The sequence below is a fragment of the Astatotilapia calliptera genome, chromosome 20, assembly GCF_964374335.1.
Source record: "Astatotilapia calliptera chromosome 20, fAstCal68.1, whole genome shotgun sequence".
NCBI lineage: Eukaryota > Metazoa > Chordata > Actinopteri > Cichliformes > Cichlidae > Astatotilapia > Astatotilapia calliptera.
The window spans coordinates 18,110,596-18,182,451 of NC_137441.1; the positions used below are offsets into that span (position 1 = coordinate 18,110,596).

Genomic DNA, 71,856 nt, shown 5'->3' on the forward strand with positions numbered 1-71,856 from the left:
TTACAATTCTTATTATTGTTTATTTGTTTGTGTGCAGTGGGCAGTTTTGCTTTTAAGCTCACACTGCACACCAGGCCGAGATATGCCAAGTTCTTTTTGTAAATCAACTCGTTGGTGCAAAAATACCGTTTAACGCCTGTCAAACTGAAATACCAGAGATAACACCATTCAGCTAAAGAAAGTGGAACAACTATGTGTTGTTTGTCGTCAGTACCATAGTTACAAGTTCCAAAATTGGTTCTCTGCTAAGTTGTTTATATGTGTAAACACAACACTGGTTTATTGCTTGAGTTACGTTTAAAATAATCATAAGTCATTTTTTCCCATTGGTTAAAAGGACTATGGGACTTTTCCCGGTGTGGTACATTGTCGGATGTTATGTTATTAAAACTAATAAATAAAACATAGATAAGAAGGATAACTAGGAGTGCAGAAAGGTGAAGACACGCAGGAGTGGAGCAACATGGTGAGATAATGAAATACAGCCAGGTGTGTTTTAATGTTCTTTTCTTTTACTTTTTTTTTTTTTAAGAAAAGAACACAGGGGCTGCCTGTGCTTTTGTAAAATTCAGGACACTATTCGAGGCTTAAAAGGCTTTAGTGGCTTCTGAGCACGACAGTCTGAAAACACGCCCGTCCTACAACTACGCTAACTGCCACTTTAAAAGGTGTGGTGATAAACGTGACAGCGTACTGAACAGTTATCTGGCGTCCTGTACATTCTGGAGTGGAGATATTTATGTTAACTTTGCATTATTTGACAGAAAAATAAAGAAAGGTGAGTGTTTTTGTGATTTTGACATACATTCTGTATTGTTTCTGTATTCTCTGGCTGTAAAACGTTTATCAGACATGTGTCCGTCTCTTGATTATTAGTTTCCTGGTTTGAAAATGGCCACAGATGAGCTCTCGTCCAAACTCAGCCGTCGGCTGCAGATAGAAGAAGGATCCGAGGATCCTGTCGCCGTGGATGCTCCCGGACAGCACACTGGTTCGGAAGAGAAAGCGAATACGGCCAACGCAAACTCGGAGCTGGGCGCTAAACTGTTGCGGCGAGAAGAGCTGAACGAGGGGATTGGTGAACACTCCCTACCCAGCATGAAGGTCTTCAACCCCTACACTGAGTTTAAAGAGTTCTCTCGAAAGCAGATCAAAGATATGGAAACTTTGTTCAAAACGTGAGTGTTTCACAATATCCCCCTGTTAAATTGAGCTATAATTTGGAAATGCCTATAGACAGCGCTGCCCCCATTTTAATGTCATTTTACTGGGCACTGGTTTTCAAGGAAGTAGCATTGAGATTACGCACTGAGATTAAGGAAGTTGACTTGACAGTTTGCTGGTGTAGCTCAAATCGTAATTAAACAGGAAATAACTTGCCTTATCCATCTACTACAAATGACAGAATAAACAACTGTGTCTGTCTTCCTCCCTATGGATATAAATATGGATATAGATATATGCGCGCTGTTTCTTTGGCTGTCTGCATTATCCTTCATATGTGATTTCCAGGGTGAACAGTAATGCCTACACTCACACATTTGCAAAAGAACAATTCAAAAAATGTCACATCATCACTGTAAAGAAGAAACATGGAGGCAACTCAAGTCAGGTTAAGAAGTTCATTTTTAGTTGTTGTTGTCTGACATAGTGCTGACTGATAATTAGTTGTTATTTACAGTTAATGGTAATGTTGTTTTACAGAAGACTATAAATGGCTAAACCACAAACACAGCTTTGCATGAGTCTTGTTAATAACCTGTTACATGCAGGTCTGACCGTTATGAGGTGTATTAGGAGACCAGTCCTCATTTTATGCGTCTTTGCAAATAAGAGATTTACCTGAAATAAAAAGGAAGTTCTGCCTATGGAAGACATCAGGAGCCCATAGCAGTCTCACGTGTGCTGGCCTGAACCCTCTTCCAGATGTTGCAAACATTTAATTTCAGTAAACTCAACTAGTCTTTCTTCATGAAATGTACTTTGCAGCAGCCTCCTCTGAAATGTTAATCCTTGATGATTTTGATTGAGTTGCCCTGTTTTGGAAATGTAGTGTAGAACTGTCCGTCTTCTCTTAGATGTAATTAAACTAAATGCCATTTGCCTGCTGCAAATGCCAGAAATCACATTTAAAATTCTCAGCAGGAAGAATCTTGACATGGTCATTCCAACACCACATTCAAAGATTGTTTCAAGCTCATAACATTTATCAAGTTTTGTTTTTTGCTACTTTGTTTTAAAAGAACAAAGAAAACATAGTTTAAGAATTTTGTAGTACAGTAAAAATCAGATCGGGGTAGAAATGTTTGCATGTTCACAAGTCATGGCTGCTTCTTTGCAATGCCCAACCCAGATTCTTCAAGTTTCTATCTTGTCTCGGCCTGTCTAGGCCACTTAAGTGCTTTTTGCTTACGGCATAAACTCTTTACTGTTCCTGAGACATCAGGGCTTTACAGTTTGTTCTTGTAAATTTGTCTTGGGAGTTAAAAACATTTTTGTTTAAAGAGTGGTGCTCTCCTTAACTGGATGCAGTTACAATGAAGGTTAAAAATGACATGAAATGACCGGACGTACTGACGTAGAAACACGATGGGGGTGCTGTTCCGCTTTTTTGTGAGATGGTCACGTAATCAAATCACGTAATTTTGCAGAATGTCCAAACATTTTCATGCCATCAACATAAGGAAAATACATTCTCCTGAAACAAAATCACATTTGTATGTTGCAGGAAGAAAACTTGCACCCACTATACAAGTTGATAGAGGCTGGCGTGTACATGCAAGCGTTCTACTCTGACATTAACTGCAATTTAACAGTTAGTTTAAGATTTAACAGTTTAATTACATTTAACAGTGTATTTACCCTCTTAACACACTAAGGAACAACTACATGTTTGCAGGATTCTCTAAATTGATTAAAAAACTGAGAAGACGTTTCCCCATTCATGAGTAATTCTAGCTGTGAGAACTAATGGATTAGTTCTTATCAGTTCAAACATTCCAGTTTGAACTGATAAGCTGCTGTGTAAATGTGTTTAGTTTAAACGGTGTGTGCCACTTCCCCCTACTGCACATTTGTTACAGTTATCATCAACGGTGTTCCTTTTTGGAGACGGAGAAAGTTAAATTCTTTTGCAACTCAGGGTGAAGAAACATAATTCCATAGAAAACCTTTGTTTTAACAACATGTTTCATCTTGTTGCTTTTATGAGATTGTTGTACAACAATTTAACAATGTAATTTTAACTTATTTAGGGGATATTTAGTAAGGTGCAGAGTAGGGCTGCAACTAAGGATTGTTTGGCAGTCAACTAATCTGTCAGGTTTTTTTTTTTTTATTATTATTATTTTTAAACAAAGTCAATTAGTCAACAACTATTTCTGACACTCCTTCAGTTTCTGCTCCCTGTGGGCATACCTCCTATTCCAGGCTCCAGTGCATGTTTAACTTGCCCCCTAACTGTGCTCCCCTATGAATATCACCATGTCTCTTCTTACAGCAAATTAGGGGTTCAGAACCACAGAACAAAGATCCATGAGTACATCAGAAAGATGGCTATAACTGATTATGTGCTTAGTGAATACTTTAGGCAGCTGAAACTGAGAAAGAAGAGGAGCAAGAACAGGAACCATCATAGGAGGACAAGCCCCTGCACGGCATGCAGCATCAGCAGATAGAAGAAGTGGCTGATATTGAGAAATCCTACCAATGGCTGGAATGAAAGATAGGAACAAGCCCTAAGCACAAGATTGATAGAGGCTGGGCTCTAGCACACCAGGCAAGAAACCAGGTGCAGGCTGTGTAACGATGTCCCTAGCAATGCCATAACCAAGTGGCTGGCACAGTATACAGCAGGGGTGGGCAACTCCAGGCCTCAAGGGCCGGTGTCCTGCAGGTTTTAGATATGTCCTTGATCCAATACAGCTGATTGAAATGGCTAAATGATCTCCTCAACATGTCCTAAAGTTCTCCAGAGGCCTGGTAACGAACTAATCATGTGATTGAGGGGTGTTGACCCAGGGTGAGATCTAAAACCTGCAGGACACCGGCTCTCGAGGCCTCGAGTTGGACACCCCTGGTATACAGGAAGGTTAGGTATGGCCTGCAAGTCTCACCAGTCTGTCGCAGGGCTAACACGTAGACAGAGACAAACATTCCCGCTCACTCCTGCATTCACACCTATGGGCAATTTAGAGTTTCCAATTAACCTATCCCCTACTAAGTGCATGTCTTTGGACTGTGGGAGAACCCATGCAAACACAGGTAGAACATGCAAACTCCACACAAAAAGACCCCGGCCTGATGGTGGAATTGAACTCAGGACCTGCTGTGAGGCAACAGTGCTAACCACCGTGCCACCCTGCTGCCCCTGTCTTCTTCCCCTCACCCCTAATTGGTTGCGCCAAATGGCCCCGCCCCTCCCTGAGCCTGGTTGTTCTGGAGGTTTCTTCCTGTTAAAAAGGAGTTTTTCCTTCCCACCATCACCAAACCACTTGCTCATTGGGTGATGGATTAGCAATATGTCCAGCCTTCTCTGCATTTCACCAAATGTCGCCTCATTCCCTGCTGCTGCCCCTTGGACCTGACTCCAGATAAGCCCCTCATTTAAGTCACGGTGCGACAAAGTCATTACTGAAAAATGTGATAAATAGTTTTAAATACCTTTGGTTATTAGTTTGTTCATATGCTCTATTAGACGGTTCTCAAGTGCACCTTAATATCTGAGTGCCTCCTAGTTTTAGACAACTAAAACTTTTTTCTTTGTTTAGTTGACAAAGTGATTGATCACTAGGAACATCCCTAGCTTATCCACCACTCTGCATTTAATAATTATTTATTATTAATCTCTGGTTGTCTTCTTTTACCCTCAACCGGCTATGCCAGATGGCTGCCCCTCTTTGCTGGTAATCATAGAGGTCAGATTTTTTTTTTTTTTTTTTTTTTTTTTTCTTTGCACATATCTCAGGAGGGATTTTGTCCCACTCGTCTTTGCAGATCCTCTGCAAAGACATCAATGTTTCATGGCTGATGTTTGGCAACTCTAACCTTCAGCTCCCTCCACAGATTTTCTGTGGGATTGGAGACTGACTAGGCCACTCTGAGACCTTAATATTGACCTTAACATTCTTCTTGAGCCAATCCTTTGTTGCCTTGGTCGTGTGTTTTGGATCATTGTTATGCTGGAATAACCGCCCACGACCCATTATCAGTACCCTGGCTAAAGGAAGGTGGTTCTCACCCCATCCATCCTCCCTTTGATGTGATGCAGTTGTTCTGTCCCCTTGGCAGAAAAACACCCCCAAAACACGTTTCTACCTCCATGTTTGATGGAGTTCCTTCCGAGTAGTTCTGAGCTGGTTCCTCACAGTTCTTATTATCATAAACTCCACGAGGTGAGATCTTGTGTGGAGCTCCAGACCGAGGGAGACTGGCAGTTATTATATGATTCTTCCATATGCGAATAATCGCACCAATTGTTGTCACCTTCTCACCCAACTGCTTGGCGATGGTCTTGTAGCCCATTCCAGCCTTGTGTAGGTCAACAATCTTGTCCCTGACATCCATGGAAAACTCTGGTCTTGGCCATGGTGCAGAGTTTGGAATCTGGATCGATTGATTGCTTCTATGGACAGCTGTCTTTTATACAGGTAACGAGCTGAAAAGGCTCCAAATGTCAGCTTGTTACCTGTATAAAATACACCTGGGAGCCAGAAAACTTGCTGATTGATGGGGGATCAAATACTTATTTCATTCATGAAAATTCAAATCAATTTATGACTTTTTTGCAATGCATTTTTCTGGATTTTTTTCTGTTCAAATAAACCTACCACTGAAATTGTAGACTGGTTAGTGGACAAACTTACAAAATCAGCAGGGGTTCAAATAATTTCCTCCCTGACTGTGATGCACTGCGTATTCTGTCATCTTTCTGTCAGAACCAGCATGAACTCTTTCAGCAAATGTAGCAACAGTTGTTCTTCTGTTTAATTCTGTCAAGGTATGATGCTGGTAAGGACAACTACATTGACCTAATGGAGCTGAAGCTGATGATGGAGAAGCTTGGAGCTCCGCAGACGCACATCGGCTTGAAGAATATGATCAAAGAGGTGGATGAAGACCTCGACAACAAGCTCAGCTTCAGAGAGGTGAAGCAAGAGAGTTGTTTGTTTTTTTTTTGTTTTTTTTAATTAAATTAAAATTCAGAGTCAGAATCGAAGTTCCTGTTCTATCAGTATCTGTTTGTTGTTCTTGTCTTCCACAGTTCCTACTGATTTTCAGGAAGGCAGCAGCAGGAGAGCTGGCAGAGGACAGCGGCCTCTGTGCCCTTGCTCGCCTCTCTGAAATTGACGTCTCTACAGAGGGGGTCAAAGGAGCCAAGACCTTTTTTGAAGCTAAAGTAAGTTGAAATGGAATAGAGTAGGATTTATTCTATAGAATTTTCCTAGTCTTTCTGATCATTGCATGTCACCTCGTCATTGCACTTAACTTTCATCAACGTCTTTTGTCAATTTAGTTTATCACCAATTAACCTAGTATGTATTTCTTTAAACTATGGGAAGAATCCAGAGTACCTGGAGCAAACTCAGAGAGAAACTGTGCAAACTCTACACAGAAATTTGAACCAGATGATTCCCAACTTTCTAGTGAAAAACACATCATTTCATTAGTGGCACAGAGAAACAGGGATGCATTGCACCTCCTAAAAACATACAAATAATTGAAATCAAGACTAATTATTTGGCGAGAGCGTTATTTGTGGGCAATCTTGTTTCCACATTGAACACAAGAGACCCTTGGAAAATATTTAAAGTATTATTATATCCATGGTCCTCAGCTGAATAGGGTGGAGTGCCCACTCTGGGGCAGGAACTCATCCCTGACCAAGTGGAGGAGTTTAAGTATCTCCGAGTCTTGTTCACCGATTGAGGATCGGTTCTTGTGGTGAAGAGAGAGCTGAGTAAAAGCGAAGCTCTGGATTTACCAGTCGATCTATGCCCCTCACCTATGGTGACAAGCTTTGGGTAGTGACTGAGAGGATGAGATTGCAGATATGAGCTTTCTCCAAAGGGTGGCTGGCCTCTGCCTTATTATCCATCCTGGACATGTTTTGTCATCTGAATTCAGGAAGTTGGTCTCAGGCCGTTACCTCGTACCTCAGGTCGCTTAAAGCTGACAGACCTCGTGTAGATTAATCTTCCTGTAGTTGTTCATTTTAAGACATTTCTCCTTGTTTTATTTTTTTTATCTTACTTTTAATGTGTTTATTTTTTGACCTTGTTGTTGATCTCTGCCTTAACATGCAACGTTGTGATTAGTGGCTGTGTGAGTTTGACTGTGTGAGTTCTACACACCAATATGAAAAACTGATCCTCTGCTACTGATTGGACTGTGCTTTGTAATAAATGGTAAATGGCCTGTATTTATATAGCGCTTTACTAGTCCCTGAGGACCCCAAAGCGCTTTACATATCCAGTCATCCACCCATTCACACACTGGTGTGTGGTAATAAGTGTTGGCAGTAATCCAAGATGTGCTGCAAAAGCATTTCAAGCAAGGAAGTAGAATATTTTCCAGTGGTTGAGTCTATCACCTCATCTTGACATGACTCAGCATTTATGTCACATGTGTATGCGTTTCACTCACTGATTAAAAACTAAAGGTACAAATTAATAGTAGATTGATGAAAACCCTGAAAGCTGTTGTTTAGAGGTCAGAGGATTCTCTTCTTTATTTTGTGATTCTCACTTCTTTACTAAGGCAGCTTTGTGTTTTTCTGTTGAACAGGTCAAGGCCATCAATGAATCCAACCGATTTGAGTCAGAGATCCGCCAGGAACAAGAGGTCAAGAAAAAGCAAGCTGAGGAGCAGAAACAAAGACGAGCCGCATTCAAAGAACTGCAGTCAGCTTTCAAATAACTCCTTCAAGACCTTTAAATCACTAATGCTGTCAGTTTTCAAATTGGTAGATTGAAGACTCTTAGTCTTAACAATAATAATAGAAATCCTACAATATGAAATATCAGTATTGCCCTCTTAAAATCAGTCTCTTAAGCCTCTTAAACATCAAAATTTCAAGTTACTAAACACAGTTCTAACATTTGTCATAATTTCCACACTCAGTACTGCACAGTCTTAGAAGAGAGACACTCAATGTAATGCTCTACCTTTTTTTTTTTTTTTTTTTTTTTTTTTTAACTGCACAAAGAGTCGTATGGTCCAATACCAGGGTTGTAACTTGGTCTTGAGAAGCCTCGGGACAGCTGTAGTGGTCATCATTCCTTAGTGTCATGCTTCGTGTACTACAGAGATTTAAAATGAAGTTATTTTAGAAATTAGGTAATATTTTTGTAGCACTATTTTTTTTTTTTCATTCAATCAGCCTTCTTTGTTTTATTCACCAACTTTGCTGCTAACCGCTGTGAATGATGTGACCTTACTGTATTCTGCTTTGATTTAACCACATGTGCCATCAGACTATCAAAATGATTTATCCTGAAGTGTAAATGAAAGGCATAAGAACAAAAACCAGGTTCATGATAAAGTGTGTATCATATAAATATCTTTCCTGGTTCATACTGCGACTCACCAAGTCGTAGTGAAACTTAAAAATGTGACGCAACCAAAAACTGATAAAAATTGTGCCTTAATGTTAAAACATGTTTCAAAGGTGCAGCTTCTGCTTTGAACGTCTGGTTCTAAGTTGTGTCACCCTTGTACAGTTTCACTGCTTCTTGGCAAGTAGTTTGCTTTTAGTAGACAGCTCTGTTTCTTCCAAGGTAACGATGTAAGACTGTAGAGACCTGTTAGTGACCAATCACAAGGAAGGTTTCAGTGCATCACCTTATCCACAGGTGATTGGTCAGAGCTCTGTAAATGTCATCATCAGATGGGGGCCAAGCAGACATCTGGGCACTTGCCAGATTTTTTTTGTGACCACACAGACTCGTCTGTGGAGAATTTAATGCACTAACATGCGCTCCAGGCAGCAGACTGTATAACAGGAATAAGTAATCAGTCATCGTCTCCGTCAGAGTCTAAAGCCTGTTGTGGAGACGGACAGCTGCAGACATCATGGCTGAGCTGTCTGGTTATACTTCTTTGAAGTCCACACTCGCCATATGATTCGCAAAGGATATGTTACTTGGAACCAAGTGGAGCCCAGTAAACTTATAATAATCAAGCCTTATACAAGGCTTTGTGACAAATCTAACTACTGCCAGCGACCACCCCAGACTGGTTGGGGAATACTGCGATCGCTGGTTTCTGGGTTGTCGAGCAGTCTCTAGGCCTGTGTGTTTGTGTTCTTAATTTTTATTTTATTTTTATAATTCTTGCGTTGCTAAATTAGTTGATTGCATTTTTTCTTTTCTTTTTTTTCTGTTAAACTTCCAATATGTGAAGTAAAGTTAAACTTGGTGCTACAGCCTAAGTTCACCTACTCAAATTACTCTTTAAATTGTTTTCTCAAATGAATTAGCATTCATTTATTCATACACATCCCTGGTATATTTTGATTAAAAAGACTTAATTTATCGTGTGACATTTGTTCACATGAATCATTTATGGTCTGAGGTGCGTATTCATGATGTTAGTATGGGTTTCTGCTCACATTTCCAAATTACTGTCCTACATGGCTTATAATGTGAACTGTGATTGCAAGATGTATGTAATTCTGATACAATGCCCTTTCTTCGTAAAGTATTTTTGGGGCGTCTAGTTAAGTGATTTGTTCATATACTTTTCTTATTCTTCATACGGGACTATTGAAACAGATTGGTTCTTAAATATTTTTTTCAATTGGAATGACATGTTTAACAGCTGGATTACTGTTGTGCTTTTGCAGCTCTTTTAGTGTAGTACAAGCATTAATACTTTTAAAGAGGCTGTTTTATACTGTATGAGGCACATTGTTGAAAAATAATCTAATGGAGCTACGCTGTGTTTCGTCCAACCTGCCATCCAGCTGGGAGAAAAAAAAACACCAAATCACTTCCCACAGGTGCTCTATGTGGTGCCTTTACCCAGCTGGAAGCAGCCATCATTTGGTATTAGGGGGCACAAAGTGAAAATTACCCAACAACCTAAACTGCTGAAAAAACCCAGCTTGGATACTTGCATGCACATTTTAAAAGAATAAGGTTTTGAAATCTCCAGTATGAGCAATTTTACCCTGTACTTTGGAAAATGTTTGTTTTTCAGCATCAGGAAGGACATGATAGACACACAGTTAATAAACTGAAATTAATGCTTTAGTTTATAAACGTGTTGAAATGACTCACCAGAGCCAAATACTACAGAGCAGGATTTTGGCTTATCCAGGCAACTTTGGACAAACCTTACGGGTTAACCACGTAAGGAAGATGGTTTACTTCTTACCAGGTAAACTGCCATGATAACGTCAGATTAAAGATGAACAGATAAGGAAATCATTGTTAAATGACCAATCAGTTGAAGTTACAGTTCTTCCCAAATGTGCCAGCATCACTGCTTTTTCCTCCTCTATTTGTCTTATTAGTTTACTACACTCACCCCAATACCAATAAAATGTCATTTTAAGTCAACAATGTGTTCTTATATTTATCTAAATTTGAGAATTTGTCATATTAGCTGACTGCTGGGACAAATTTGTCTCAATTAGATTATGATTATACCCGTCTGAGTATTTCCTGTTCCCAGTAGGTGGCGCTCTCAGTATTGCATACAAACTGCATATCAGTCTGTTCAGGGCTGGACTCTCACCATGCCTGTGAAGTTTGGTGGAGATTGGACAAATGTGTCTTGGAGTTACAGCAGCTTTGTGCTTTAAGCTTAAAAAATTCATGTAACCTGTCACAGACCTCCAACTTGACGAAGGCTCTCATGTTATATGGTCATTTTCACTGAGTATTTCAAAATAAATCCACAGCTCCTCCTAGACAATTTCAAAACCAAAGCCCCTGCTTGATCTGTGAGTCTGAATTTTGGCACCCACATGTAAGCTATCAAGATGTACAAAAAAGTTTCTTGGAGCCATGTGCAACAGGAATTTGTTAACATTTTGTGCCATTTTCATGTGTGCGAGGGCCCACCCATCGCTGCTTGCAGCTTTTATTGTTATTATTATCATTTCTGCAAATGAATTGGCTTTTTGAGGGCCTAAACATGTTCAAAAACTCGTGAAATTTTGCACACGTGTCAGGTCTGGTGAAAATTTGGTTTCAGACATGCGGTTGGGCAAAAATGCTCAGTATCACCTCCAACAAACATGAAAGATATTGAGCCCCTGGGCTGGGTATGACGTAGTGAGATCATTGACAAGGCTGGCTACGGATACCAACTACGGAACGGAGCAGTTGTCAGTCACCTTCTCTACATGGATGACATCAAGAGTGAACGAGACATTGATTCACTGATCCACACCACCACCACGGTCCAGGATGAGACAACAAACATCCACGATTACATCACGAAGATGGCCCCAACTGACCAGTGAATACCTCAGGCAGCAGAAACCCAAGAAAGAGGAGGAACCATCATGGAAGGACAGGCCCCTGCACGGTATGTACCACCAGCAGATAGAGGAGGTGGCTGACATCCAGAAATCCTACCAGTGGCTGAACAAAGCTGGACTGAAATACAGCACAGAGGCACTAATCATGGCAGCACAGGAACAAGCTCTGAGTACAAGATCCATAGAGGCTGGGGTCTATCACACCAGGCAAGACCCCAGGTGCAGGCTGTGTAAAGATGCCCCAGAGACAATCCAGCACATAACAGCAGGGTGCAAGATGCTAGCAGGCAGGGCATACATGGAACGCCATAACCAAGTGGACGGCATAGTGTACAGGAACATCTGTGCTGAGTATAACCTGGAAGTCCCGAGGTCAAAATGGGAGACACCCCCAAGGGTGATGGAGAATGACCGAGCTAAGATCCTGTGGGACTTCCAGATACAAACGGACAAAATGGTGGTGGCTAACCAACCAGACATAGTGGTGGACAAGCAGAAGAACATGGCTGTAGTGATAGATGTAGCGGTTCCCAATGACAGCAACATCAGGAAGAAGGAACACGAGAAGCTGGAGAAATACAAAGGTAAAGTAAAGAAAAGACTTAGCTAGCTGACCAACATATACTGAAAATAGGATTTATGTAATGCTGAGCAAGTCATTTCTCTGAGTGTACTTCAAAACCAGCTCACCATAAAAAATCGGTTTCCTGCAGTTCAGAATTGTTGCCCACAGTTTTGTTTTGTTTTGTTTTTTCAAAAATAACCTCTGACAAGAGGTCTGCTCTGTTTCACTTCAGCATCAGGTAATGTTCAGATGTTGATTCATGGTTTTCTTCAGTTTTTGATCTCCTGCAGAATATTTTTAGGTTATCTGCTATAAAAAGCCAGGCCAGGAAAATCCTTCATGTTTTTCTGAGTTTTATCCTCAGTTACTTTGACACAAAGGCATCTGCTGTGACGCTCACACCTCTGATGAAGTCTCACAGTGTCAGCCTTGTTTTTATACATAGATATACAAATATGGATATGTACTGTAAATGATCAGAATTATAATATTTTTGACTGTCTAAGTAAAATTGAATTGACTTGAATCAGGACCCTGTGAATCAGAATCATAGATAGATAGATAGATAGATAGAACTTTATTAATCCCTCTGGGAAATTCGATTTCCAAAAAAGCACAGCACCGACAGAAGTTACATAGTTACAGAATATTATATATATACACACACACACACACACACACACACACACACACACACACACACACACACACACACACACACATATAAATACAGAGACAATATAAATAAAATATACGAAGGGGATAAATAGAATAAATAGGAATAAAAAATAAAAATACAAGTGAATTGCACATTTCAAGTATTGAGTCTATTGCACTGTTGACTATTTACAAAAGTATTTCACAAAAGGTATTGCACAGTGAGGTGAAGAGGCACTACAGCTTAGTTGTTCCCCCCTCCTTTGTCCTCCTGTCTCCCCTCCCTCTCCCCTCCAGAGAGGAGTTAAACAGTTTGATGGCGTGTGGGACAAAGGAGTTTTTAAGTCTGTTAGTTCTTGTCTTTGGGAGAAGCAACCTGTCACTGAACAGACTCTTCTGGTTGTTAATGGCCGTGTGCAGAGGATGCCTGGCATTGTCCATAATGTCCATCAGTTTCTTTAATGTCCTTTTCTCTGCCACTGTCACCAGAGTGTCCAGCTTCATGCCGACCACAGAGCTAGCCCTCCTGATCAGTTTCTCCAGCCTGGATGAGTCCCTCTTTGCTGTGCTGCTCCCCCAGCACACCACAGCATAGAAAAGTACTCCAGCAACCACCGACTGGTAAAACATCCTCAGGAGCTTCCTGCAGATGTTAAAAGACCTCAGCCTCCTGAGGAAGTACAGTCGGCTTTGGGCTTTTTTATACAGGTGCTCTGTGTTGCATGACCAGTCCAGTTTATTGTCCACCCACAGCCCGAGGTACTTGTACTTGTTGACCACCTCCACCTCCTCCCCCTCTATCTGAACCGGCAGTGGACCTGCTCTGGACCTCCCGAAGTCCACAACCAGTTCCTTAGTCTTTGAGGTGTTGAGTTGCAGGTGGTTTGTGTGACTCCATGCGACAAAGTTCCTCACCAGACTTCTGTACTCCTCTTCCTGATCATCCCAGATACACCCCATGATGGCTGTGTCGTCTGCAAACTTCTGAATGTGGCATAATTCAGAGTTGTAGCCGAAGTCAGAGGTGTACAGGGTGAAGAGAAGAGGGGACAGCACAGTTCCCTGTGGTGCTCCTGTGCTGCTGACCACTGTGTCAGACGTGATGTCCTTCAGCCTGACGTACTGTGGTCTGTCGGTGAGGTAGTCGGAGATCAAGCCACCAGGCAGGGGTCCACCTCCATCCTGTTCAGTTTTTCCTGAAGCATACAGGGCCGTATGGTATTAAAGGCACTGGAAAAGTCAAGAAACAGGATCCTGACCGTGCCTTTTCCCCCATCCAGGTGTGAGTGGGCTCTGTGTAGGAGGTACAGGATGGCATCCTCCACTCCGACACCCGCCTTGTATGCAAACTGTAGTGGGTCCTGGGCATGTTGTACCTGTGGCCGGAGGAGGTTGAGGAAGAGCCGCTCTAGAGTCTAGAGCCGCTCTAGAGTCTCAATCATATCAGTTAGTGAATACCCATCCCTTATATACATGAACACATTTACATGACTACAAACTTATTTAATGGAAAATTAAAATGCTCAAATTTGAAAGATTGTGAGTTATTTGGTTGATGTATTAGCTGTTTAGTCAATAAAAATTTCGTTTTTTTGAGTTGAGGAGAATAAAATAATGCCTAACATTAATTGTACCAATGTTGTTGTGTACTTGGCACAGATTAAATTAAGACGTTTTAGTTTAAGAAGTTTTGAGCAAATGATATATTAGGTAGCAATTATAGGAATGTATGGTTTAGGATATAAAAAAGTACATTTATTGATTTACAGTGAAAAAAAGTGCCTGAAATTGGTCTTGTACAACAGGATCACCTGTTGAGAAAGAAAAACGTAAATACTAAATATTAAACATTATTGTGCAACATGCAAGATCGACAGCGCACAGTGTGCTTTGAGGTAGGAGCCAAAAAGGGTGTAGTTTGTGTGTGTGAGCACCCGTGTGTACACCTGTGAGCATGAACGCACTTGTTTTTAAAAGGTTCCTTCATGTAATGATCTGCTAGAGGGTGTGGGGGGGCCACAGCCCCGTCCTTCAGGGCATGAAGCAGGTATGGAGGAGATCCAGGCTCCAGACATCCAGAGGCCCCCAGAACACAAGAGACCAAGGAAGACTAACAGAGGGGCAGCCGCGCCACCATCCCAGAAAGAGCTGAGGAGAGTCCCAGATGAGGGCTCACTCAGCAGCCACGGCGCAGAAGCCAGGGGGAGTTGCAGTGACGTGCTCGTGAGCTCCGCCGGCAGCCAGCTGTGCCTGAGTGACCGAGCCCCAGGCCGAGAGGCCGGGGGCACCCCACCCCCGAAGTGGCCCGAGCGAGCCCCAGGCTCCAGGCCCCGACAAGCAGCCACCAAGGAGTGAGCCGGTGTGTACCTGGACGCCCATCCCTGGACACAAAGAACCACCAACGCACCGATGTCTGAGGGCGTCTGCCACTGGCAGGGGAAGTGGTGGGTGGAGATAGGCCTCCAAACCTTGGAGGGCCTGAGATGTCCCCAGAGAGGTGGTGTCTGATACCCAACCTGACATATAGACACAGACAAACAGGCACACACAGATACAGACATCCATTCCCACCCTCTGCTCTCATATGCACTTACTCAACACTCACCCAACGTGGAGACAGACATAGAGAGACACTGTACACACGATCACACTCCCCAAGCGTACTCTATACCCCAGGTCTAGGTACCCTTGCCCCTGGAGGGGAAAACTGCACCCAGACCCAGGTGGTGTTACCCTTTTTCCTGCGGTGGGGAGAAGCAGACCGCCCCGACTCCGCAGCAGCAGGGAGGCCCCACACTCCAGACCCCAGTCGGACAGCCAACTCCTCCACCTAGCCCCCCCCCCCGCTCCAACAGGCCGCAGAGAACGAGCATGTGAGAAGACTCCAAGCCTCCCTCCGCCCGCTCATATGTAGTGTTGATGCATGTGTGTTCTAAGGTGCCTTTAAAACCCAGGAGGGCATGGAGCTACCTGCCAGAGAGCAGCAGGGACGCGCATAGCCCCTCCTGCTAGCCCTCAATGTCTACGTGTATTTAAAATTGAGAGGTAGGCAACGACACCAGGGGTGAGGTTGTACACCCTGATGGTCTTTTGTATTCCGTGTAGCGTGCACACCCCCAAGATCCTATATGTATGTGTAATGAGAGTGTGAGTAATGTGAATGTCTAAGTTGTGAGATAAAATTGAGGCACAGGCAGCCAGAAGGGGACAGAGGGGGGGGATGCCTCCCCTGCACCCTGGTGACACACCAGGCCCATCCGGACCGGGGCCCAGAACAGCAGCGCCGCCCAGCCCCACAGAGCCCGGGACAGCCCACCCGACCCCACCACTGAGAAAACTGCACCCACCCCGTCATCCACTCATCTTCCAGACTACACAAGACAATAGACGCCCAGACTAAGATCTTCCTCAGTCTGGGCGCAAAATATCCATTAATAATACAGGAAATATGCTGTGAAAAAAAAATGAATTTTCCATTTTAGAGTTGAAGGAACTGTTCCCTAAATAGAACAGAGAGTGTACTCTATATCTACAGGATTTTTTGTTTTACCATTTATGGAAAAGTCTGTTAACGTCTGGAAAAAAAACAGAAAACGTCCTGGCAGAAAATTACCAGCACATTTTCTGTTTTTCTACGATGTAGTTACAGGTGATTTTGTGCTGAGAATCTGTACAGCTGGCTGTTTCCATTATCGCTCTCTGTGGAGGGGTGAATTTAACTGCTTCTGTTTCCCAAAGGCTCCCACCTTCGGCGTGGGCCAAAGGTAATTTTTTAAAAGTGATCTTGAGCAGTAGTTTTACAGGTTGTGTGTTTGTATCTTTAGTGTTTTATATTGGCTGCTTTTTCAGTCTATTTGAGTCCAAAGGATCAACCAATCTACACATAACAGTCAACTTAGCAAAGAACTCATTTGTACATGTAACTTCATATGTAGGCACTTTGTTACTAGCAGAAAGCTGCCTCAGAAAGTTGGCTGTGTTGAAGACTAAAGCTGCTCATACAAAATATTGACTTTCAAGGTCATTAGAATTGTGAAAAACTGTTTTTGTCTTGTATACCATATAATTTTAATATACACTATATACCTTACTATACCATGTTATTAAAATGTGCACCCATTTCCCTAGCAAAAGCAAATAAACAGGTGGTTCAAGACTTTTGCACAACAGTTTCCAAGACTAAACATGTTTTTAAAAATTCCATGCTAGCTTAATTATAACTATCTTAAACCTAACATTAAAGGGTGCTGGCTGCCGCCACTCTTGTTCTACTTGTCACACAAACTTGTTTTTGAGAGTTTGTGCATTAGATGACAGTTTGTGTCCATCAGAAAAAAAAATCAAAACATGTATATGAGCTCTGGTGGGTAACTTAAGTCCAAACAGCAGACCACCACAGCCGTGCAGTGCTAGCCGAGCCAGTGAGGACCACAACAGCTTAAATGAAGACACTTTTTTCCAACTGAATGTCTTCTGGCTGCACATCTCCTCTCTCACATGCAGCCCCATTCCCTGTTTTTCAGACTCCATGTCTGTATCCTGTGTGATAAAAACATGAGTCACAAATGAATGAGCCTGATTTGTCCTGTAATATAGAATGCAGTTTTAATATCTTAGGCAATATAATTAATTTAAAAATTACATTGCAACAACACCATTCCCTTATGAACACACACACTGCACAATTGAGTTATATTGTGATGATGGAAAGAAACTGTCCATCAGATAAATTAAGCCTGCAAACAGTTGTCTGATAACCCTCTTTTGTCTGATCGATCCCTAATGACATTTATATTTACAATAATGGATTACACAGCAGTGGGGAGTAGATTTAATCGCAGTACATGTCTTTCTGAAAGTGCTGCAACAGGTTTAAGGACATAATTCATCTACTGTTATCAATTTCAGTGCCAACAGAGCAGAGCAGCTCACTGAACTCCACTCCTACAGATGTTGATTATATTGTTAATAATTTTAGGATTATTAACACAACTCTGGATACTCTTGGTCCTCTGAAAATGAAAGCCTCAAATCAGAAGTTCTTGCCTCTCCAGTATAACTTTCAAACATGCACGTTAAAGCAGATCACTTGTAAGCTGTAGAGGAAATGGCATCTCACTAGAAGTTACCATTTAGCCTGGAAAAAGAATTCGCTGCTCTATAAAAAAAAAGCCATTGGTAAAGCTAGAACATCTTGCTTTTGATGATTGATTGAAGAAAATAAGAACTACTATGGGTATGCTGTTGAAAAATCAATGATGGGATGGCATGTTGCTGCAGGATGCTGTGGTAGCCATGCTGGTTCAGTGTGCCTTCAATTTTGAATAAATCTCCAACAGTGTCACCAGCAAAGCCCCCTGACACCCTCACACCTCCTCCATGCTTCACAGTAAGAACCATGAATGTAGAGACCATCATTCACCTTTTCTGCGTCACACAAAGACAAAGACTTATCAGACTAAAGCACAGATGTCCACTGGTCTAATGTCCATTCCGTGTTTTTATTGGCCCAAACAAATCTCTTCTGCTTGTTGCTTTTCCTCAGTCGTGGTTTCTTAGCAGCTATTTGACCATAAAGGCCTGATTCACACAGTCTCCTCTGAACATGTAGAGATGTGTCTGCTACTGGAGCTCTGTCTAAAAGATGACATATTAAGAATTATTTATAATTTTTTTCTTTGCTACATAATTCCATATATCTTGCTTCATATATTTGATGTCTTCGGTATCTACAATGTAGAAAGTAGTCAAAATAAAGAAAACCCTTTAAATCAGAAAGTGTGTCCAAACGTTGGACTGGTTGTGATACCAGAGCGATAGAAGCCAGGTCAATAAACTACATGTTCTCCAATGAACCATCCCAGGTGTACTCTCAGTGGCAGGGGACGATATGAGAACAGCCCCACCAAGGCTGGAGATGCAGAAATACTGGAAGAGCATAATGGGCTGAAGGACACAACACATAACAACAATGTTCAAAACTCTCAAGCATGAAGAGTAGAAAAGTACATATAAGAACCAGAACAATTTGCCATTTAGTAACAGAAGGCAGACATTGAAGGTAGCTACATGTACCTTGGAATCCCACGAGCAAACAGGAGCCATGAACCATGAGGAATAGTGGTAGAAGTGGACAGGCAGAGGAAGATGGCTGTAGCTCAAGAATAACCAAGGGCTGAGACAGGAGCTTGAGAAGATGCGGAGGGTGAAGGCAACAGTAGTCCCTGTGGTAATCAGATTACTTGGGGCAGTGACCGCCAAACTGGGTGAGTGGTTCAAGCAGATTCAGGGAACGACATCCGAGATCTCTGTCCAGAAGAATGCAGTCCTATGAACAGCAAAATTATTGCACAAGACCCTCAAACTCCCAGGCCTCTAATACAGGACCCATGATCGAAGGATAAAGAGCGCCTTCAGGGGTGAGTTTGGATTATTCTTTTTTTTTTTTTTTGTAATATTTGCAGTGCCATGTAAAATCAAAACTTTCTACAGGCCTATTTTCTGAAAGAAATGCAAAACTGAAGTAAGAAAATGTGACCCACAAAAATATTTACAAAATGGTTACATTGTGACTTGAGACACTGACACCATAACAGGTTGCATGCAATTTAATGTAAAAGCTGGATTTAACAACTACCATAAAATACAGTCAACATACACCTACCTATTTCCTAGATACGAACTTTTAACCTTAACATGAAATTCCACTGGATAAAAATATAAAATGTATGCCTCTTCTATATCATTCACAGTGGCCTGTCAAACTTGCATGTTCTGATATGTCCCAAAAGATGCCATTATGGCCAACACAATACGGGGCTTTTATTTCTTTCTTTCCTAGGATCAAAAATCATAATAAAAACACACGGAATTTTTATAAGGTTACATAAAACCAAATGCTAAATTCAGGTCACCATTTAACTAACTGATGAGAAGCTAGACAAGATTCAGTTACATTTTTAACACAAGTAAAATTTCATTACAACATTTGACAAAAAAAAAAATGCATATCTGTAATGCATTAAGAGAAAATATTAAGCTGGAAAGTGAACAACTGCATTAAAAACATAGTTTGCTGATTACACAGTACACATTTGCTTCTCTTGAGTACTGGCCTGTTCATGTCGTAGGAGATTTTAGGGTAGGCATACAGAAAAACAAAGGAAAATGTAAAATAGCAGAATTACAGATTGATGTTCCAGGTAACAGTACGCACTGAAATGATATTCAGCCTCCGATCTACTTCATCCTCGATATACTGCTATTACACATTTTCTAACTGAGCTTGCATTGGCCTGACATCAATGTCAATTAGTCATTTATCCTGATGAATTGCATCCAAAAAGATGATTCTGCATATCAACATTTGATGGTGAACACTAACATTAACATTACATGTCACTGCAAGAAATAGGGCCTACTTTGCAAAGTAGTAAAGTATAGTTTGGCGTGATGAAAGGGCATGTATATGTCAGACATTGATACATTCTTAGTCCTGTCTTACACTTGGATTTATTAAACATAACAAGTGGTTATAATTTTAGGGGCGGGGGGCCACATGTGGTTTTCACAGGCACCCATCCATTATTAGTTTCATGTTACACTGTGAAAGCCTCCTACTAGAAGCATATAATTGTGCAACTTAAATTGTGGAGGATCAACATGCTTTACATCTTGCTATTATATTATTTTGGCTTCTACAGTGCTATTTTTTTACGCTTTATTTTCTGTTTGAAAGTTACCATACCTGTGACAACTGCTTTTTAAGGGATGGGATGAAATGAGATGTGATGTTATTTCAACACCTCCTGTAGCACTATTAGAGGAGACAAGTTTAACTACATGCTCATGTTGTATCCATAGAAGAGATTGCTCTTTATACCAATTCTAAAGCTAAAGCTAGATGAGAGATTTGTAACCAATCACAGACAATCACTGACTCTCTGTCACCCACATCACTTTGGTCTGGCATCTTGCTTCCTGCACCTACTGACGTGACTGCACATACTGGTGTGAATTTCCCTGCTGTTTTACAGATTTGTGTTTAGTGTCATTATAAAATTTATTCAACATCAGTCTTGCTTCATAATTAACACAGCAAGTAGGTACAGGGTGACAAAGGAACTGACACACTTTCAAATCCATACATATTAAGAACACCACAAAAGTCCATTTCTCACTGGAAATAATTGAACACATTAGAATTATTCTCTTACATTGTTTCCATAAACTGGCAGTGACTTTACAATTGAATTTGAATTCACAGCTGTTGGCAGACAGAATGTGTTAAAGAATGCCAGGCACAGTAAAGGTGACAGGGAAAGAGAAGCTTGATCCTTGCAAAAGTGTTCACAGAACATTCTCTCGTTGGGTATGCCAAACAATTCTACCTGGAAAAACCTGGGAAAAAAACCACAAAACAAGTCTAAAAATAAGTACATCTCCCACTGGGAGTAACTTGTGAGAATTAAGTGTTTCCTGCATTCAAAATAACTTCACCTTAAAACAGGATTGAACAGTATCTTTAGGTTAAAAGTTTTAAATGAGCTGAGCTAACATACCACAAACAAGAAATTGGTTAAATTCAATGCACTTGTCTGATTCCATCCTTGAAGAAAATGAACAATAATACCAACTTGTTTGCATCACCCCTTTGTTTTTGCCAACACAGTTCCATTTCTCTGTACATGCTATGGAAAGGGATGCCAAGTAGATAACATATGAACTTAGTTCTCAAATATTTAATGGGGTTGGCTGGAAGTTCTTCAGTTCCTTTCAGGCACCTTAAACAACAATCACATCTCACTCTACTCCCTACCACCTGGAGAATGTTTCTAAGATACAGAGTCTTTGTTACCCACTGCTGAGCTCCCTCCACTTGTGACCAAATTACGGAGCAGTTTGCGTCGACCAGCTTGGTAGTCCTCCTCATCAACATTGACTAACAGTTTTATAGCCTCGTGGCCTACAGCCTGTTTTAGGGAATCTGTGATAAAGACCCCTTTGAGGGCCTCTAACAATGATCCATTGATGTAGTCCCTCCAAAAGGCATCCAAGTAGGTGAGCTCAGAAAATTTGATGTCACAGATGATGGAGCCCAAGTCTCGCGATTTTAGGATAGTGTTGGCCTGGTTGAAGCGCTCAAATTGCCGCTCCACTGCCTCTTGCTTGTTGGAGAAGACGTTGCCCTGAAGTGCAGATTCATGCTGGCAGTACTCAGCACGAACTCGTAGACGAATATCTGAAAGGATTGAACAAAAACACAAAAAACAAGAGACTGTCAAAGTATTCTGGGCAACTTCTTTGTCATTAATTGTCTTGTAAATGTTGTACAAGATAATGATTATTTCAATCATTACAGTGTTAAAACAAACAAACAACAGAAGATATGCTTCAAACTCACACATCGCTTCTATACTATACCCTTCCTGATATTCCAAATAAAGCAACACTCCTAAAAGCAGCAGTCATATCAACTACAAATTACCACATGCTTTTTTCTGTTCAGTGCAATTTGCAGTAAATTGAGAGCTACAGAGCTCATAAACCACATGTGTAGTTTATTTAGGGGCGATCGTGGCTCAAGAGTTGGGAGTTCGCCTTGTAATCGGAAGGTTGCCGGTTCGAGCCCGGCTCGGACAGTCTCGGTCGTTGTGTCCTTGGGCAAGACACTTCACCCGTTGCCTACAGGTGGTGGTCAGAGGGCCCGGTGGCGCCAGTGTCCAGCAGCCTCGCCTCTGTCAGTGCGCCCCAGGGTGGCTGCGGCTACAATGTAGCTTGCCATCACCAGTGTGTGAATGTGTGTGTGAATGGGTGGATGACTGGATCTGTAAAGCGCTTTGGGGTCCTTAGGGACTAGTAAAGCACTATATAAATACAGGCCATTTACCATTTAAATATATCCCACCCAAAATGTTAAGTTCTGAAAGGCAATAATAAGCAACAAGGCTAGATTAAAAAACAAAAGGTAGTTCGAGACCATGACTTTCATTGTAAAACTAATTGCACTGCTTTAGTTAATACAAAAGACTGCTTTGTTTCTACTCTTTTATCTCTTTGAACTGCGTGTGGACATTAAAGGTGAATCTTTGGATTGATTTAAAGTCAAACTAACAGAAGTTTCTCTGTTAAAATTTGCCTTTGCCCTCTTGCGGTGTACCTCAAGGGTCCTCTATTTTGTGTACCTCTATTTTGGGCCCATTAGGTTTGCTTTGAGGAAACATAATCTGTCTTTTCATCGTTTTGCTGATGAGATCCAGATTTATAATCATATGATATTCACTGCGGTTCTTGTTAAACTGCCTTAAAAACCTAATAAATTGGTTAAAGCAATACTTTTCGTCATTTTCATTAATGAAAGCAAAACAGAAATTGTTATATTTGGTGTGCTAACCAGCTGATAGACTGTGCTGCCTCTTTTGGCTACTTGGGCTCACACATCCATGAATCTGATAAAAACTTGAGTGGGACTATTGACAGCTCTTTCAACTTTGGAGAATGAAAAAAAAAAAATAATAATAATATATATATATATATATATTTGTAAAAAAAAACAAAACAAAACGATGCAGGGCTGTGATTGGATATGTTTGGTGTATGTGTGCACACACACACACATAAGATAGTAGAATAGAAACACTGATATTTCACTTTGTGGGACTAATAAAGGTATAACAAATCAAATCAGATAACGCAGTATATGCAGTTTCTTCTTACCGCATGTTTGCTTCTCTCTGCAGTCAGCCGAAGAGTGAATTCTCTTCCGTTTGCGGTTTGGTACAGGAGGAGTTGGCTTTGTTTGTGTAGGACCCACGTGTGGTGCTGATGGGGAACAACAAATGACTGGCTGGGGACCTAGAAAACAACATTATTTTTATTATGTTTTTTAGTCATCTGAATCGTACTACAAAATGTGAATAGGAAGACATAAGCGTGCACTCAGATGTCAGAACCCACCTGTTCTTCTGTACGGTACAGTGTCTTTGTTCTGTACTCTTCCTCTTGGTAATATATATCGTACTGATGTCTCTTCCAGGTATTTATCAACAGGGTCTGGGCACACTGAAAAGAAATGATTTCTGATATTATTTTATTTCAAAAGCTAATGTGTGTGTGAATGACTGGTTGTGTAAAGCGCTTTGGGGTCCTAGTAGTAGTAAAGCGCTATACAAATACAGGCCATTTACCATTTAATCCTCTTCAAACTACAGGAATCAGTCACACATAATGCAAAGATGACATGCAGCAATCAACATTTATGTAAAGAACGGATTAAATTAGCTTTATATGTATCATTTTAATGTTTGCATTAAGACAATACACAAATAAGGTGACGGTTCTAGAATGATGTCTTTACTCCAAGCAACATGGTTATAAACAAAGGCTTTGAATGAAAATGGAACAGAATTAAATTTAAAAAAAAAAAAATCATGTTAAAAAAATGTAAAAAGTAAAAAGGCTTGAAATTCATGTTAGTGAGCCGGTGACACTGGATGATATTTCTGACTGCTGGATTGTTTTGTTTTTTAAAGCTAGAGCTTAAATTACAGCATTGGGTATTACTGTTTAACATTACTGCATTTACTGTATATTGTCTCCTTAACTTCTTCTCCCCATGGTGTCTATTGTGCTGGCAGAGGAAAGCAAAGAGAAAGATGATATTTGCAACAGAAAAAAAGAAAAAAAATAATCAGAAACTAGCATTATTAGTTAGTTCACATCCCATTTTATCTTAGGATGATATGGTATACCTCATAGTACCATATCACCCCAACAGGACGCGTCCTCAGACTGCTGGTTTACTTGTGTCACCGGGGTATTTAAAAGTAGAATGGGAGGCAGTGCCTTCAGCTTTCAGGGCCCTCTTCTGTGGTTTGGATTTGTGAAACAGACACCCTCTTCTACTTTTAAGGTTAGACTTAAAAATTTCCTTTTGATAAACTATATAGAGCTAGGGCTGTGCAATATTACCAAAAGTAATTTCTTATCCCGATAATGATGTATTATAACAAAATTCTGTGCATTTTCTGTAAATTCAGTGAACAGCTTATTTAATCACCACATCAAAAATACCATTTATTTTTTACACTTATATTAAACAATCAAAATGAAGTAAAGACTGGGCCTTAAGTAGCATTATCCCACAGTAAAACCCACTAGATGACGCACACAGTCACACAAGCGCTTCCCTGAGGCCTCTGGCTGTCATTACTGCTCCTGTGTGGTCGTCAGGCAAACATCCTGTCTCCAAACATCGACTGCAGTGTCAGTCTTGGATTAAGTGCACCGTTAAGCTAACACGGGGTGAGTTGCAGATGGCTGCCCCTACCGGAGCCTGGTTCTGCTAGCGGTTACTTCCTGTTTAGGGGGAGTTTTTCCTTATCACCATCACAAAGTGCTTGCTCATGGGAGGTCATCTAATTGTTGTGGTTTTTCTGTTTAATTGTATGGTCTTTACCTTACAATACAAACACTGTGAGGCAACTATTGTTGTTACTTGGTGCTATATAACTTACTGAAGTGAACTGGTCTGCAACAATGCTTAAGTTATATGTCAAAGTAACATCCAGAAGACCTAAAGTTTCCCAGCAGAACATTACCCAAACATCACACTGCCTCTGCCAGCTTGCCTTCTTACCATAGTGCATCCTGGTGCCAGGTGGTCCCCAGTTTAGTGATGGAGATGCACATGTGATGTAAAAAAAATTGCAATTCATCAGACTAGGCACAGCTTTCCATTCCTCCATGGTCCAATGTTGACGCTTACTTGGCCACTGTTGGTACTTTTAGCAGTGGACGAGACCAGCATGGGCACCCTGACTGGCCTGCAGCTATGCAGCCCCATATGCAACAAGTTGTGATGTACTGTGTATTCTGACACATTTCTATCAAAACCAGCGTCCGCTTATTTTTTTGTTTAGCTACAGTACCTTGTCTGTTGGATCTGACCACATGGGCAAGCCTTCATTTTCCACATGCATCAGTGAGCCTTGGCTGCCCATGACCCGGTCAATAGTTTAGAACTGTTTCTTCCTTGGATCACTTTTGATAGATACTACCTACTGCAGACTGGGGCACTGAGATGTCCCAATCCAGTTGTCTACCTATGACAATTTGGCCCTCGTCAACCTAACTAAAATCCATTTTTCCAGTTTTTCCTGCTTCACACCACTCTAATGTAAATTCCTGCATGAATGTGCAACTTATTTTTGTAGTCATTTATAGGACAACATGGAATTGGTTAGATTAACTCACCGGCCTGCCGTTTCCTGAGTGTGACATAAGGCAAAAGGTCATGGCGGGTGATAATCCTTAGAAGCTGCAGCACGTGTCTGAAGTTTGTCTCATCACAGCGACCCTGGCGCTCTAACGCCAGCAGAAAATCTCTTCCACTCCTGATGCCACCTCGCTCATACTCGTCAATCACATCAACAAACAGGAATGACAGTACCCTTACATCCCGATGTGTTAGCTGGGCTCCAACTATGTCAAACATACGGTGGAGTGAGTACAGCCCATGGGAGTTATCCACTGCTTCCTCGGGCCATGGTTCAAAGCCCCCATCTCTTCTGGTCAAGCTAGAGTTGGTGGAGGAAACAGAAACATTCCTGTTGACCAACTCCCCAGTAGTGGCTAAAGCACCAGGGCAGCCTGGCCTGCCTGTCAGAGGCCTATGTTCAAGAAGCCCAGCATTTGCACTGCTCTGACTCGACTCCAGCTGATTCGGGTGAATGTGAGGTCGGATCTGCTGAGCATTGGAGTTCTGAGCAAGCTGGGGAGGTATAAGAGCATTAGGGAGTTGAGGTTGTTGTGATGTCATCTCAGGGGCCAATGGTGACGAGGGATGCGAGAATCCCTGCAACTCCTCCTTCCAATCAATTGATGAACTACAAATAAGGAAAGGAACAAAGACATAAATTTTCAAGCACTTCTGATAAAGCTTACCGTTAGTGAACATAAACATGAATAACCAAACGTTAACATGATACAAACAAACAAATAGGATCACTCACATCTTACTTTTGGGAAGGCATTTCATAATTACAGTCACGGGTGGAAATTAAAATTTATCAGCCACTCAAGCATTTAACCTGCCACTATCTTGCTTTTTTGTGTGTAAAAAAAAAAAAAAAAGAAGCCTGGTGCTTCGTGGACCACGCCGTTGCTTTTTTATAACCATTCCCTTGTTTCCGGGTTTCAAAAAATGGCGGTTTTAATTTTCACGAACGAGACCGAGTGACGCTACTGACCAGCAGCCGTCTCATACCGCTACCTGGGCTGCAGCAGATATCTTGCGCTTAAACTGTATAATATATAATCTACATTTATTTCCTCTCCTAATATTTTACACTACAGTTCATTCTTCATTTACAAAATATGTGCTTTGCTAACCCCTGTGATTGCATATTCTGTAAACATCAACTCTTTGTGGGTGCGGACAAGATAAGAAAGTTTAACTTTTATACTTTTACAAAAAGTTGAATTATTTAGATGCCAGATGTTGGGTTGTTTGTTCTTCCCTTTCTTTATTAGAGGTTTCATACATTTTTAATGTCACAGACGCCTTCATTTACATCTGATGTTCACTTTTCCTCACTTATACAATCAAGCAATCCACTAGGTGAGATAATGTGAGATGAGAATTTCTAAACCAAAGCAAGGAAAAGGGTTTCTGACAGAGTATATCATACCCTAAAAATACCTAAAATAAAAATACTTTAATGACAATTACATTCCATACTGCATTCTGGGAACATTCAGACTGAATGCAAGTAAAATATCAATATAAATGGCCGTTACATCACGGTCCCAATGCCTGCGAAAACAACAAGCATTATAAATCACTAGTCAAATACGAAAATGTCTGCTTATGTTGTGGCGACTGTAATTCAAAGTCTTGTTAGCATTTATATAAATTCACGAGCCCAACTCACTTGAATAGTTTCTAAAATAAAATAAACAAGAACCACTTCCATCTGATCAGCAAACCACAAAACAGGTTAACAGCTAGCCACGTACCAAACGGAAGTTAGCTAGAAAGCTAACTACATTTAAATAGATTTAAAGAAACTGCAGTTTGTTTGTTTTTCGTATGATTGCCACATCCCTGTTATTGTTCTCTAGCTTAATAACCACTAATATGTAAAGATTACGCAATACAATGCTACACCGATCTTTATGAATTACGTTATTTGTTGTGACTCCTCATCGATTTAGTCATGATTTCATGTAAGCTGTAACGTCACCTACCTACAGTAATAAGATCAGTAAAAAAAATTACAACGAAACAAAAGATATACATAATTATCAAAGATACATTTATGTTACCTTTAATGTGTCCTGATGAGTCCGAAGCTATCAAACTTCAGTAGGCAGCTAACGGTAAGTTAGCTTCTCGGGATGTAATAGCAACGCTTCTTTGAAGGTAGAAACCAAGTTTAGCTACGTTTAATGTTTTGGTCAACTGCACGATATTTGTTAAAGACATAGGTTCCCACCCTATTAACATGCGGCACTGCTGCTTTCAGGGTGAGTTTCAGATACGAGTTCGTTTAATGGTTTTGGTCTTCAGCCTGACACCGTGGGAAAATAAGGAAACAATTTTCAGTCTTCAGCTAAAATGAAAGAACTTCCAGTTCAATGATCAGTTCAGTTCCGGTGTTCGGGGTACTCAAATTAGCCACTCGCTTTGTGAAAACCCCTTGGTAGTACACAGACGCGCTTGTGTCTGTAGTTCAATATAATATTATCTATGAGTTTTTGTGCAACCTCATGACTGGATAGCTTATTAAAATGTAACATGGACGGTCTGTGTCAGTGGTTAACCTTATTCTTGTACGGATTCTCCTGTGATATTTGGTGATACTAGTTCATATCACCAAATCTGCTTCTGTCAAGATACGTGTATGTATATATATATATATATATATATATATATATATATATATATATATATATATATGTGTGTGTGTGTGTGTGTGTGTGTGTGTGTGTGTGTGTGTGTGTGTGTGTTTATACGTGTTTATTTTCTTCTGCAAATTAGCAAATCTAAATATAGTTTTACTTGAACATGTGAAAATATTTTTTTGAGATGTATACGTTTTTGTTGTTCAAATTTAGATGATGAGGATGTAAACCTGGGGGGTAGGGCTAAATAAGTATATACTTCTGCCTACTCCTTTTCAAACAACTGTATGGAATGATTTTATGAAACATTGGTGAATGTATATGTTTGAAATAAAAAAGAACAGAACTGAACATAAATATATTTATTAGTTTGTGTTGTCAAACAAAACCTAACATTCAACCGCTGAAATAACAGCAGGCAGTATTTTGTTCTTTATTAGAGAACAAAATCTGTTCTCTAATAAAGTTGGGATTCTAAGTGACATTTACTGTTTGTCGTGTGAGGGTTACTAAGTAAGATCAGATTTTTTTTTACCTGAGATGTCAGGTAACGTTGCCCACATGTGACCAAAAGTAATTTTTTCATGTTCTTCGATACTGGAATATTTGTGTCGCTAGTTTAGTAAATTAGGATAAAACTAGAGATGGGAAGCTCCAAGAAGACATTTCGACATCCCGAAGTGCAGATGTTTCGAAACACTGCTCCAAAACGTGGTCCACAACACCGAGATCACGTGACCACGACAAACCCAGGTTTTGGTACCCCAGTTTCGACTGGTGGCGTACCATACCCAGTCTTTTGGACTGAGGCTTGTAATTATTGACTTCATATTTTTGATACTACCGTTTCAATTATATGCGCAATAATACCGTCTCTGTCATTATTATTTTTGCTGTGGATTGTGAAGACTAGACTATCCAATCTCTTAAACACTGGAATCTAAAGGATAATGAAATAAACATTATATAGATCTATAAATAATATATAAATAGCTTATTTTAATGATTACTGGAGAGAAAGCGAGAGACAGAGGCTGGTGGGTGAGCTCCATTCACTCCTATCAGCAGAGAGAGAGAGAGAGAGAGAGAGAGCGAGCGGCACACTGGGCTGTAAAATCATTAAAAGATCTCAATAACAACAATACGCCTGCTTTAAGGAGAACATTTAGTTTTGTCTGCTTTCAACAGAAAATGTCATTTGCAGCATTAAGTGACTTCATCCTCACTACAATCCGTATACTTACACATGCGCCGCCATAAAGAATATGTTTATACTATAAAAAGAGGCGCCAATAAAACTAATTCATCAATTACAGGCGATCTATTTCTTAACAATTTTCATGACAGATGTGTGGGGTTTTTTTCTTTTTCTTATGCAGGTTCACTATGACCAAAACTCCAGACTCCCAGTAAAACATCACGCCAGTGTCACAAGATAAAGTTCAGGAAAGTTTCTGCATAGTTCAGAGGCTGCTCAGCAGAGGATGAAGATGTGCGTGAAATGGACTGTTACGATTGGTCAGAATTATCCCATGAAAATGTTAACTTTTTTTTTTATAAAGAAGGAAAACACATGTAGTCTTTTCATTTAAATGTATATTTTTAAGTTAATTAAAATCAAAGCTAACGCTATGCCAGCTTCTCACTTTGGTTGACAGTGTAAAACCAACCTGATGACATGAACTTCCAGAAAACCTAAAAGTCAAACAAACACATTCAAAGTTTCAGGGCTGTGAGCACAAACGAAGCCGTCTGAGCCCAAAAACAGCTGTAAATCAGTGTGGTCGTTACAGTGAACATCGCAGACTTTTCTCTGTTTGTTTTACTATATAAATTGATTTATTGTGAGCAGCAGGAATATTAACAGATGGAGAAATTTGCTGAAGCACATCGATCACTATAGTCACAGATCTGTCTTTAACAGTCTCATTATTTTTTCCCCCTTGTTTGTATGAAAACATCTGCTGATCACAATTACTGACAGTCTGATATAATAAGTAGCTTTGCTTGAAATTGTGCAGGGCATGTCTGCGGGGATGGGGTTGGGTTTCGAAGCCTCAATAAAGTTTCGACACAACTGCTTTGTTTCAGAGTGTCACAAAGCCTCGCTTTGCCATTCACTAGATAAAACCCAGTAATCAATTTTAGAAATTTACTCTTGAGCCGTGCGCCATTATTTAGAAAATATTCCACCACCGCCGCGCTGTGAATCTTGGGATGGTTTGGGCCACGAAGGAAAAAGGAGGCTACACATCGAGGCTTTTGAATGCGCCCTTCGAAGGCTGCAGCCCCTGAATTGGGACACGGCTATGTATGATATATATATTTTAAATAAAGTTGAAGAAAAAAAACGTTATCATAGTCATGAGACTGTCTTTATGGTGCATTCTGGGAACTGTATTTTGGCGAGTTTTCATTTCTCATTCATTCTCGCTGACAGTAAGTCTAGAATAAAACTCAACCTCCCAGAAACACCGCGTTCACACATTATTCGATTGGCTTGGTACTTCGTTTCCACACTGTAGGAGACACAGAAGTGTCAGATTTATTTAGTTTGATAGAGAAATCCCCGGTCAGGTTCAGTTTGCAGGGAATGAAGAAAACTAATTACAAAAGAAGCTGTTTTGTAGCGAATGGTCTCCAACGCAGCGGATAATTACAATGCGTTTTGCCGATATAAGGAGTGGCAGTCGTGCTAAGTAACTGGTCTCTATTTTCAAGCTAGCAGAAGATGGAATGTACTTTAACTGTGTTTTATGCATGGAAATGATGCTAATACTTTAGCTTTAACCAGTACCAGCGAAGTCGATGTTCATATTTCGCCTCACTGTCACCGGATGCTTTGCTGTTATCCAGTTGGTTAGCTAGTTTAGCTTCTTTCAGAGAAGCTCCGGCCATGGAGGAAGTTGATAAAATTCTGATTCACGCCCTAAAACAGGTTGGGACGTAAGTATCAACAACAGGGTTTCATAAATGCCAAGCAGTGCACTGTGATCTTAAAAGTAAGCATAAGTTACCGAGCTGACATGTTTACAGGCTAATGGGAAGTTTTCCGCTCAGTCCTGTGTTGAACCAGCCCCAGTCATATGATCATGCTGTATGTGGGTTATTTGAAGCTTGTGTGGATACGACCAGCTTTGTAGCAGCTAAGAGTTATTTTTTTTTGTCTTCGTGTCCCGCAGGGAAGTGCCTGAAGAAATTAATAGCGTGAAACAGTTCAGTAGTGAGCTGATAGTAGAGGCGGTGGTCAGATGTATTCGGGTGATCGATCCTGGTCTGAGCAGCACGCTGGCCACCTCCCTCCCTCCGGGTATGTCTGCCCGCTTCAGAGTGGGCATGAGCCTGGCACAGGCCTGTCAGGTAAGATATCTGAATGGAACTGTTGTCCCCTGTTATCACTGGCTGAATCCAGTCAGGCAATTGGCAGTGTTCAGACACAAACACTGTAAGCAGTTGTCTACTTAAAGAGTTTGTGCACAACTAGTTCTTCGCAACAGGAATCATTAACTGGTAGAGAAAGTACAATTAGGAACCCCACCTACACGTTGTTTCTCTTTTCACCATGGAAAGAAGAATGTGAAAAAAGCTGACAACCTAGTTTTTTCCAAAACAGTTCAATGTAAATAAAACGCAGTGATAGACCCTGATGGTTTTAATGCCATAGCTTATCTGCTGTTTGTATGAGAATTAAAAAGTGTGATAGCTCTGGGTCCCAATGATTTTCTGTCTCTTTGTTTTACAAGAGAGAAAGAGTCATCTTCTAGTAGTGATGTTTTGTTTGTTCTGTAAAGAATGCTGTGAGTAAGGGATTGATCAAAGTTATTCAAGATGACTTCTAACATCGTTAGTGTGCATCTTTCCACCACTTCCCCCAGTGTGTCCAGTCTGGCTCCAATTACAGAGCTAGTTTATTTTTAGGATGGGAGATGTTATCAGAACGAGAATGTGATCAGCTCTAAGCTGTGAGCGCAGTGCCATAACCTTGGCTCTGTCCTAAAACTCTTCGCTCATTTCTCATGCTGAGAGGTGAGGTGAGCCCCACTTACTGCAATTTAATGCCGCAGTTTTCATGAAACACTGCAGAAATGAACTGAAATGAGCTTTTTCTTGGCACTGTGCACACACTGAGCGGCTTCTCTCTGCTGAATCTGTAACAACAAAATGTGGACAATAAGTGATCTGACGGTAAATACAGTTTTGGGTTCTTCTTTATATTGTACAATCCAGCTGTTCCACATAGATGTCAGGTTTGTAGGGAAAATCTCCTCCTTTAGATAAATCTTGCACCACACCTGAATCCTAATCCTCTGAACCCTGTGCTCAGTGCGGAATGATTTCTATCAGAAGCATATTGATTTTCCTTTATCTGAGCTGACGCACTGTTTTCAGAGAAAAACATTTGTGTGAAGTCTGAGCTTACACTGAATTATTTTGGTTAGCAGGCCTGCAGCGGCTCCCTCACACTCCCTCTAGATTTTTCACGCTGCTCCTGGGAGAATGTTGGTTTTTACTGAAGTGAACTGCCTGCATCTTTGTATGTAAACTACAGCACATTGTTTGTAGATCACCTTGCAAATTTTGGCCCACTTTGCCTCATAGGATATAGAATGAATCCTAAGGACTGCAGTACTTCAATGGACAGTACTGATGAACACTGATAATGCTTGAGCACACTTAGTTAATATTGATCATTATTATAGAGCTTATACGGCGGTCTGTGCTCTTTATGGAGCAACGACTCCATAATCCAGCTGTATGATGTTCAGCTGTGAGTTTAACAGGCTGTTTTTTTTTTTTTTTTAATATATATATAAATATATCAGGCAGTTATGACAGGAAATGAAAAAGGAATAACAATGAAAATGCTTATTTTGTTGATGTTTTTATGAATGGTCAGATGATCCTTTGCAGTGGGATGGAGCTTTCTCTCCCCCTTTCATAAAGGATTGTCCTTGAAGAATTAGAATTAGTTACTGTGTGGATCTTTTCGGGGTTTTTCTTGCATGGTTGAATTTGACCTTCCTTTCATGAATGGATCCTTAATAAAATAAATGATTAATTTTACAGTTTCCAAGTTACATGATCTTTTCTCACTTGAACCCACTGAGTTTGGTTTTGTCAGCATTGTCTGTTGTATACAGATATTTCTATTTTTCATTCTTCTCATTACTAAAATTTGTATCAATAAATATTTTTCTTAAATTGTGAAATTATTTCTTTCTGAGTGATGAACCTGTTCTGTCTTTACTTTTGAAAGATTCTACCTTCCTGGGATCCTCTTTTTACACCCAGTCATGAGTGCATTATTTATTTTTGGCTGAGCGTTACACAAATTTAATTCCCTTGTTGCTTGTACCTCAGTGTCTCCTGTGGTAGTTAACACATTATGAATGAAGACGTGAATCCTTGGAAGTGTTCCATCAGGAAGGACATGCGATGTAAATATTTACCAAATAAAAGATGAAAGAAGATGTTTTTCACCTCAGCTGTAAAACACTGATGTTTATGGGTATTGTCGACTCATGACCCTGTTGGGCAGATGAGCGACGTGGTTATCCAAGTTTGTCAATGCAATAACTTGAGAATCAGGTGCCGTCTGAGTTGAAATTGATAACATCAGTGTATCTACTAAAAATCTCAGATGAATTTGAATTTGAGTGACCTCGACCTCAAGGACAAGGTCAGAGGTTAAAGTTTCTGAAAATCTTGTGAGTGCGATAACTTGAGTATGAGGTGACATAAGATTTTAAAAGTATACCACAGGTGAATCTACTCGGAGGCTGAGGGGTACTGCTGGCTGCTGCCAGTATTGTCTTTGTACTATTTTTAATTTAATATAGGCTTCAAATGATTTATTGCACAGCTTAACAAGTTATAGCCTGTACTGGAGTTTTGGCTTATCTTTCTCATCAGGTGAAATTTCTAAATTGTTAATGACAACTGAGAAATTCAGTGAGTGATGAAGCAAATAATGTTCACCGAAGATATAAGAGCAAAATTGCGTATTATTAGAAAAGTACAAAATTAGCTTTCTGTTGTCTCAAAGTAAATTCTTATTTTTCAGGACATTGGATACAAAGGAGAGCTAGGATACCAGACTTTTCTGTACAGCAGTGAACCAGAGATCCGCTCCCTGCTCATGTTTCTGGTGGAGAAGCTGCCCAGAGAAAGTGCTGAGACTTCAGACCAGCCGACAGGTGCACTGACACAGTTTATCTCTGGCATACACATAGTTTCATATAATATTGGAGATATAGACTATATTGTCTAGTAATTGTTGTTTTACTTTAGCCTCTAATGTTAGATGTAATTAGAGTATTATGAGATACAGCTACAGGTAAATTCAAAGGTCTTATTTTGTGAATTTTTTTTCTGTCAGTGCAAATCTTTTTGAGACACTCGAGTAGAAAATGTCTCTGACATTCAGCAGACATTAAAACAACCCACTGACCCAGGCAACCTGATGGACAGACAAAGGCTGTTGTTGTGTTAACTGCCTGAAAAGCACGAGGCCCTGATCAAATGGCTAAAAAGAGAACTGATAGAATAAGGTCTTGGCACTACAGGCTATATGAACAGGGGCAAGGCCATAAAAGGCTTTATATCTTATTAATAACATTTTCAAATTAATTCTACATTTCGCTGGAAGCCACAACAGAAGTGATTTGCCAATTCAGCCAAGTTGTTGAATGTTGTCATCCTGCCGGGCAGGCAGACAGGTGGCTGACATAAACAACCCAGTTTGTGATAACTTGAGATTAAAGCGATGTAGGAGTTTCAAATTGATGCCGTAGTTTTGTCTACTAATAGCTAGAACATACAACTTTGACAAGTATGAAGCTCAGTGACCTCCACCTCAAGGTCAGGGTTCAGAGGTCACGTTTTATGAAAATCTTGTGGATGCGATAACTCGAGAACTAAGTAACGGAGGAGTTTCAAATTGATACCATAGGTGCATCTTCTAGAAGGCTGAGGGGTACTGCTGGCTGCCACCAGTATTTTCCTTGCTGTTATATCTATAAACCACGTTTGTAGTGGCGATCCTGTGAGGACTAGGGATGGAAATTGAGAGCTGGTTCTCTACAAAAATAGATTCCCAGTAGTCCAATTCCTTGTAATTGTTAATATGCCTGCATATCAATCCCACTTATTGGTTCTTACAGTCAGCTGATTTCAGTCTGTGTGTCAGAGGAGAAAAATAGTGGCAACACAACTTCAGCTTTTGATGAGCAGACAGATTGCAGCCTGTGTTTCTACCTGGTCGTGTTTCTACAGTAGAATCACCTACTTTGAAGTGTCTTTGTTCTGGTTTTACATCTTTGATTTGTTAATTGATAAGTTATTGATAAATGATATTGATAATGGACTCAGAATCGCCAAATTCTTATCAATTCCCACCCGTAATGAAGAACAAATATGTGTGAAAAAAGCCAAACAAACAAAAAATGGTTGTTCTTGAGATCAAACATATCTTGGTTTTTAAAAAAAAATCATTTACATATATATGTATATACAGGTGCAGATAGGACCGCCTTACTGGAGGGTAAGTGGTATGACGCCCGATCTATAGGGAAGTTTTGGGTTCGGGAGACATGAGCAAAGGTAGCTAGCGCCCAGTGACAGGAAATAGCTAAATAGTTAACACTCTGTGGAATGCTAAGCTAGCTAGCCTAAGAAGGCTGAGATATGCCCTGAAGCGAGAAGAGGTCTTTGAATAACGGTTATGCAGAAAGACCATTTAGGGTTGGTTGCTCTGCCCTGTCGCCAAGTTTCTAAGTAAGTATATTTCTAAAGGTGACTTTGACATGGAATTCTCACCAGATGTTGGTAACAACCCATCCAATCACCACATGCAAGGAAATCAAACCTTAGATGTCCAACAATTAAGTTCTGTAATAATGAGAAATAACACAGGGACTGAATTTACTGAAACTTATTGAATACATCATAAAGTAGCATTTGTTGGTGCTGATAGCTTCAAGATGCCTCCTGATTGGAGAGGCTAGTTGCAGCATTGCTCAGGTGTGATTTTGGCCCAGTCTTCTATGAACTCTGAGCTTTAGTTCTTAAAATTTTCAGTAGATTCAGATGAGATGATTGTCTGGGCCATTCTATTAGCCGAGTTTTCCTCGGCTGTGTTTGGGATCATTATCTTACTGAAACGTTCACCTCGTTTCATTTCCATCATCCTGGTAGATGGCAGCAGATTTTTATCAAGAACGTCTTGGTACATTTTTCCATTCATCATTCCTTTAGTTATGTGAAATCCTGTAGCTGAAAAACAGCCCTCATGATGTTCCCACCTCCAAATATCACTGTTAGTATGGCATTTTGGGGTCATATGCAGTGTCGTTTGACCTCCAGACTTTATGGTATATTATGACATCCAAAGAGTTCTATTTTGGTCCCATCAACAGGGAATATGCTCCCAGTATTTCACAGGCTTGTTTAAATGTCTAAACTTTGAATGTGCTTCAACGTGCTCTTTCTTCAGCAGTGGAGTATTGCATGATGGAGCATGCATGCAGGTCATGGCGGTGGAGTGCATCACCTGTTGTCATCTTTGAAACGTTGTTTTTCTGTCCAGTGGTTCTTGTTTTAGCTCCTCTGTCTGAAATCTTGGGGGCGAGGGGGGTTGCCTGAGCCTTTGTGATTATTACTAGCATTATTACGTTGTGGTGGGATTGCTGTCATTCCTAATCGCTTCCACTTTATTAAAATACCACAAACAGTTGACTGTGGAATATTTATTTGTGCAGGCGGCATCCTGGAATTCAATGATTCATTTGTGAAATGCTACATTTTCTTATTTTGAATATTGGATCAATTTGAAATTGATGACAGTAGCATGTATCAAAAGCTAGGACGGGGCCATGTTTACCCCTGTGTAGCATGCTCTCCTCTTTTAACAACAATTGGTTAATATAGACACAGGGACATATCTACGGTGGCCCCTAGAGACAAAGCACGTACAAACCCCAAAACACTTGCAAACCCCAAAACACTTGCAAACCCCAAAACACTTGCAAACCCCAAAACACTTGCAACTAGGGGCAGTGTTGAGCTCGATTTGCAAAATAAACGGCAAGTTTGTCTGTATGGGACGGTCTAGTCTCCGTCGCGCTTCCCAGGTTGCCTAGCAACCATGATACTAACCGCTAGAAACGTGTCATACAACTTGGTTTGACAGAAATGAAGGAGAACATATTTTGTTCATTTGTTTGTTTGTTTCTACAAGAGCTTTGTGTGATTTGATAAGTATCTGAGGCTGAGACCACAGGACAGTAAAACATGATTTTTGGGCTTCATTTTGGTACTGAACAGTCATTTAAGATTAGTTAGTAAATAAGAATTAGCTGATGTTGTTCATGAGACTAAAGTCATATCACTTTGGTAATGTAAATATAATATGGCCAATATTATAGTTATTATATTAATCATTATTAGCTATTACAGCAGTGAACATGAACTCTGTGCCAAATAGGGCTGCTCAATTAATCGAATTTTAATCACGATTACGATCTGGGCTTTCAACGATCATTAAAAATGACTGAGCCGATTATTAGCCCCTCCCTCATGCTTTACTCTCGCGCTGCTCCGTGTGGCAAATCAAGCGCACTGCTCTGCATTTCGAACACGCGTCACAACAATTAAGAGGACCCGAGGGAAGCTCGGAAAGCTAAGCAGAAGTTATTTGGAGAGGAGTGGACTGCCGTTGGTTGAAAAGAGAGGTAAAAAAAAAAAAAAACTTCAGTGGTGTGGAAACATTATGGGTTCGCGGAGTCAGACGTGGATCAAGTAGACACAGTGTGTAAACTTTGCTATGGTGTCGTAGCTGCACCACAGAGCAACACTGCAAAGTTTACATTTTTCATTTATTTCTTTTATTGCAAAAATTTGCACTGTTATCAGTATTTGCACACTATTTTATATTATTTTTTAAAGTAATTATTCAATACATTGTTATTGTTAACCCTTTAAAGCCGGTCAGAGCAGCATGCTCGTTTTGTATAACTATTTTTAAATCCCTGTAGAACCTGAACCGCTAAGCTAGCACAATAAATTTTTTTCCATATGAAACCAGAGGAGTTGTACTTACATCTTATGCCATCAGCTTGTCCTAGGTCACGGTTTCCTTCCACATATAGCTTTGCAAAAATTGCATAAAAAGCGCTTGCAGGAACAAAAACATAATATTCCAGAAACACGCTTTGCCGATCCGATCAGCTGTTCTTAACACTTCCCACATTGAAAAAGATGTCAACGCGAACTATCGCAAGTGACGTCATTTTCGCGGAAAATGTAGTTTTTTACTTGTAGGCCTTAGAACTCGAATTGCACTGCTGGAAATAGTTTATTTTGATGCACATGCACATTCTTTGCAAATTTGCATCATAGGATTGTTTTTTTGTTTTTCCTGCAGTATATAAAAATTGCTGTATCTCCAAAAATAAAACTATGAAGACACTCAAAATAAATTTCCTGTTGTTGTAAACTATTTTTTGCAACTTTTTTGTATTTAAAGTTTTGAGGGATAAGCCTCTTAAATTTCTCCAAGTAGAAATATATGTAAAAAAAACAAAAACGATTTTCAATTTTTTTGTAGTTTATTGCACTTTTTTGCAATTAATGTAGTTACTATGGACTTAATACATACACATTTTTAAAATATGGGCTATAACAGTTGTATTGATGTATAGCAACTTGAAATGCTCCCACAAATGGCACTACAGCATGTAAAAAAAATATTATAAGCTCTGGCGGACTTGGTTCTATGGTAGATCTTAAAGGGTTAAATAAATATCGTCAAATAATCGTGATCTCAATTTCAGTGAAAATAATCGTGATTATCATTTTTGCCATAATTGAGCAGCCCTAGTGCCAAATACTGAGCTTCAGTACAGATTCAAGTTGCAGTTATTTATATGTCTTATCACCTTAAATCTTTACTCAAAGACAAGTATCTTTGACAGTGTGTATATAGGTGTATCATATATAAGAGACAAATGTTGTTCCTTCAGTATGTTGGCATTACTAAATTTGGCTCATTGCTTACATATATTTATAAAAAGAAAATGTACGGGCTGTAATAACTGTTTCTGATAAAATGAAGAGTAGACTGATATATTGAATATTCCTTTATTGGGTGAGAAAATCAGACCATGTCATAACTGCTTTAAGTCATACAGAATAGATATCAGAGCCTTAAACAGGCTGGCTTCTGCTAAATGGGTCAAACTGGGCAGAAAGTATACAAACACATAACATCCTTACAGAATATGATGTAACACTATAGATCAACTTACCTCAGAATATATAAAGCATATAAACAATTACAGCAATATGATGCAACAAACACAGGAGTGCTACTAATCCCAAATACTCAAAGCTTCATAGAACTGAAACAAACATTTATTTTTAGGTCCATTCTGCTGCTGATACATACTTTAGGTTTCTGAATATTACACTTGTTGCTGCCTTTCATAGTGTGTAACTTGAAGGCCCTGAGTACTTTCTCCCACACTGAAAACACTGGAATGATATAATTATTTGAACATTACCTAATAAGACTGATTCAGGACAGACAATTAGTTATTTCAAACTTTTCTAGCAGTCCTTCACAAACAGGGAACAGTCTGTCTATTCTCTCCATCTGTCAGCTGGCTCTTCCTCCTCCTCTTCCTCACACACTGTTGAGTTTGTCCTGGTGGATCATCAGGGGTGCAAAGCCTCACAGATGATGTGCAGCAGTGGGTCCCTCAGTCTGTCCTCACTCTGGACACTTGCAGTTGTCACACATGGAAATCAAATGTGTGATAAGCTGCAGGATTCAAACACAAGTGTAACTTATAAATACATGTTCATACTTTTATTCCACAATCAGAGAGAAAGAAAAAGAGAGAGAGAGTGCAGGACAGACAGACAGGTGACAGTCTCGGGTGTATACACTGCTACAAAACAGCACAAAAGAAGGAGGATTTAGTGTTTGTGTTATTACGAATCAAGAAGAGTTCCCAGATGGTACAGTGGACACATGTGTGACCTTAAAATGCGGCCTTCAAGGCTGCAGACCCCAAATCCGGTCATTGGTACTTCCTGGCTTGTGTAGTAGGTTGTTACTAGGTAACTTTGACTACGATGACCTGGATGACTGAGAACCTTCACAGACATGTTACTAGGTAACAAAAGCTCAACACTGCCCCTAGCGTCCTGGAGCACTTCCGTTGTTTTTTGGAATTTGCATGTGTTTTGGAGTTTGTACGTGCTTTGTCTCCAGGGGCCACCGTACATATCTGGTTTAATAGGCGTTTGCAGATCTATGTGATGGGACAATAACGTATTCATTAAAGGTTCAGAAAGGTCACAAATGACCTTGTGCTTAGTGAATACCTCAGGTAGCAGACACCAGAGAGAGAAGAGGAGCCATGATGGAAGGACAGGTCCCTGCACGACAAGCGGCAGGTAGAAGTGGCTGACATCCAGAAATCCTGCTAGTGGCTGGACAAAGCTGAAACATCTGTTCCTGTATACTGTTACATTTTTTATATTACACCTCTAACCATCCTCTCTGAGATTGATTTAAGTTGTTATTGGAGATATCATGTCCAAATGCTCCCTGACTGCTGATCTTTTTCGGTGGATTTATAGTGTGCTTACGATCTCCTTGCAAGCTCATAATAATCCTCAGAATAACCTCAGGTCCAGTTCACACAAAAAAAACAATGTCAGCGTCTTTTCAAAAGCTTGTATCACTTAACAAGGCAGTCATGTCATTTCAGAGAATCAGGACCTTGTTTATCTTTGATCATATAATATTCTGAAGAATGATTCGGGCCTTGACACGGGCTTTATTTGGACACGCCCCCTTTACTCAGGACAGACCTCGGGCTTCAGTGTCAAAGATAATATCTCTACTTGGTTTAACACACACAAAATTAAAGCAGGACCAGGAGCAGGAAAGATAACCAGCAACAACGCTTGCAGGTGGATCTGTGGCCTGTATAATGTCTGACGGCTAATTATTGAGTGAGCCAAGGTGCCAACTGTGGGTAACTGGTGGCAGCTGAGTCCTGGAGTGAGAGTGGAAGTTTGTCCAGTCAGTTGAACTCCAGATCTAGAAGGAACATTCTGGTCCTGGAGTGCTAGACCAGCTATTTATTCTCTTGACGATATTCGAGGATGTGTTTTAGAGTTTATCTAACCAGTCTACCTGTTTTGTGAACCTGGGACCAAATCCCCCTGAGATACCCTCTGAGGGGTATTTGGCATGTTGTTACAGACCATTTGGTCCTGGTACAGAGCTTGGTCTGCATTGTCAGCCATAAGTTGGAGTTGTTCTCAGTGGGTGTTGCACTCTGCCAGGGATTTGTTTATAATACATTTTATGGACAGAATTTTTAGGCGTAGCCAAGTGGGAGAAGACTTCCACTCAGAATCTCTGCTTTTTGCAGATAATGTGGAAGTGCTGGCTTCATCAGGTGGTCCCCTCCAGCTCGTACTGGAGTGGTCCGTAGTCAAGTGGGAAGTGGCAGTAATGAGAATTAGAACCTAAAATAACACTCTTAGGGTGCCCCTAAAGGGTGCCCCTCCCACTCTTGGATGGGGACAGGTTAAGTGGAGAACTGTGTTTAATCTTGTAAACTTGTCTTGTTCATGTGAGAAGAGAGGGGAGGGTGGATCGGGGCAAAATTCAACACGAGTAAAATCATAAACTACCTACCTCCTATTACCAGTTTTATTTCACTTTTTTATGCCAGTTAGTTTGTATAGATACATAACTGTACGTACTAGTGAGTAATTTTAAAGTGAATTTCTGCGACCCACCTGTAGTAACTTTGTGGCCCAACAAGGGCCCTGGCTCACACTTTGGGAACCACAGCTGTAGAAGACGACACATTTTTCTGCTGTGGATTGTTTAAAAAAAGTGATGTGATCATGATGTGGACATGACCGGGGCACTTTTCATCAAGGACGATGCATTTAAGTCACCCAAAGCTTTGGTTTTTGTCTTCCTTTAGGGAAATCAGTGGTACTGGAGAGAACCATAGCTGCTGCGATCAAAGCCCATCTTGCTGTACCTTGGCTGCCTCCAAAATGCAGACTACCACTAAACTGTGAAACACAGGTTAACTAATGCCCCATTCTGCTCGTTGTTATATGCTATAGTTTTAATTTTGTTTTTGAATGTATGTGTATAATTATGACTGGCAGTGAGTGAGACTTTTGAATTACATTTTTTGTGTCTTCATGGCATCAGTACAACGTATAAACTATGAAATAATTTATAATATTCTTATAAATAATAATAAAGTGGAGCTAAACATAGCTATGTTTCCTGAGTTAACAGACAGCCAGGTAAAGATCAGTTTTGTTTATAAAATGTTTTACTTCTATTTTCACATGTATAGAGACAAGGAGTCATGCACAGCTTCCACGTCCAGCCCCTCAGCCTAACAAACTGCACTAAAGGCTCAAGCAAGAGGCACACAAAAGGTAGTCCTCTTACTGTACACACACACACACACACACACACACACACACACACACACACACACACACACACACACACACAGTGTGTTTTTTCCTACTAATTATGAATAATGAAAATGTTCAGTTTGCCATCACACTTGCAGTGAAATCACTTCTGAAAAGTTTTTACAAAAGAGAAAGTGTGAGTGAAATGTAAGGTGTGCTGTGTTTGCAGAAGTGAAGGACTACCAGCGGGACGTTCTCTCCCCTGTCACCGCCCAGATTTCCAGTCAAGCTTCTGTGGTGGCGTCCATACTGGAGCAGCACACAGCTGAAATAAGTGCTGCTCAGGAGTGGGACAACGAGTGGAACAATCAGGGACTGTTGTCCCGCTTTACTCCACAGGCAAATATTCACACAGTCCTATTTGAATCTTAGAGTTATTTGCTTCCTATTAACCTAATGTTACTAATGCCAGTACAAAAAAATGTCCAAAAGTTCATTATTTTGTAATTTAAATCAAAAAAGTTAACTTGGATATATTGTATCAACATTTAAAAATATTCATGCCCTTTTTGTTTCATTATTGGCTTGTAGTAAGTCAGTAAGTAATGTCTTTTTGAATGAAACTATGAAGGTTTTTCACAGATTTCTAATCTTTTGAATCACACGAGTCGATATAGTATTAACTATACCCTGTTGAGTATGCTCTGTCTAAATGCACCAAATTTGAAAGTGTTAACTCCTTGTACACCTCTGTATGAACATGTTTATTGGATGTTGTGTAACAGGAATATTGCTTACGGAAATTCACCCGGTTGCATAAACGGATCGAGGACCAACTGCGTTCTGCTGCCCTGCCCTCTTCTCATAGTGCCTTTGGTGTTTCTCGCTCCACCTCTGACCTGTGTGAGCTCCTGCAGGCCTTCAAAGGCTCCGTTCAACCCGGCCACATCCTGACCAAGGGCACACACTTCACCCACACACAGAAGTTCAACTTCACACAGGTAGAGACCTCAGCATTGTTTAAAACAACTGCATACATACAGTTTGATCCTCACAAAACTCTTAACCAGTGAAAACATTTTTTTCAGCCTAATTTACACTTTGTCCAACAAATGAATGCATTCTGATTGAAGTTTGACCACCTCAGCAAACCTAAAACAACCTGCTTGACAGTTTGAATTCTTTTTTTGTGGGGCATTTAACACATCCTGTCTTTAAATCTGTAAGTTTGGTCCTGAATGTATCTCTCAGGTCTCACAAAGCCTACATCACATCCTTCAGCCTGTGTAAGAAATTTCACTGAAAAAAGAAACTTAAAAGTTGAATGATTGTGTGGTTTACTTCTACCACACAGCCTCTCTTTCCACTACTAAATTAGATACAGATAACAATAAACTTACCTTTACACGTCATTACTTTGGGCTCAGTAAATTGAAATGAAGTTTTATTTCAGTAATGCTGCAAACTAAGTGCCTGAAAACTCTTTAGAATTGCTTTTGTTTCTTATAACAAGAAAGATTTTCACTGTAGTTCTAATAGCTCCTGAGTTGAGCAACTTCCTGATGGATCCTGTCTGTGACTCCGTATGTTTACAGATTCAAACAGGAAATTTTAATGCAAAGTTTGTTCTGTGAAAGTACGCATTGTTACAACAAATAGACTTGGCCTTTGCTCTGTAGAGTTTACATGTTCTCCCCGTGCCTCCAGGTACCCTAGTTTTTTCTAAAGACATGCACCAACTACATGTTTTTGTTAATTAGTAGTTGTTAATTAACTGGAGATTTTAAATTGCCCATAGCTGTCAGTAGTTGTTTGTCTCTGTGTTAGCATGGGCAACCTGTCCAGGGTGTAACCTACTTCCCCCTTAAAGCGTGTGTGTGTGTGTGTGTGTGTGTGTGTGTGTGTGTGTGTGTGTGTGTGTGTGTGTGTGTGTGTGTGTGTGTGTGTGTGTGTGTGTGTGTGTGTGTGTGTGTGTGTGTGTGTGTTCTACAGGAATTGCCTCCAGTAGCAAAAACCATCCCGACTAATCATCAGTCAGAGGGGGATGTACAGCTGGGTCAGCAGGAGGAGTTGGCTTACCTTCAGCAGCAATTCCAGCAGCTTTGCAGTGAGGTTGACCATCTAGCAGCAGACATGAAGCACATGAGTGTTACCAGTGCTCAGGTAAGCTCACCTAAGATGAACCTGATGGACTGGTGGCAGTCAATAGTTACTTTTTTCTCTTTCTCCCGTTTTCATTCAAAAATAAGAACTGAATACACTGCAAAGATGTCATTTACTCTAGTCTCTTTCTCCTGAGAGGAAACTGGAGTGTATAGCTGTTTTTCCTACTTATCTGAAATGGAGAAGTCATTATTGACTAAGTTGATTGAATTGTTCATGTTACAAATGTGTCTTTCATATCTTACTTCATTTTTTCACTTAAGTATTGCTACTAATGATAGAAAACATTTGGTGAAAGGTTTCAATTAGAGGAACGAGGGACAGAAGGCAAAACTTGTAAGTGATTTTTAAAGAGTTGCTCCAAAGAGCTCGTTTGTCACCCTTTATTTTGAATTATGTAATGCCCACTTAGACATTTAAGCGTTTTAATTTATTTTTGTTTTTGTTTTTTACTTTATTCTAAGTTGTTTTTCATGTACCTCAGTGCTGTCCCAGCATTTTGGAATAAAAGAAGTGTTTTTCTCAGGTTGTCTTCAGTAGGCTTTAAAAGCTGGTGACGTGGGTGATGTAATCACGAGGGCTAAATGCCCCTAAGCAGCATCTAGGAACGTCGACGGTAATGTCTTGTGTATCCACCAGGGGGAGCAGCATGGACGTACATTCATTTGCAGGCTTGCTACACTATATGCTTAGACCATTTAAATTTGTTCAAGGATTCTGTAATTATATAATCATATTTACATTTTATATTATAATTATAATAGAATCATAACGTTGAGCCTTTCTATAAAACATACGTATTTGATTGCAGCAATTAAAATAGAGCTTGTCCACACCGAACGAGCAAGACAGAAGACGGGAAGTGACGCTTGCACTCTGTGATTGTTGCTGATTTATATTTCTGAACATGAAAGCGTAGAACAGTTATTTACCTCCACTGCTAATGTTCTTATATAAAATGCAAAATCAAAACGTAACGTGAATTCGTTAATTGATGGATGTTGCAACACCCAGCAAGTAATGCTATACAGATGGGCAGGCAGAGAGCACTGCTCTGGCACTGTGCATGTAAAAGCAACTTCACATTCTCCATTTGCATTTGTTTCATATGGCAAGTCGCCTGTACGTAACTTAACAATCACCAAAATGTTATGGCAGTGGACTTTTGTTCAACTCAACACTAAGTATGGAATGAAGAATTTGAAAAATATGACACTTCCCAGTTTGTCTTGTTTCAGCTCGAGCATATCCAAACATTCAGTTACCTCCAAGAACAAAACCCTCACTGTTGGAACAGACGTTGATGAGTCCTGCGAGTTGCAAGGGCCAAATGATGTCATCTTACATTAAAGAGAGAGAGAGAGAGTGTAGAGGGTTTTTTTTAACACGACGTCAGATGTAAAGCTTGTAGAGAGATGATTCCTGTATTTAAGGATTACAATTTGAGTCATTATGAGATGTAACATGCATCAGAGTGTTTGGTGGCTGAAAAGCTGGACAAACTGCATGAGCTATACTTCCCATTGATCTCAACTGGTTCAGTCAGACATAACCAAAGGGCTGAATGTGGCCGTACAATGCCCAGGTTTGCTCTAGATTTAAAAAGTAAGACGAAGATCAACAAGGATGACAAAATCCATCTGTCGTTCTCTCTATAATCTTTTGCTTATCTGGAGTCAGGTTGCAGTAGCAGAAGGCTAAATAGGATATTTCATATTTCCTTTGTTCCCAGCAACATCTCAATGGGAAGTCTACACCAGTCTAGAGGTCAGGGGAGTTAAACAGATCTGTCTTGGCGGTTTGAGGTCTGTAATCCATAACATGGTGAGAGTTATGGGTTGCAACATGCGTAGGAGTGGTAAATTCTTCGTTACCACTTCTTGTTCTGCTTCCTTTTCTTTACTCCTGACACTGTCAGTCTGTTCATCTCACAGACAGAAGTGACAGTATACTGAAAGGTGCTGACAGAAATGTAAGAACCTGTGGAGGATATGAATTGTCACAATCTCTGAAAAGAGCAAAATGAGCACAAATGATTGTTTCCTGATTCAAGATTCACAAATATGCACGGCGACGTGGCTAATGATGTAACAGAATAACCTGTAGATGCATATAATAATATCATTTTTATTTATTTGTGGTGTGGTGCAGGTGTTGGATGAGCTGAAACAGAGAGAACTGAGAAACTCTGAAAAAGAAGAGAAAATCCAAGTGAAGAAGAAAACAATTGATCTTCTGCCAGATGCAGATAATAACCTGCTGAAACTTCAGGTAGGAGCTGATGCTTGATGTCACCCAGCCAAGCAGGTCTCACAGATCCACTATATATATGTGCCTTCCTCTCTGCAGGCTCTGGTAGAGGCCAGTGCCAAGCGAGTCGTGAACCTGGCATCTCAGTGGGAGAAACACCGTGCTCCACTCGTTGATGAATATCGCAGACTCAAAGACATCTGCAGCAGCAAAGATGTATGTCGTGTAACAGGCCTTTTGCTTTTCTTTAACAATAAATGTACAGTTTGATCATTTTTGTGTATTTTCCGCAGGTGGAATCATCCAAGAAGCTGTCCGAAATCAAGTCTTTGCATGAAAAGATCCGTGTTTCTACAGAGGAGGCCAAGAAGAAGGAAGATGCATACAAACAGCTGGTATTGAAGATACTAATTACATTTTTATTGGGGTTGACATAGACAAATTTAAAAACATTAAAAATGATTTTAATTTGTAACGTTGAGTGGTTGATATACCTTTAAATAACGTGAAAATTGTATTTTCTAAGCCTGAAAAAAATGTCATGAGAAAAGGCAAGGAAATTTGCTCCACAGATCCCTTTTCTAAAGTAGTGCATCTCCAATACATCAAATTAGGTCATTCATTCTTTGAAGCTTGTTTCGTAATATAAGGTTTATAATGGTTATGGCAAGTAGTTGGAAGGATTAGTTTGCAAAATATGTGTTTTGGCTGCTGAATGTAATAAATGTGCTGGTCTTTTGTCCCCGTTTGCTTCTAACGTAGGTAACAGAGTTAGAAAATCTTCCTCAAGATGCGTCTCGCTCAGCGTACACTCAGAGAATTCTAGAGATTGTCAGCAACATCAAGAAACAGAAGGAGGAAATTACAAAGGTATGTTTAAAACCAAGAACTGAAGGAATCTTAATTAGTGAATTTTACATGTCCTATGACCAGACCAGCAGTCTGCATACCTAGGTTCCTGATTTTTAAACACCTGTGGCCATAGAAATTATTGAGCTGCATGAATTAGATTATTTGGATGGTGCGTGAATAATTTTGGCAATATAGTGTATTTCTCCCAGCTTCTGTTTATTGGCTCCCTGGGATATCTAGGATTTAAAGTCCTTTCCACATAATACAGTAAATGGTAAATGGCCTGCATTTGTATAGCGCTTTTCTAGTCCCTAAGGACCCCAAAGCGCTTCACACTACATTCAGTCATTCACCCATTCACACACACATTCACACACTGGCGATGGCAAGCTACATTGTAGCCACAGCTGCCCTGGGGCGCACTGACAGAGGCGAGGCTGCCGGACACTGGCGCCACCGGGCCCTCTGACCACCACCAGTAGGCAAACATGGGGTTAGTATCTTGCCCAAGGATATGCAGCCAGGAGGCAGCCTGGGATCGAACCACCGACCTTCTGATTAGTGGCTGACCTGCTCTGCCACCTGAGCTACAGCCACCCTATAATACAAGATCTTGAATAAACAGGCCCGATCTTAACTTAATGTCCTCAGATATCACCCCATATCTTATCACCCTAGCAGAGTACTTGTTAGGGCTGGATCAGGTAACCCTGAAGCAGTACGCCTGGGCTGCTGCAGACTCACTCACCATTTCTTCTTCACTCATCTAGTTATAATAGTGTGAATGCCTCAAGGCATTCACACTATTGAGATCCTGTTTCTCTTTAAACTTTGTTCTTCTACCTTATTGTGTGAATGCTTCACAGGCATTCACACTATTGAGTTCCTGTTTCTCTTTATACTTTATTCTTCTACCTTACTATTCTAGTTGCTCAGACCTTTGCTGGTTAACTACTCCCTTAGTTTTCAGCTGATTTTCACCATTCAAACTTTAAACTGTTCAGCTCTTTCCGCTGAAGCGTGCTATATCTTTTGGCGCTCATACCTTTTATACTATTTGAGATATTAAGCTTTTTATGCCATTTTGCCTAATGGGACCACATTATCAGTGTGATCACCAGCTTAGCTCGCCGAGCTGAGCCATGTTTTAGCTCAGTGAGATGAGCAGCCGCTCTCAGAGCAGGCGGGCCGGGTTCGAATCCCGCTTATGGCAACATTTTCTTCAGTTAACATTTCAACAGTTTTAACTCTTTTCCATGCAAATTTCAGCTTTTTCACCTCTTTTTAGCAGAATTTTCAGTTTTTCACTACTTTTCAGCACAAATTCCAGCTTCTTCAGCTGTTTTTAGCACAAACTTCAGCTTCTTTACCTCTTTTCAGCAGAAATTCTGCTAATTCACCTGTTTTCAGCGCAAAGTTCTACTTCTTAACCTCTTTTCAGCAAAAGAATTCTGCTGATTCACCTCTTTTGAGTACAATTTTCAGCTTTTTCACCTCTTTTCGGCACAACTTTTAGCCTCTTCTGCTCTTTTCAGCACAATTTTCAGCTTTTTCACCTCTTTTCGGCACAACTTTTAGCCTCTTCTGCTCTTTTCAGCACAATTTTCAGCCTTTTCACCTCTTTTCAGCGCAATTTTCAGGTTCCTTATCTTTTTTTGTTTGCTGAACCTTCAGCATTTTCACCTCTTTTCAGCACCATTTAGCTTCTTCTGCACAGTGAACATTTTTTCTCTCATCATATCTTTGTTTGAGATCAGAGCTGGTTTGGCTCAATAGGAAGAGCAGCTGCTGTGAGATCTAGTGGCGCAGGTTCAAATCCTACATGTGACATTTGCTGCACATCTTCCCTGCTTGCATGTACTCTGCTTTATTGACACTGCTTAGTGTACTCTTATATTCCAGTACAAGGCATTCACACTGCATTTTCGCAGGAAATGCAACTTTTTCTAGTTCTAGTTGCTCCGACCTTTGCTGGTTAACTACTTCTTCAGTTTTCAGCCGATTTTCACCATTCAAATTTTCAACTGTTCTGCTCTTTCTGCTAATGCCAGCTATATCTTTTGGTACTCATAACTTTTATACTTTTTGAGATATTAAGCTTTTTATGCCATTCTTTTGGCCCATTTTACTGAATGGGACCACATTATCAGTGTGATCACCAGCTTAGCTCGCTGAGCTGAGCCTTGTTTTAGCTCAGTAAGATGAGCAGCCGTTCTCAGAGCGGGAGGCCCAGGTTCAAATCACGCTTAGGACAAAAAAAAAATAATTCAGTAAACAGTTCAACTTTTTTTTAAACTCTTTTCAACACAAATTTCAGCTTCTTCACCCCTCTTCAGCAGAATATTCAATTTTTCAACTCTTTCCAGCAGAAAGTTGAGTTTTTTTACTATTTTCAACACAATTTTCTGTTTCTTCTGCTGTTTTCAGCACAAAGTTCAAAAGTTCACCTCTTTTCAGCACAATTTTTGTTTCTTCTGCTCTTATCAGTGCAAATTGATTTTTTCATTATATCTTTGGTTGGCATCAGAACTGGTTTGGCTCAGTAGTATGAGCAGCCGCCGTGGCGAAGGTTTGAATCCTACCTGTGGCGATTGCCACACATGTTAGCCTGCTTGCATACACTCAGCTTTCTCGACACTCTTCACTGTACCCTTTCAAATACAGCCATCTTTAGCAAGCAGTTCAGCTTTTACAACTCTTTTCAGCAGAAAGTTCTGCTTCCTCTGCTGTTTTTAGCAGTTTCTACTACAAGACATTCACACTGCATTTTCGCAGGAAATACAACTTTTTGTAGTTAAATTCTGTCTTGCTTCCATAGTGTACTTTTTGTCCTCTGCTCTCTTCTTTTCCCCTCACCCACAACAAGTAATGGCAAATGTTTGCTCCTCTCTGAGCCCGGTTTGTAGGAGTCACCGTGTCCTCATGAGGTCTTTTGATTGTTTGGGTTTTCTCTCTGTTTTTACCCCTCAGCCATAAAAGGTTGATGAGGTCTGGTGTACAGGCTGGCAGGTGGCGTGAACACTCAAGTTTGTGAATGCGATAACTCTAGAACGAGGCGACGCAGAAATTTTGAAACGTGTACCAAAATCCTAGAGTGAAGGTTTTCAGTCATCCAGGTCATCGCAGTCTAAGGAGTTTGGAAAGAGAAGCGTCTGGACTTTAAGTTTCTTGAAGACGTTTCACCTCTTATCCGAGAAACTTCTTCATTTCTAAGAGCAGTTGGTAGAAAGAGCAATCACACACGAGCCAAGGTTTAAAAACGGGTGTGGGTATACACCCTGGCTCGTGTGACTAGGCAGAGGATCAGTAAGGACACTCCCATAGGGCTTAAAAATCTGAGACTCTCCACCAGTTGCTCTTAGAACTGAAGAAGCTTCTCGGATGAGAGGTGAAACATCTTCAAGAAACTTAAAGAAGTCCAGACTCTTTTCTTTCCAAGCTCCTTAGACAGACCATATGTGCATCTACTAAAAATCTCATACGTTTGAATTTCAGTCGAGGTCAAGTTTTCTGAAAATCTTCTGAATGCAAGATCTCAAGAAGGGAAGTCATGTAGGACTTTCACATTCGCACCATGTGTGCATCTGCTAAAATCTCAGACAAGTTCAAATCCTGGTGATTTGAAAATCTTGCACCTTAAAAATTCAGATTTAACACTGTTCACTTTCCTTTCAGATTTTATCAGACACTAAGGAGCTCCAGAAAGAGATCAATAATCTGACTGGAAAACTAGACAGGACATTTGCTGTGACTGATGAGCTGGTCTTTAAGGTAGTAGAGAATTTTTATTTTCACAGGATTGGAACTCTTCTGTCTCATTGTTCAGAAATGTTATGCATAATTATGAGGATGATTTCTTTTTAGCATTTTACCATTTCTCAGCAAATTTTTTTTCTTCATTGAACAAATGTTTAGTAAAAAGAGGTTTGAGTTCTTCCCAGCGATGGGATAGATGCTCTTTAATCTTGTCATTCCCTGACTTGATTGTTTTCTTTTTTTCCAGAGAAATCAGTTGCTCCTGTGTTTATTTTGTCAATAAATATTTGTCATGTATGATTTGTGTAGGATGCCAAAAAAGACGAAACCGTCCGCAAATCCTACAAGTACCTGGCAGCCTTGCATGAAGTATGTCACTGTTTGTCTGTGTATCATATATTACTATACCCTTGATGACTATCAACAACAAATGCTTTCATCATCTTTGATTCTTCTGTAGAACTGTAATCAGCTAATCCAAACCATTGAAGACACCGGTACAATCCTGAGAGAGATTCGAGATCTCGAGGAGCAGGTAGGATTTATAGTTCGACTGCTGCAGTGTTGATTGCTGTGTTACATTGGAATAGAATCAAAAGTCAAAGTTGTCCAGCCTGGAAAGAGCTGCGGGATGTAGTTAACTGTGACCCGATGAGCAGGATGTTGAAGGCCGTGGTAGAAAGGATAGGTGAGGTTGAGCAACCCATTGCAATGCCTTTTCCAAGCTGATGCCAGCTGGTTGTGGCCTCTTGAAGTGTAAAGGTGGCGACTGCTTGGCTGTACTCTGAGGGGATGGCTTGGGACTTCCAGGCTATTCTCATCAGTTTCCAGAGGAGCTTCAGCACCATGGGACAGTTCTTGTACACCTTATGAGGCATGCCATTTGGTCCTGGTGCCAAGGCAGCTTTATTTACCACAAGATTAATTTCAGACCATTTGGGAGGCGCAGTATCAAACCTGAAGACTGGCTCAGTGAGACGAGGCACATGCTTGTGCGAAGTGGGGTGTTCTCAGGGTCACATAATTGAGTCTTGGTGTGCTCTTCAAGGTCCTGCTGGGTGGCAGCTTTCTGTTATTTTTCTCCTCCAGTAGACTTTTACACGTATTAAAAAGTGTCCTGAAAGAACCTCATCCGCTCCTTTCTCTTTCTTGTTTCCGTGCTTGTGGATCCGCTCTGCCCTCCTCAAGGTTAAAACCTGCTCTTGATTTGGACCCAAAGTAGCTGCCTCTCCTTTATAAACTTAGAAATCTCCTGCTCAGGTCACCCTTTTCCCCGAGGATGTTCTTCCTGTGGGTTATTGCCTCAAACCTCTACCCACCGATCCCCACAGACAATGCTGTCAAAGAGGTTTACAGATTTTTCTCTTTAGTTTAAATATTTAGTCTTAGCTGAGAGTTTTATTCAATACTGTATTTATGAAAACAAACCAACAAGGAAAAAGTATTAGACTTGAAATTTGAGGGCTATTAGTTGACCAGCAACAGTCACAGATTGCTGAGGTCTTTTTGTTTGTTGTTGTATTTGCTAAGCTACATTATACCTGTAGCAGGTCCATAGTAGGCACACAGTAATTATATTTTTATCCATGTTTGTCTTTAGTCACCACAGGCAACATGTCTTTTAAAAAAATCTTTGGTCTTTTGGTCATTTTGTGTTATTCTCTGTTAGATTGAGACAGAAAACGGAAACAAAACTGTGGCTAACCTGGAGAGGATTCTGGAAGACTACAAAGCGATTCGACAGGAGAACGCTTCACTCGCTGCCAAAGTGAGAGAAGGATGAAAGTACAGCTCTGCTTTATGAGGCTAAAGTGAAAACATGAATGGGACTGAAACAGCACTTCAGCTGTCACACTTAGATGTTTGTCCATTAATGTGGAGACCCGCTTTTCTTTGAAAAAGACAAAGTGTGTTTTGGACCACAGGAACTCTGTAATTGAAATGCATGCCATGGATGGACAAATAGGTCAGTAGATGGAAAATGTTGAATTTGTACTTGGTGTGCCTGGGGGATGATTGTTATGCATTCAACTGAAACACGACACTGGGCAGCAGCAGGTGCTGTCATTTATAACGATACATGAGACATCATAAGATGTTGTGATTGAAATTTAATGTTTTCCTTTGACATTTTAAAACACAAGTAACTTTTCCATTTTCAGACCTTCAGTCTATAAGTTGTCATGATTTCATGTGAGCTTAAGTTGAGCGAATGGCATTTGAATGTAGTTAATCTGTCGTCCATCAGCAAATTGTTGTATATATGGTACCAGCCTAAATAAAGATGCCTTACATGCTTGAAGATACTGTGATTTTTATTTATTTATTTTTTAAACAAGTAGCAATGATCCAATAATACCCCAAAGCAGAGATTCTTAATGATATATATGCTTTCAAACATAGTGCTGAACAGCTATTTGAAGATAAATAAAACAACACGAAAAAAAAACTACACTTTAAAAAAAAGATAAAACAAAAGGGAATAGCAATAAGAACCAGTAAAAACTTTAGGCATACAATTAAGACACATAGGATAGGGTGAACATGTGGGTCTTTAACTTAGCTTTGAAACCCCCCCACAGAGCATGCCTGCCCCAAAGATGGGGCACGAGAAGAAAATGGTTTTTCTTCTCGCTTTAGGAACCCTTAGAAGGCCAATATCCTGAGACCAGAGCGCACAGGATGGAATATAGGGGTGCAAAAAGGCAGAGAGATATGAAAGTGCAAAACTATTTTAAAGCCTTGTAGGTGAGCAACAGGACCTTAAAAATTCAAATTCAAATTTTATTTGTCACGTACACAGTCATACACAGTACGATATGTAGTGAAATGCTTGGACAACTACTCGTGACCTAAAGAAAACAAAAAAAGGAAAGGCTATGAATAAGATAGGAAATAAATATGCAAAATTAAAAAGGGTAAATTTAACTAGGAAGGAATAAAATATAAATTAAGGTTAAAAATGAAATAACTGTACAACACAAATTAGAATGAAGGGTAAATTTAACTGGGAAAGAATAAGATAAAATATATAAATTAAAGTTGAAAATAAAATAACTGTACAACAAAATACACAATACACAATATAGAACTATATAAGAATGTATGAAGAAATCTAAATCTAAATAAATATATACACAATAACAGCAGCTGTACAAGTATTAACTGGAAATGAAGAATATAGTGACCAGTGTTGTGAAAAAACAATGTCCAGAAAGTCCAGTGTGTGTGTAAGAACCATATGTGTGGGTCAGTACTGTGTGGTGGTGTGATTGAGAGACCGTATCGCCTGCGGGAAGAAGCTCCTCCTCAGTCTCTCTGTGTTGGTCTTCAGGGAGCGGAATCGCTTTCCTGACCTCAACAGAGAGAACAGTCTGTTGTTGGGATGGCTGAGGTCCTTCACGATCTTCCTGGCCTTGGTCCAGCACCGCCTGCTGTAGATTGAGTGCAGGTCAGGGAGCTCGGAGCGGATGGTGCGCTCAGCTGACCGCACAACCCTCTGTAGAGCTCGTCTGTCCTGCATGGTGCTGTTCCCGAACCAGGTTAAGATGTTTCCCGCCAGGATGCTCTCTATGGTGCACGAGTAAAAGTTCCTGAGCACCTTGGAGGGCAGTTGGAAGTCTCTCAAGCGTCTGAGGTGGTAGAGACGCTGTCGGGCCTTTTTCACCACAGTGTTGATGTGACAGGACCATGACAGGTCCTGCGTGATGTGAACTCCGAGGTATTTGAAGCTGTCCACTCTCTCCACTGGGCACTCGTTGATGACGGGGGTCTGGTAGTTCCTCTCCTGCTTAGTGCTGAAGTCCACTATCAGCTCCTTTGTCTTACTGACATTTAGAAGGAGGTTGTTCCTCTGGCACCAGTTCTCCAGATTCCTAATCTCCTTCAGGTAGGCCGTCTCGTTGTTATCAGAGATCAGGCCCACCACGACGGTGTCGTCAGCAAACTTGATGATGGTGGTGGAGCTGGTAGTGGCCACACAGTCATATGTGTACAAAGAGTACAGCAGGGGGCTCAGAACACACCCCTGGGGGGCTCCAGTGCTGAGAGTGGTGGAGGCTGAGACATGTCCGCCCATCCTTACTGCCTGTGGTCTGCCAGTTAGGAAGTTGGAGATCCACTGACACATAGATGAGCTGAGTCCCAGATGCTCCAGCTTGGTGGTGAGTGTGGAGGGAATTATGGTATTAAATGCAGAGCTGTAGCCTATGAAGAGCATTTTAACATAATTCCCCCTTCTAGTGTCCAAGTGAGTGAGTGATGTGTGGAGGAGATGAGAGATGGCATCGTCTGTGGAACGATTTGGACGGTAAGCGAACTGTAGTGGGTCCAGTGTGTCTGGTAGTGAAGAAATGATGAAGTCTCTGACCAGGCGTTCAAAGCACTTCATCACTACTGAGGTGAGGGCTACAGGGCGATAGTCATTGAGAGAAGCAGGGTGGGGTTTCTTCGGGACAGGAACAATGATGGACTCTTTGAAGCATGTGGGGATCACCGACTGAGATAAAGAGATGTTGAATATCTCAGTGAACACAGGAGCTAGCTGGTATGCGCAGTCTCTTAGGATACGACCTGGGATGCCGTCTGGTCCTGCTGCTTTCCTGGTGTTCACTCTCTTGAAGGCTCTCCTTACTTCATGCTCGGAGATGACGAGCACGTTTCCGGTGCTGGCAGTATCTTCCTGTCTGCAGCCGTTAGCGCCGCTAACACTAGCATTGTTGGAGACCTTAGCTGCAGCCTCGAAGCGAGCATAGAAAGTGTTCAGCTCGTCTGCCAGAGTCACGGCCGCGTTCGTCATACCGGTTGTTGGTGCTTTATAGTCCGTTATTGTCCTTAGTCCCCGCCACAGGCTCCTAGAGTCACTCTGTTGGAGTTGTGACTCTAGTTTCCTCCCGTAGCGCTGCTTCGCCTCTTTCACCGCCCTCCGCACGTTATATGACGCGGCTTTGTACGGGTCCATGTCCCCCGTCATGAGTCCCGTGTTGTAGGCAGCGGTGCGGGATCTCAGAGCGTTGCGGATGGTTTTATCCACCCACGGCTTCTGGTTGGGAAACGTTGTGATAGTCTTTGTCTCCACGGTATCATCCGCTAGTTTCCCGATGAATCCCACAACCGCTTCCGTAAACACGTTGACGTCATCGTCGGAGCTGTTTCTGAACATGCCCCAGTCTGCGTCATCGAGTGCGTCCTGTAACGCGGCCACCGATTGATCCGTCCAGCGCGCGACCTTCCTCTGAACCGGAACTTCCTGTTTCAGCCTTTGTTTGTATTTTGGCATGAGGAAGATGGCGGCGTGATCAGATTTGCCAAACGGGGGGCGGGATTGTGCCTTGTAGCCGTCCTTGACCGTAGTGTAGCAGTGGTCCAGTGTCCTTTCACCCCTGGTGGGGCAGGTGATGTGTTGATAAAAGTTCGGCGCTGCGCGTTTGAGGTTGGCGCTATTAAAGTCCCCCGTCACAATAAGCGCAGCGTCCCGGTGTTGTGTCTGGTGCTGTGTGAGTGCCTCATGCAGCTCGCATAAGGCGGTGACCGTGTCCGCTTGTGGTGGAATATAAACGGCACTTACAATGACCGATGTAAATTCCCGAGGTAGATAAAAAGGACGACACATGATGGACAGTAGTTCCAGATTTGGTGTGCAGGAGCGTGTGAGAGGAACAACGTTCGCACTGTTGCACCAGTTGTTGTTCACCATTATACACACACCGCCTCCCCTTGACTTCCCCGAGTCCCGTGTCCTGTCCATGCGGTGAACCGAGAAGAACTCGGCCGGCTGGATGGCGTGGTCCGGCACTGCTGGGTTCAGCCATGTCTCGGTGAAGCAGAGGAGATTGCAGTCCCGAATGTCTCTCTGGAACTTTATCCTGGCCCTGAGGTCGTCAAGCTTGTTCTCCAGTGACTGGACGTTGGCGAGCAGGATGCTAGGCAGAGGTGTGCGGTGTGCACGAGCTCTCAGCCTGTTCCTGACGCCGGCTCGCTTCCCTCTAGGCCGCCGCCGCTTCCCTTTGTTCTCCCTCGAGATCTCACTCGGCCAGCTCGGATCCGGAGTTAAAAACTTCGAATTGTGAGTACATTGTATACCAATAGAAACAAGAGTGTCACTGTCATACCTAATGTACCCAATGGTGATGATTTTGCCGATTTAGAAACGCTGAAAACTAACTTAAAAAACAAAGACAAAGAAAAAGTGGTCGGAGCAGTCGTGACGGCAGCCGACCTCACCGGCGCCACCTTTAAATCGGCTCAAACCTGACAAGGCAACCAGTGAAGAGACTTCAGTGCTGGAGTAATGTGCTCACATTTCTCACTTTTGGTTTAAGTGCAAGCAGCTGCATTTTCTACCATCTGTAAACCTCTAAAACTTTTCTTTGGTAACCCAGAACGAAGAGTGTTACAATAAGCAAAGTGCAAAGACACAAATGCATGGACAAGAACCTCTGCAGCATCAAGTGATAAAACGTGTCTGATTTTAGCTGTAGGTGATAAAAGGCAGTCCTTGTAGTAGTAGTAGTAATATAATTTTTGTGGTCCAATGGCTGTCAAATCTGTCTTATCAGCATTAAGAAGCAGGGAATGCAGATAGACAAGCTTCTACTTTGGACAAGTCTTAACTTCTTTACAGGAGCAACAGAGTCCAATAATTCAAGAAGTACGTTATTAAAGTTCACAGTCAAAGTTTCCACACACAATTCATGGGTAAAAATGTGATCCAACACATGATTTAAAGCAATGCTTCAGGGCTAATATGACGAGAGAACCCGAGGGGCGATTTTCCCCTCTCAGAAGATGGAGATTTAGGAATTAAATAAAATAAAATTGCTAAATGGTCTAAAATAGGGTAAAACACAATTTTTAGTCACTGATACTTTCAGTCCATAACCCGAGAGAGAGAGAGATCTGTTCTAGAACAGCAGGGACGCTGAGAGACCAGGACTATATGTTTCAAACTAACAATGTGAGGTACTCTGCAGTAACTGAAATAACTGACAGAAGGACCTGAGGCACCGCATTTTCTCGGTAAGTGAAATGTGTGCTTGTAAGCTGATTAGTAACTCCTTGGCCACCTTACTAAGATGAGCAGTTAGCTGTCTGTGCAAGGTGTGATAGGTAGCTAATCAGTGCACATGAGTGAATATACCCTGACTGAAGCAATCACTCTGTGCTTGAATGTTCATTAAAGTCAGTGCTGTAGTTCAGACATGAACTCTGCTGCTCTGACTGAACTGAAGGATGTTCAGACTCACAGCTGAAGATGAGGCAGTGAAACGGTTAACATGAACAATGGAGAAAATCCCCAGGCTGCTTACTCACTCACTACCAATCATTACTGTGCTTTTATTATAATACTGCAAGAATAACAGGCTGGACTTATCTTCAGCTCCTGTGCAGAGCTAATTATTAAATATGTACAAACAGCAGCATGTTTCTGTCTCCACATCTGTAAGGACAGAAACACTTCAGTAACCCCTCGTTAATCATTAACAGCAGATTTAATGGAGTTTTAATTGAAGGTGAAAATGTTCTCACAGGATTCTTTTTTTTTTTTTTTTTTTTGCCTGTCCCGTTTGGCTCTTTTGCCATCAGAATTGTTGTCTAAAGGCAAAGAAAGATGCCCATTGGATTTACTTTACCAAATTGACCATCCCAGCCTTGCCGTAATGGTCCATTTGATTCACCTTTTATTGTTTATTTTATTTTCACTTACTGAATACGGGACAGACTTGACTGGGGGAAAGAAGGGGAGAAAGAAAGAGGGAAAGAGAAACAGCTGAGAAGAGGGATGGGGGAGAAGGGCAAAAGACAAAAACCAACAGAATGAGCAGAAAAAAAAGAGAAAAAAAATGCATATATCAATCACCTGGATCACCTGCTGAGAAAGAAAAAAGAAAACAAGCAGAAGAGAACAAGAGTAATAGAATAAACAGCATCACAATGATATATGGGAATATGACAGTAAATACTAAATATTAAACATTATTGTGCAGCACATAAGATCAACAGAGCACAGTGTGCTTTGAGGTAGGAGCCAAAAAGGGTGTAGTTTGTGGGTGTGATCACCCGTGTGTACACGTGTGAGCATGGACGCGCTTGTTTTTTTTTAAAAGGTTCCTCCATGTAATGATCTGCTAGAGGGTGTGGGGGGGCCACAGCCCCGTCCTCCAGGGCATGAAACGGGTATGGAGGAGATCAAAACTCCAGACATCCAGAGGCCCCCAGAACACAAGAGACCAAGGAAGACCAACAGAGGGGCAGCCGCGCCACTGTCCCAGAAAGAGCTGAGGAGAGTCCCAGATGAGGGCTCACTCAGCAGCCGCGGAGCAGAAGCCAGGGGGAGTTGCAGTGACGCGCCCGTGAGCTCCGCCGGCAGCCAGTCGTGCCCGAGTGACCGAGCCCCAGGCCGAGAGGCCGGGGGGCACCCCACCTCCGAAGTGGCCCGAGCGAGCCCCAGGCTCCAGGCCCCAATAAGCGGCCGCCAAGGAGTGAGCCGGTGTGTACCTGGACGCCCATCCCCGGACACAAAGAACCACCAACGCACCGATGTCTGAGGGAGTCCGCCACTGGATTCTTCACTCGCAGACTGTTTCAGTTTCAGGTTCAAGTCAGTTTCTCAGTTTGTTACTAATACATTTTCTGTACTGAGTTCAGGTAAAAAGAAACATTATTCTCAACTAGAAAAATTTGCATTTCCTGCGAAAATGCTGTGTGAATGCTGTAAAGCTGAAGCTGTCTGCTGAAAACAGCTGAAAATAGCTGAAGAAGCTGAAGTCAGTATTTGAAAAGTAGTTGAACTTGTAATCATTTTGCTTAAGCATAACAACTTAGCAAAAATGTAATCACTTGGCAGAAATAGTACAACATAGCAGAAGTATTGTAATCAAGCAGAAATGTTAATATTTAGCACACATATAACAACTTGGAAGAAGTGGTGTAACAGTATAACTTAATATACAGTAGTATAATAGTATAACGTAGTAGAAATGTCAGTCAATAGGGATGGGTATCGTTAAGGTTTTATCCGATACCAATACCAAACTGGTACTTTTTTTTTTTTTTTTTTTTTTTTTTTCCTTAAATGACATCAGAAACAGCAGTATGCGACATTACGTGATGGCAGAGCTTCAGTTCATCCTTTGTCATTTTTTTTTTTTTTTTTTTTTTTTTTAATAAATAGGACAGGGGGAATGAATGAGAGAGAGGGGGAGAGAAAGAAAGAAAACCAAAGGGGAGAAGAGACGGTGAGAAGGGGGGGGAAGAGAGACAAAAAAAAAAAAAAAAAAAAACTCCTGGGTCACCTGTATGGAGAAAAACAAACAAACAAACAAACAAACAAAAACAAACAGAGGAGACAGCAAACAACAAAGAGCAACATAATAATAGAGAAAACAAAGCACCATCACAATAAACTAGCTAGTCATAGATATCAGTATTTACTAAGTAATAAACGATATTGTGCAGCACGCAAGATAGACAGCGCACAGTGTGCTTTGAGGCAGCAGCCAAGAAAGCTTTAGTCCGCGTCTGTGAATACCCATGTGTGCATACCTGTGTGGATCAGCATGCTTGCATTCCAAAGGTTTCTCCATGTAATGATCTGCTAGGGAGTGTGGGGGGGCCACAGCCCCGTCCTCCAGGGTGTGAAGCGGGTATGGAGGAGATCAAAACTCCAGACATCCAGAGGCCCCCAGAACACAAGAGACCATGGAAGACCATGCCCATGCTCTGTTTATTATTATTATTATTATTATTATTATTATTACCAAACTGGTACTTTTGAAACGGTGCCGGTGCTTAAACGGTGCTCAAACCGGTGCTTAAAGAATGGAGAACACAAAATTGGTCCAAAAACCTCTCACGTTCAGCTGGTTTTTTTTTGTAAAATAATAACAATGTTAGCCTTTTCTGCAGCTATAGGGCATATATGGTATCACTCTTAAGGTGTTCATATTATACAAGTATTGATAAAATGCATGATAAACTTTCTTGGCTCTCTGTACAAGCTAAATTATACTATGGCTTACTTGTATTTTTAAAGAAAGCAATACTGGTAAACACACCACACTTTTTTTATGCTCAGTTGCAGTATCCAGATGAAATACATAATCATGCCACACGATTTTCAACTAACCACAATTTAGTAACTCCTCGAGTTAAAAGTAACTTTTTGAAAAACACTGTTATATTTAGAGCACCTTTTCAATGGAATAAGTTGCCTTATGCAATTAGAGAATTGGCTTCTATTCATAATTTTAAAAATCACCTAAAAGCCTATTTAGGCAGTTTTTAATTTATTTGTAAAAATTGTAGAGGGTAATGTCACTTGTAATGGAAATTGTGTATTTTGTTCGAGTGTTTTGTTTTGGTTTTTTTTTTTGGTTTGTTTTAATATAATTTTTAATATTCACGTGTTTACATTTTCAGAATTGTAAAACCTTATTGTGGATGTAAGAGCCAAATTATGTGGACAATTTGCATCCAACTCATTGTGTATCATTTTATTTGGTGGTATTTGATGGTTTGGGCCCCAGGAAGACTAGCAACCACTGTTGTGGAAGCTAATGGGGTTCCTTATAAATAAACAAATAAACAAATAAACTCTTGGCTGGAAGCAGTGCTTAAACAGTGGAAAAAACACAAACTTTGTCCAAAAACCTCTCATGTTTAGCTGTTTTCCACTTTTTCTTTGGTCATTTTAGCCATTTTGGCCAGGGTGAAGGGAGCATCTGCCATCAAACAAGAAGACAGCCGCATGTAACTACGACGGTGTTTGCTAGTTCACCTTACAGGCGTTAATTTAATAACGTGTTTAGCCTTATCAATGTAAATTACATACAAACAACATTAAGCTACTCACGCAGAGAAGAACAGCAGCTGCTGCATCATCATCTGTCATCATTTCTGCTACACTGGCAGGGCTAGGGGCCAGGGGCCCGTTCTTCGTACCTCGCTAAGTAGGTTAGCCGGATTAGATTGTTGACGATTTCGCGTGATCCTGGATCAGTCGGTTCCCCGAAGCTCATCCGGGACTTGCTGTCATAGCAACAGAGCCGTAAGCGTAAACCTGCTCGGGAGCAGGTTTACTTTATGTAAACAGGATTAGATCGCGGCCACGCAGGTATGTCCGCGTCATTCATACGAAAGCAACAGTGATATTCCACCACTGTTTCACCATAAATAAATAACATCAATGTAACTAAAGACAATGCAGCACCTGATCCATTTATTGATTTCACACAGGTCATTTCCTAAAAAAAGGAAATGTACTATTAACATTCTATTACATGTATGTGATTATTACAGATTTAATTCATATTTCAGAGTAGCAATTGTAAATTACTTCGTGTAATCAAGATGAGAGACCACGGCTATAAAAGCGAAGGTGGATTTGGGAAGCCTGTCGCAGCCATGTCCTGTCCGTATACGCGAGCCACCCATTGCGGAAGGTGCAAGATTGATAAGGAGAGTCCTCAGAATTCAGCGTATATTGCGGGACAGACAGGATCCTTTAGCTCAGCGCGACAGTGTGCTCATAGAGAGATATCGATTTTCCCGTGAGGGTATTATTTACTTAACCAACTTGTTGACGAGGGGGTGCAGGACCACCACCTGTCTTTTGTTGCTCTGCCCTTTTCTTGGTTGCTGTTATAAACAAACAGATTATTCCAGGGTCTCTTTCCAAGAGACTAAAAGCAATATAAGTGATAAATATTACCATTCTGTAGAATATTCTTATATTTCACTTTTACTTGTTCCCATGTTCTAGTGGGTCCTGTTGTAGCTCTAATGTGACAGAGGATAAAATATAACATATTATAATATAATGTAATATAATATTGGATAATATAGTGTAATATAATAAATCTACCCTACCGCCTACTGGTGTTGGCCAGAGGGGCCGATGGCGCGATATGGCAGCCTGGCTTCTGTCAGTCTGCCCCAGGGCAGCTGTGGCTACAACTGTAGCTGCCTCCCCCAGTGTGTGAATGTGAGAGTGACTGAATAGTGGCATTGTAAAGCGCTTTGGGTGCCTTGAAAAGCGCTATATCAATCCACTCCATTATTATTGTTATTATTAAATTACTTACGAGTTTAATTTGTCAGCAACTTCCTGCCAGCCCTCGCTCCTTGCTTTTGCAGCCTTTGCAGTGTTCCCTTGCGTTCTGATTAAACTCTGAAACTCCTGAAATCCCTCACTCAAGAGTTCTTGCTCTGCTGCCGAAAAATACCGAGCCGAGCGCGCTCCGTCGACATTTTCGCTGACCAATCAGAGGGTTGCCGATCAATGTTTCTACTATCGATGCGTAGCCCCTTTTACGACACCCAGTGATGTCACATTACTGCGTCCAGCTGTAGTAATCGTCAACAGCAGGTGTGTTCGGGGAACCGGATTAGCGAGCTCACGGTTAGCGCGATGATTTGATCTTGGATGTGTCATTTGATCTTGGATGTAGTAAGCGACGTACGAAGAACGGGCCCCAGGACTCTACTCTTCGTGTTTTTGGGGGATGTTGCTAACTCCGGTCCGATAACAGGCAACACACCCGCAGTAGATGCGCTCGGTGTGAGGTCTCGCAGCAAGCTATCAAATACGGCGCATTTTTCGGCTTTTAAAAAAAACGCTTTTATCGGATTTGAGGTGTTACTTCCTTTGACTGTATCACAGTATCAGCTTAAAGCACTTGTTGCAGGCTGCTGAGTTTGCATATTTTGCTGTGAAGTACAGCCAGACTTTGAACGCTTTGCCTTGGGCATTTTTAATCTGTAGCTCTGCTCTAAAAGAACGTACGTACCTGGCCCCGCCTACTATCCTCGGAAACGTAAAATGATTGGCTAGAATCTAAAGTGTATCACAGCTCAGGAAAAAACGCACCGAAATAAAGCACCGAAATGTGCGCTACTTTTTGGTCTGGTTACTACCGTTTATGTTTATGTCAGAACCGGTACCCATCCCTACCAGTCAATGAGTCTGAACTCTGAATCCACCAAACAGAGAGGCTGTGTACTTTTTCCTGCCCAAACAGCCGCACCTGCTGCAGCCCTTACACACTCAGACAAAGAGAGACACAAGCTTTCTGCAGTGTATTTCTGCAGAGGATTCCCCTCGAACAAATGGCAGATACACAAGGGTAAGGCAAAAATGACATGCCTAACAATGTTTACAAATATGGACACGCCCACACAGAAATGCAGTGACACATAACCTACATCCAGAATGCAATGTTTACAAACATGGATGCAAACATAAACACAGACGTACAAACATACACAGACAGGGGCACAAAGAGACACACACAGAGCATGGAGTGTCCTGCGTGTGTCTATGCCAGTCAACCAGTCTGAAAATGCTCAATTTGAATCCACCAATGAAATGCTGCCCCCGAAGAATAAAAATTGGATCTCTCTCTCTCTCTCACACACACACACACACACACACACACACAGCAGATATTCTGAAAATATTCTGTTTTTTTCATTTGAGATTGTTGAGTTTAGACATTTAAAATACATAATTCCACTCTTCCAGTGATTTAAAGAATATGAGCTATTAATATTCATTCAGATGTATTCTAGTTCTAGATTTTCTTTTGCCATTAGACAGTTTTTCTTATGTACATTTTCAAGCTGTTCAGCTAGTTTCCAAGTTCTTCTGTGTGAATTTCAGTTCTGTGCTTTGGCTGTCAGGTGAATGTTTCGCTGTATTTCAGCCCATTGAACATGTTTTTTACCAAAGATATCAGCAATTATCAAAATTCAACTCAAACTATTCAGCTATTAGCATTCACACTGCATTTTCTACAGGAAATGCATTTTATATACCAGTTTCAGTTACTGTTGTTCATATGTTAACAGAATAAGTTCAAATTGTATTAAAAATAATACCATCAATATGTTATGTTTACCCGACTACACCTACTGGACTATAAATATTTTGAGAACCATAAGAGACTCTTACAAAAATTTGAAAGAAAAAAATCTTTAATATAGATGAAGACTCATGTAGAAATATGAATGAGTTTATAAAGTTTGATTTCTGTCATGGTGTGTTGTGACAGGTATAGTCGGACCCAAACATAGGACTCTTATGTGGAATGAAACTTAAATTGGCAGCTTTTATTGCGGAAAAATATTTTCATTAGGGATAAATGTCACACACACACACACACACACCCATTCTCTGCGGCCCATTCTCTCACCCCCGTTCTCTGCGGCCTGCTGGAGCGGGGGGGCTAGGAGGAGGAGTTGGCCATCCGACTGCGTTCTGGAGTGTGGGGCCTCCCTGCTGCTGCGGAGTCGGGGCGGCCTGCCTCTCCCCACCGCAGGGAAAGAGTAACACCACCTGGGTCTGGGTGCAGTTCCCCCCTCCAGGGGCAAGGGTACCTAGACCCGGTTCGTAGAGTACGCTTGGGGAGTGTGATCGTGTGTACAGCGTCTCTTTATGTCTGTCTCCACGTTGGTTGAGTGTGGAGTAAGTGCATATGAGAGCATGAGGGTGGGAATGGATGTTTGTGTCTGTGTGTGCCTGTATGTCTGTGTCTATATGTCAGGTTGGGTATCAGACGCCACCTCTCTGGGGACATCTCAGGCCCTCCAAGGTTTGGAGGCCTATCTCCACCCACCACCACTTCCCCTGCCAGTGGCGGACTCCCTCAGGTGTCGGTGCGTTGGTGGTTCTTTGTGTCTGGGGGTGGGCGTCCGGGTACACACCGGCTCACTCCTTGGCGGCTGCTTATCGGGGCCTGGAGCCTGGGGCTCGCTCGGGCCACTTCGGGGGTGGGGTGCCCCCCGGCCTCTCGGCCTGGGGCTCGGTCACTCAGGCGCAGCTGGCTGCCGGCGGAGCTCACGGGCGCGTCACTGCAACTCCCCCTGGCTTCTGCTCCGCGGCTGCTGAGTGAGCCCTCATCTGGGACTCTCCTCAGCTCTTACTGGGACAGTGGCGCGGCTGCCCCTCTGTTGGTCTTCCTTGGTCTCTTGTGTTCTGGGGGCCTCTGGATGTCTGGAGTTTTGATCTCCTCCATACCTGCTTCATACCCTGGAGGACGGGGCTGTGGCTCCCCACACTCCCTAGCAGATCGTTACATGGAGAAACCTTTGGAATGCAAGCATGCTGATCCACACAGGTATGCACACAGGTTTACACACGGATATTCACAGACGCGGACTACAGCTTTCTTGGCTGCTGCCTCAAAGCACATTCTGCACTGTCTATCTTGCGTGCTGCACAATATCGTTTATTACTTAGTATCTACTGATATCTACTGCTAGCTAGTTTATTGTGATGGTGCCGTTTTTTTTTTTATTATGTTGCTCTTTGTTGTTTGCTTTCTCTTCTGTTTTTTTTCTCCATACAGGTGACCCAGGTGTTTGTTTGTTTTTTTCTTTCTTCCCCCCCTTCTCACCGTCTCTTCTCCCCTTTGGTTTTCTTTCTCTCCCTCTCTTTCTTTCATTCTTTCTCCCTGTCCTATCCCCCAGTCATGTCTGTCCCGTTTGTAGCAACTGTAAATAAAATAAATTCATAATTATAATAAAGGTCAATCAAATGGACCAATATGGCAAGGCCATGATGATCCACTTGGTAAAATAAATCCGCTTGGCATCTTTCTTGGCCTTAAGACAACAATTCTGATGGCTAAAGATCCAAACGGGACATAAAAAAAAAAAAAAAAAAGGGATAAATGTCACAAAAAACAAACCAAAAACTCAAAACTCATATAGAAACTCAACTGGAATCAAGAACTAAGAAACAAGAACTAGGAAAACAAATCAGGAACTATGAACAAAAATTAAGTAAAGAACACGAAGGGGAAAAAAACACCCAGCCCACTGAAAACTAAAGAAACCCCCAAAACATGAACAACAATCATCAAGGAACATACTATTTACAGCGGGGAAAATAAGTATTTGACACATCAGCATTTCTATCAGTAAGGGGATTTCCAAGTGGACTATTGACACAACATTTCCACCAGATGTTGCCATCAAGCCAAATATTGAAGTCATACAATCAAATCAGAACATATAAGTATACAAGTTAAACCATAATAAATAAAGTGAAATGACACAGGGAATAAGTATTGAATACATGGAGATAACAAGGGGCAAAATGACATAGAAAGCCAGGAGATCACCTGAAATCTGTCAGTATTGATAGAGAAATCCTGTCCCCTATCAGTACTAATTGATATCAGCTGCTTTAGTCCTAATTGATGGCCTATAAAGGCTCCTCATTACCCAGAAGGCACACAGGAAAGACTTCATGATGGGTAAAAGCAAAGAACTCTCTCAAGATCTTCGTAATCTTATTGTTGAAAAGCATTTTGATGGGAATGGTTATAGGTGCATTTCCAGAATGCTGAATGTTCCTGTGAGCACTGTGGGGGCCATTATCCGGAAATGGAAAGTGCATCAGTTCACCATAAACCTGCCACGATCAGGTGCTCCACGCAAGATCCCTGTCCGAGGAGTCCAAAGAATAATCAGGAGGGTTCTCCAAGAGCCAAGAACCACTCGGACAGAACTTCAGGAAGACCTTGCATCAGCAGGTACTGTTGTTTCAAAGAAAACTATAAGCAATGCACTGAACCGCCATGGCATCCATGCACGCTCACCACGCAAGACTCCATTGCTGAACAAAAGGCATGTCAAGGCTCGGTTAAAATTTGCGCAACAGCATTTGGAGAAGCCTGTGGATTATTGGACGACTATAGTATGGTCAGATGAAAGCAAAATTGAACTTTTTGGCAGTCATTCTACACACCATGTTTGGAGAAGAAATGGCACTGCTCACCACCCCAAGAACACCATACCAACAGTCAAGTTTGGGGGTGGAAGCATCATGGTTTGGGGCTGCTTTTCAGCAAGGGGTACTGGCAGACTTCATATTATTGAAGGCAGGATGAATGGAGAGATGTACCGGGACATTCTGGATAAAAATCTGCTGCCATCTACCAGGAAGCTAAAAATGAAAAGAGGGTGGACATTTCAGCAAGACAATGATCCCAAACACAAGGCCAAGGAAACAATGAAGTGGTTTCAAAGAAAGAAAATCAAGTTGCTTGAATGGCCCAGTCAATCACCTGACCTAAATCCCATAGAAAATCTATGGAGAGAACTGAAGATTAAAGTTCATAAAAGAGGCCCAAGGAACCTTCAAGATTTAAAGACCGTTTGTGTGGAAGAATGGGCCAGAATCACTCCTGAGCAATGCAGACGACTGGTCTATCCATACAAGAGGCGTCTAGAAGCTGTAATCACCAACAAAGGCTTTTCTACAAAGTATTTGTCACGGTCTGGCTGGCAGACCGTGGGGATGTGGGGAAAGGAGGACCCAAAACGCAGACTCTGCGATGCAAACAGTGCTCTTTATTTACAGTGGAAAGCTGTAAACACAATAATTCCCCGTTGCTCCCTCGAACCCCGTGCGCGTGCTTCCCTCCGATATCTGTGCTCGTGCTCCCCGCTGTTGTGTTTCCGCACCCCCGTGCGTGCTGCCTCTCCGGACCACTCCTCCTCCTGTAGGGAAACCAGAGACGCAGCCGTCAACACTAACCAGCACATATACGCACAGCACAGACCTACGCTAACACACACTGACTTGGTACGATAACTCAATGATCCCGCGTCGGTGGGAGCTCCAAGACTCTCCTAAGTAGCTCCCCCGACGAGCCCTGATCAGCGGCAGGTGTGTGGCTTCGGGTGTGGCCAGTCCCTCCGCAGGGCCACACCCCTCAGGCCTGCAGGTGGCCGAGCTCCATCCTCCAGGCACACCCGCAGACATACACACCCATACCTCGCCTAAACATATGAGTGGGACACAGACTAACACAGCACAGAGAAACACACATATGTACACGCACAGAGAAGGAGAAACGACACCAAAAATACATAATAATAATACGCAGGTCCATGACTGCCCAGGGATCCTGGGTCGCCCAGTCCCAGGACCCTGACAGTATTGAATAAAGTGTGTTCAATACTTATTCCCTGTGTCATTTCACTTTATTTATTATGGTTTAACTTGTATACTTATATGTTCTGGTTTGATTGTATGACTTCAATATTTGGCTTGATGGCAACATCTGGTGGAAATGTTGTGTCAATAGTCCACTTGGAAATCCCCTTACTGATAAAAATGCTGATGTGTCAAATACTTATTTTCCCCGCTGTACATATTTACAGTTACTGGAACACCAATACTGGGCCGCAGACTCAGTACGGTGACAATTTCAGTTTCAATGTCAGTCAGTGTCTTTTGGTCTGCAACAACAGCAGAACAGACTTTTAAGTCTTTTGAAGAAGCCCTTCTTCTTCTTCTTCTTCTTCTTGATCTGAAGGTCTTTGGACTTCATACTGGATTCAGGTTCAGGAAAAGGTTCTTCACAGGGAACATCAGGAACTGGCCCAATTTCCGAACGAGATCCTTTGATCTTATGATCTTCGCCTTCAATACTGGATTTGGACTCAGCATAGGGTTCCTCACAGGGAATGTCAGCCACTGGCACACTTTCTGAAAGAGCTCCTTCGGCTGGTGGAACATTTGCCATTGAAAGACCGTCAGAGGAGCGTTCTTCATTTGTGCTCTGTAGAAAAACATTATAAGAGTTATCTTTTAAACATATTCAAAGCATCATTTAAATATTGAAACACTGTAGCTGGACTGTTAACCCTATAACCGCCTTTGTATCATACATGAGTTTCTGGGAGCTCTATCTCATCAACATGATCAATACTTTCCATAATTTCTAAATGTTATGGACAAAACTCTTCTTTTTTTGTCTAAAATTAACATTGTTGTTAACAAAAAGTTGCCAAAACACCCAATGTATCAAATGCGATACAAAAAAATATAATAAATACATAATAAAAGTATATCATACACAACATGACGTTTGTTGTCGTGTTGTTTTGTTGTCAAAAAACAAATTTGTGGATTTTGTTTAAAGGGTTAATAAACATCTCAGTTCCAAAAAAATCTGAATTTTCTGGCTATTTTTTGATGGGTTGGGTCTTACAGGGTTAATAACTGTATATTACACGTGACTCACTGAAATTTAGGAGGTATGGCCTCTGGGAACTGAAGAAGCATTCTGGCTTGAAATTCAACGTCCCTCATTTTATTGATATCGTTCACTGCCCATACCTGAAACGGAAAGCACATTTATAGTGCACTTATGTTTAAAGGTTATGTGAACATAATGAAAAAAAAAAGTCCAAATTACTACAAGTCTTGTGAGTTTTCTAGTCTTACCAGCCTTAGAAGAGGTTTGGCTTCCTCTTCTTCAAAATCCTCTAATTCAAACTCCCATAGCCTTCAAAAGAAAGCAAAACAGAGGTTTTCTCTCAGCATTTACATGTCATCACAAACAGACGTTCAGGTGTGACAGCAACGCACTGCTCTCTGAGTGTCTCCCTGTTTTTCTCCACCAAAAGATCTCTCAGATCTTCAGCAGTGAGGTTAGGTGGAATTCGATCTTCCTGCTGAAGTCTGAGAAACTCCGTCATAATCGCAATCTAAAAATAAAAGGAGACATCTAATCACCACCACTCTCAGGTCCTCAGAAATTACCTGATATTTTCTGTCAGCTTTGGTTTGCATGAGTCCTGTAGCCTGGAAGATGCCAGCAGATCTTTGAAGCTGTTTCATAAATCGGTGTGTTGAACAACACCTGTCAAAGAAATAGCAATTTAGTCATTGTTACTTAAAATGATTCTCAGTTTGTCAACTTTTAAAACTACAACAAATTCT

General features: G+C 41.2%; 3 protein-coding genes and 1 long non-coding RNA gene across 4 annotated transcripts; 2 read left to right on the forward strand and 2 right to left on the reverse strand.

The window, feature by feature from the left end:
* Window positions 1-637: 637 nt before the first annotated feature.
* Window positions 638-8,558, forward strand: efhd2 (EF-hand domain family, member D2). Its single transcript, XM_026153738.2, has 5 exons — window positions 638-778; window positions 877-1,178; window positions 5,999-6,146; window positions 6,263-6,397; window positions 7,786-8,558. The coding sequence occupies exons 2-5, from the start codon at window positions 892-894 to the stop codon at window positions 7,915-7,917; spliced, it is 702 nt and encodes a 233-aa protein (XP_026009523.1). The 5' UTR covers window positions 638-778; window positions 877-891; the 3' UTR covers window positions 7,918-8,558.
* Window positions 8,559-20,756: 12,198 nt separating this feature from the next.
* Window positions 20,757-28,376, reverse strand: dedd (death effector domain containing). Its single transcript, XM_026154589.2, has 5 exons — window positions 28,041-28,376; window positions 25,968-26,599; window positions 23,670-23,774; window positions 23,430-23,567; window positions 20,757-21,954 (listed from the first exon to the last, which is right to left on the reverse strand). Exons 2-5 carry the CDS (start codon window positions 26,530-26,532, stop codon window positions 21,548-21,550), a joined length of 1,215 nt encoding a protein of 404 aa, XP_026010374.1. The 5' UTR covers window positions 26,533-26,599; window positions 28,041-28,376; the 3' UTR covers window positions 20,757-21,547.
* A 2,719-nt stretch (window positions 28,377-31,095) lies between these two features.
* On the forward strand, window positions 31,096-54,417 carry ccdc22 (CCC complex scaffolding subunit CCDC22). Its single transcript, XM_026153953.2, has 16 exons — window positions 31,096-31,565; window positions 31,802-31,979; window positions 34,684-34,816; window positions 42,638-42,744; window positions 43,028-43,112; window positions 43,324-43,493; window positions 43,880-44,095; window positions 45,087-45,257; window positions 47,409-47,528; window positions 47,607-47,723; window positions 47,801-47,902; window positions 48,270-48,377; window positions 52,035-52,130; window positions 52,425-52,484; window positions 52,576-52,650; window positions 53,785-54,417. Exons 1-16 carry the CDS (start codon window positions 31,516-31,518, stop codon window positions 53,896-53,898), a joined length of 1,902 nt encoding a protein of 633 aa, XP_026009738.1. The 5' UTR covers window positions 31,096-31,515; the 3' UTR covers window positions 53,899-54,417.
* A 15,036-nt stretch (window positions 54,418-69,453) lies between these two features.
* Window positions 69,454-69,830, reverse strand: LOC145422776 (uncharacterized). Its single transcript, XR_013904039.1, has 2 exons — window positions 69,706-69,830; window positions 69,454-69,623 (listed from the first exon to the last, which is right to left on the reverse strand). It is a non-coding gene; the product is annotated as an uncharacterized LOC145422776 (long non-coding RNA).
* Between the last annotated feature and the right edge of the window lie 2,026 nt (window positions 69,831-71,856).

Bases quoted from the DNA above. Each gene is read 5' to 3' on its own strand.
- efhd2 (XM_026153738.2), top strand. From the start codon at position 892: ATGGCCACAGATGAGCTCTCGTCCAAACTCAGCCGTCGGCTGCAGATA. The intron at 1,179-5,998 runs GTGAGTGTTTCA...AATTCTGTCAAG, and splicing joins ATGGAAACTTTGTTCAAAAC to GTATGATGCTGGTAAGGACA. The intron at 6,398-7,785 runs GTAAGTTGAAAT...TCTGTTGAACAG, and splicing joins AGACCTTTTTTGAAGCTAAA to GTCAAGGCCATCAATGAATC.
- dedd (XM_026154589.2), bottom strand. From the start codon at position 26,532: ATGACATCACAACAACCTCAACTCCCTAATGCTCTTATACCTCCCCAG. The intron at 23,568-23,669 runs GTGGGTTCTGAC...GTTGTTTTCTAG, and splicing joins TGTACCGTACAGAAGAACAG to GTCCCCAGCCAGTCATTTGT. The intron at 21,955-23,429 runs GTAAGAAGAAAC...CAATCCTTTCAG, and splicing joins CAGAGAGAAGCAAACATGCG to ATATTCGTCTACGAGTTCGT.
- ccdc22 (XM_026153953.2), top strand. From the start codon at position 31,516: ATGGAGGAAGTTGATAAAATTCTGATTCACGCCCTAAAACAGGTTGGG. The intron at 42,745-43,027 runs GTTAACTAATGC...TCACATGTATAG, and splicing joins CACTAAACTGTGAAACACAG to AGACAAGGAGTCATGCACAG. The intron at 47,724-47,800 runs GTATGTCGTGTA...TATTTTCCGCAG, and splicing joins ACATCTGCAGCAGCAAAGAT to GTGGAATCATCCAAGAAGCT.